This window comes from Pleurodeles waltl, chromosome 8 (genome assembly GCF_031143425.1).
Source record: "Pleurodeles waltl isolate 20211129_DDA chromosome 8, aPleWal1.hap1.20221129, whole genome shotgun sequence".
Taxonomy (NCBI): Eukaryota; Metazoa; Chordata; class Amphibia; order Caudata; family Salamandridae; genus Pleurodeles; species Pleurodeles waltl.
Genome location: NC_090447.1, coordinates 711,154,840 through 711,226,928, shown reverse-complemented (window position 1 = coordinate 711,226,928; position 72,089 = coordinate 711,154,840).

Sequence of the window (72,089 nt, the reverse complement as noted above, 5' to 3'; positions counted from 1 at the left end):
GTGCTGCATGCCCTATTCAAATTGCATCGAGTAAATTGGGTGCTGCAACTAATCCCACTGTTTAACTACAGCCTTGCAGGCGGTATGATACCTGATTCAAGGCGAGGTGCGATTATCTACCCAATATGTACCCAAAATTCAAAGGTGGGAGTAAACGTGATCCTGCTAATTATCGTGCCGTCGCTCTATTACATGGGTACTCACAAACATTTTCCCAGGGGCCAAAAGGTGTGGTCTGTGATGTGTCCGAGGGCCGCATGGATGCCAGTGGGGTGTGGTCAGTCCTGTGATTAGGGTGTGGGGGGCATTGATGGTATGGTGGGTGTAGGGGAAGCAAAGCATATACATGCGGTTGCTGAATTGCACAATGTGAAACCAGAAAACCTGGGATTAATCCCAGCTTCCCCACTTTACCAAATTGTGTGATCCTAAGCAATAGGTATATTTCTCTTCCCTTCGTTATCACATAAAGAGGACCTAAAAAAATACATGACTTCAGGATGTCCGATGTACAAAACCTTCTCCTATGTTTGATTTAAAAAAAAACTATAATGTTTTTAATAGGAACCCAGGTCATCTGAAGGGTGCACAAGACAACCTACTTGCCACATTTCACTATTGGCATTGTCGTCAGGGTAGTGGGAAGAATTGATGTTCCTAAATTCATGTTTGAAAACTAACACTTTTAAAATAATACTTCTCAATGCGCTGATATAATCTGATGTATTAAACTGAAAAGATTCTGCATGTGAATTAAATACACTTTTTGAATTTTGAAGAGACTCAAATCATATGTTTACACTTCGCTCCAAGCTGGCTTTAAGAATGAAGGTGCTCCTAAAGTTAAGTGATGCAGGACTTAACAGTTACTTCCTTTCTTTATCACAAATTAACATTTAAATAAACACTAGCCTGTTTCTTTAACATCTTTTTTATTGATTGCATCGTTCTTAGTAAACAGCAGCAGAGTGCTGCTGTGCACCAAAGGGCCACATGTAAAGGTCAGGAGGGCTGCATGCGGCCCCCGGGCCGTACTTTGAGTATCAGGGCTCTATTAGATATTGAGGCAAAGTAAGACGTAGGGCTCTTACTGCAAGATCTGAATGAGTGGGCGGAGTCGCGACAGAGAGTACCATGCAACTAGACAGGTTTTCGCGTTGGATGGGAGTACTGTCCAACCTGAGAGCGCTAAGTATGACGATAAACTGAGTATTAAAAAGCAAAAACACCCCACATGCCTGATTTGTAGACCTGGAGGCTGCTTTTGATCGAGTCGACAGGTCAAGACTCTGACTTAAACTAGTAGGCTGGGGAATTACTGGAAATCTATCGAAGGCAATCTAATTGCTATCTACCAAAATAAGGATGTGGATAAAATTAGGGGGCGGTCGAAGGTCTTGGGTAATGTTCACACGACTGAAGGCCTTAAACAGGGCTGTGTGCTTGCACTTGCCTTGTTCAATATTTTTGAGGCAGAGCTTGCAGACTTGGGCATGATCAACGCTCTCGTCCTAAATTAGGGGGAAAAATATAACCAGCATGCTTTATCCTGATGACGTAGTCCTATTGAGTAGAACTAAAGTTGGCATACAAAGACTTCTACAGAAATTAATCAACTGATTATACAGGCCTCAAACAAGCTTGAAATAAACCTTAATAAAACAAAAGTGCTTACATTCAGTAAGAGGCCCATCAGAACAGGACCACATTAATAAATACAAACTAAGCTGATTTAGAGTTCGCCAGATGGGGTTACTATCCTGTTCACCGTTTTATGATCCCATGATAACCTATGGGAATCGTAATATGGCCAACAGGATAACCCATCCATCCTCCAAACTCTAAACTATGCCCTAAGTCAAGAGCAAGAGTATACATTTTTGGGGGTTATTATTGACACAAAAGGTTCCTACCATGGTCATAAGGCCCAAATGAAAACTAAAGCTGGGGCCCCCCAACCAGCATTTGTTTCACTTTAAAAGAGATTGTAGAGGGCAATCCTGCAGCCAATGTTGAAAGTCATCAGTGTAAAGCTTCTCCCTACAATCTCATATGGTTGCAAAGCTCTTTGTGGTTGTGAATTAAAGTTGCTAGAAGTCCTCAATTTAAACAACTAGGCAGCTCTTTCGTAGACCACGTAACGCATCTCCAGCACTAATTAGACTGGAATGAGGCCTAGTGAAGGAAACGTTTGCAAGACAATGTGCATTTGTCAAACTCTTGCAACTTAAGAGCTCCCAGGGAGCATTAGGTTGACCAACTGTTCTGGTTAGAGTTGTCCACTGCCACAGGAAAGTACACTTTCAGAGATTTGTATAAGGAATCTATAAGTTAACGATCCATGGTTGCAGCCAATTTAATTTCAAGTCTTCAAGGAAATTCACGAACAAGAAGCTGTCATTCCTTGAAGATGAGATTGCCTTTTCAAACCGCTCTCATGCATGGTTCATTTTAGATTCATAATAAGTTTCAATGCATAGACATATTTGAGTACTAGCTATTTCACTTACATGAAAATGAGATTTCTGTTTCAACGTTTTGGATGCCTTTACCCTGGACATTTGTTCAAAATGGCTAGTTAAGAGAAATAAAAAAGTCTGCAGATGGTGCATCAACCCCAAGAAGCCCTTGAGCACATCATCTGCAAATCCCAGCACTTCTTTATGATTGAGGACATCTACTACACGTCAGCCCTTCAATAGCCAGAGAGTGCGAGTTTGTCGGCAAGTGGTCATTGCATGCTACAACTGGGAAAACATAAGAAATAATGCATACATTTTAAGTTTTTTTTATTCTAGGTGAGAAAAAGCTATACTAAAAATGCTGACTACGGACACTGCCTCTTAATGCTATTTTTGTTCTTATCAATTTTGTACATTTTAAGATCGATTTTATAATGATATTTATGCAGTGGTTTCTATTAACTGTGCATCAATAAATCTGATTATTTGATTTGTATGACAACCAATTTAGGCAGCACTAGAAGTCAGGAGTGAGATGATCTTTGTCCCATTAGTGGTATACAAGTTGCAATGCAACAGGGAAAGTCGTAGTACTCCATGCCAGTACCAAAAAAAAGTTACCAACTTTTGCTAACTCCTTGTCTGGTAGAGACTCTATCTAAGGGCAGATTCCTTATCTTAGAATACTTCCCGGGTGTCAGACTGGATGTAGAAACTTTTGGTGAGCAGTATCCCGGTGCAAATGGTAGGTAGGGTTGTTTAGCTCCACGTGGCATCATCGGCGTTGCTCATGCCAGAAGTGTTCTGCCCGGTACTTATATAGGAGCCACCCCAGCGCGCTGACAACTTTTTCTTCCACAACATTTCGCATCAGAAGCATGGAGCTGGGAGGAATCTATGGCTCTAATAGGGATAATCCTTAATTCTATAATTTGGACATAAAGGGGTGGAGTAGGGGGGTGGTAGATGGGTTTGTAAGGAATCTGCAGCTAGATAAAATCTCTACAAGGTAAGGCATTACCATGCAATATGGTCTGCTTATGCATTTCCTTTCTGTTCTTGACTGCGACATTCCCTAAGAAGAATTGGTCATCCACCCCAAACTCACAAGTGTGATCAAGGTAGAACAACGGCACTCTTTTTTAATCTAGTCACTGCTGTCTCTGCTTTTCTTTAGAGGGGTGAGGTGGAGCATAAAAGGTAGGCAGAGTGATGGATTGGTCGACATGGAAGTGGGTAGACACTTTAAGTAAGAAAGATGCCTTAGTTTGAATAACCAGTTTGTCAGGGTAAAACATAAGGTATAGAGGATGAGCCTCTGGGCAGATGTTATCACCACTAGGAATGCCATTTTGATGGTAAGAAGTCTGAGCGGACCATTGTGGAGTGCGCATCAGAAATATATAGAACCAGATTTAGGTCTCAATGACACTTAATAAGAAGAGCTCATGGGAACATGTGTTGAAGACTCTTTAGGAACCTATGAACAATAACGGCTTTGAAAAGGGATGGCTGATCTGGCAACTGCAGAAATGGCAATAAGATACCCCTTTTGCATGCCCAGGGCAGAGCCCTGGAGGCCAACGAAAGGTCAAGGATGTGGATAGAGAGTCAACATGCTTGCCTGCACACCATGTCACAAGTTTACTCCAACAGCAAACGTATACTGTCTTGGTGGAGGGACGTCTGGCTGCCAGGATAAAATTGTAGACTTCGGGCAGAAAGTCAAAAGCTGTGAATTGTCGTCGCTCAAGCTCCACACATGAAGGTGAAGCATTTTCAGGTTTGACTGCAGGACTCTGTCCTGTTACTGAAATGGAAGATCCTCTGGATGAGGCAGACAGACCAACCAATGCTCACGATCACCAGGCCTGGATATCAGACTCTTCGTGCCCAATCCGGAGCCACAAGAATGGACTTATGCCCAGTCTTCTTGATTTTCTTGAGATCTCAGGTCAGGATTGCTATGAGTGGGAAGTCATAGGAGGCCAGAGGTCCACTTGAGATACAAAGGCCCATATTTATACTATTTTAGCGCCACATTTGTACCGCTTTTTAACGCAAAAACAGTGCAAACTTACAAAATACAATTGTATTTTGCAAGTTTGCGACGTTTTTGCGTCAAAAAATGACGCAAATATGGCGCTAAAAAAGTATAAATATGGGCCAAAGTGTCTCTGAGGAAGAGTAGCCCTGGAAACTCCAGGGTCCAAAACCATTGACATTGTGCATTCCTATTCATGATCCGCTATGCAACAACAGCTGACTTTGTCTGCTCTGGCATTCAGAGAACCCACCCATGTTAAACTGCCCAGGTGTTCCAGCCATGTTCAGAGGTGCAGTTCATCTTGTAATTATGGTTCACAACCCCACTCCGCCTTGCTTGTTGCAGTACCACATGGGGATGATGGTGTCTGTGAACACCTCTACTAGCCTTCCTCTCTTTGAAGGAAGAAAGGCTTTCAGTGCTAATTGGATCACTCGAAGATCCAGTAGATTGACGTGGAGTCTGGATTCTGCCCCTGATTTCCACCTATACCCAATAGCCTCCGCAGCCCAGAATGATGCATTTGTCACTATAGTCATCTCTGGTTGGGGAAGGGAGAGGGGTCAGTCCCTGACCCAACGCGGTTTGTTAGCCACCACTGCAGATCCTTTGTAGTTTCCTCAGAGATCTGGACCATGTCGGAGAGATAACCCTTATGCTGTACCCACTGGGCCTTGAGATCCCACTGTGAGAAAAGGCCTCTTTTGTCATGGTTAGCCCCCACTTTTTGCCTGGTATTTGATGTAGTCTCAAAGTTGTTAGTGCCCAGGGCCCTGTTAACCAGGTTCCCTGGGCCAGATTTCTTTCCCTAAAACTGTTGTGATGCATTGGCACAATTGGCAACACCTTTAGCTGCCACTGTAAGTCCCTAGTAAATGGTACCTAGGTACCCAGGGCATTTGGTACTAAGGGTAGGCCCCTGAGGGCAGCAGCACAGATTGTGCCAGCCTGTAGGGCCATGCATTCAGAAGCTCCCAGCACTGCCATTGCAAGCTGAGTGTTCTGATGCAATCCTAAAAGACAAACATGACATGGCACACATCCAGTGTGCCTTGTCCACTATACACTGAATGCACTCTATGTAAGCCACTATTTTAGCAGGCCTTCCAGTCCTATGGCTGGGTGCACTATATTGTATGTGTGTGCATAGATGCATAAGCAATATGCCCCTACTGTGTCATTGAAAAACCTGGGACGTGGTAAGTGAACAGGGCCACCATTTTAAAACATGTGCTGGACACTGGTCAGTACAAGTTTCACAGCTACATGATGGCCACTTCGAACCCTGGGGTTTTTGGTATCAAACAACCCAGGATGATAAATCCACACTGGTACAATTATTGGATTTATTACAAAATGTACCCAGTGGTCACCTTAGAGGTGCCCCCTGCTAAAGCTAAATACCCTGGCATGGTTGCTTGCCAGTCATAACCAGCCCACTACCACCAGAGAAGATTCTGGAACCCTGGGGTGAGAAATCCTGCTCTCTCGGTCCCAGTTCAAAGCCCCCTCCCTCAGGGATGTGCACTGTCCTGCTAGCACGCTTCAAAGGGCTTACCGTCCTTGAAACTCAACCCCCAAGCCTGTTGCTAGCAGCAGATGGCCACCCCTGTTGCAAACCCCCACTTTTGGCAGGAGCAACGGCAGGAAACCACAAAGGATAGGAGGAGTGGTCATATCCAGCTTGCAACACACCTAAGGTGTTGCATGCAAAGCAAACCCTCCATTTAATTTTCCTCCATTTTGCATTGAAGGAAAATAGCCAATCAGGTGTAGGGAAATGACCTCTGCCCACAGGAAGTGGTCACTTAGTGGGTGTAGTGACCCGAACGCCCATTAAATACAGTATTTAGTGGGCATCCTTAGACCAAGAAATCAGATTCCAAGCACAAAACAAGATAAAAAAAAAGATGAACTAAGGCTCAATAACTGAAGTCCTGCTGCACCAAAAAAAGGCACCAAACCCTGCCTGCTGCACCTATGACTCGACAGTCACCGCAGCAGGGTTGCTTGGATGTTGGACAGACTCTACAAACCCCCAGAGGATCTCCACTCTTCGAAAATCACCAAAGAGCTCCCTCCAGAGTGAAGGCATCCCTCTCCTGCAATCCAAGATGAAAGACCCAGTGAGGGCTACTTCACTGACCGACTGCTGACCAAGGAACTGGACGCCACATCCAGACCAAACTCAACCTGATGGACCATGGGGAAATCCCTGTAAGTGAACCAAGTTTGCAACCTCCAGTGGCCAAAGCGTGCAATAGCCCTGGGTACTGGTCACCTAAGGTCGGATATGCAGGAGGACAGTCCATTTCAGACTGTAAAAGGACCAGGTGGAAATTCCAGTTGAGGGACTTCAGAAACCACCAGGACCTCCTACCAGAGTGAACCTGCTGACCTACAAGTGACCCTCAATGTGACCTACCTCCTGCTTCCAAGGGCAACTTTGTGCACAGCTTCTGGCTCCCTGATTCACTCTGCACACGGCCGGCCTCTGTCCTGTACCAAATGACCAGCTGTGCCCTAAGTGTCCCCCTCCCCTTGCAACCTCGATTCTGAGGTAAGGAATCTGTGGCTAGAAGTTTCTGTCAGATATTTTGGATATACTGCATGTCAGGGTTGAGGTGCTGTGCCCGGCTGCTGACACTGGAATTATTTGGGAGTGCTTTTCTGCAGGACAGAGAGCCACCTGATACATCTACTGGAATATTTGGGGTGCAGAATAACTGAGGAGTAGTGTCATAGTCAAAGCAATAGTAGGCCATCCTTAAAGGTCGAGGGTCCCACCTCCCCACTGTTTTGCAAACATGGAGAGTGTTTGACAGGCTTAGCAAATGTCAGCCCGGCACTCTTTATGTTCAGGTCAGGCAGCCTGACAAGCATATAACCTGTACAAGTGCTATATGCGCAAGTGCCAGGCTGCCTTAGCTGAACTTTGTTGGGCTGAAAATTTCACATCCCTACAGGTGTGTTCTCTTCAGCCCAGCAAAGTGCTGGAGGTCCTCTCCCTCATAACAAGGGTGCTCGCCACAGACACACAGACAGACTTGTGCCTGGGTGCTTCAGTTTTAAGCCCTGAAGTTCCCAGGGCCAGCTGCCCACAAGTGAAGCCTCATCACATAGTGGGGTAAGGGCACTCTGATCTTGTCCTTCTGAAATAAAAAGGTCAGAGGGAAAAAATCTAGATGGGGCAAAAGCCTGTATCCCTTTTTTGCACCAGGAAATAATGGAAATAAAAACCAGTCCAAATCTCTGTTGCTGGCACCCTTTCTATGGCTTCCATGGCAAAAGCAGCCTGAGCTTCCCCTTAAAGTACAGATAAGTGGTTTTCAGGGAGGTGTTGTGGTGTGATTGGCTTATTCAGAGGATGTGAAAGGAAGGGTACAGAGTACCCGCGTGGATTACTTATTGGATTGGATGTGATGCTCCTCCACCAGTGGAGGTGAAAGGTAAGGGGACTCCTCATGGGTGATTGTGCACTACTGATTTAAAGTGGTTTAGCAGCAGCCTTCTGGAGGGGGAGCTGATGTTTGGGGGGATTGTTGCCCAAGAGGGCCTGGATGTTGGCAGCCTGGTCCTGCAGCTGCATCAAAAAGACTGAGAGGCGTGTTGTTGCTGCAGCACATTCTAGCATTACCTCTATTGATAGCCCGTCCTGGAGCCTTGAAAGGGGCAAAATTGTTGGAGGAACTAACTGACATACTAACGGAGCAAGCCCAAGAGAGCATGCCATTGCTTTATTGATTTTTAAATGCTGTAGGGCCGAATCCACCTGGTCTCCAAAGTGACAGGACTGCTGGACGTCACTGGAGGATCTGGTGGAGCAAATCCAAGCGTGGCACCTGAGCACCACACTGGAGCCTACTGCTCTATCTAGACAGTCAGTGTGTCCAGGCCCTATTGAATGGATACTTACTGTGTCTTGTCCATCTGGAATAAATCATTATAGGTTATATCGTTTGGGATAGTGGCCAAGATATCTGCCACCATGTCCCTCAATATGTGTGTGTATCTCCACAAGGGGCAAATGGTACTGACTGATCTGAGGGCAAGACTGGCAGAGGAGAACATATTTTTGGTGAATGCATCCATGCGTTTTGACTGTCTGGCGGGATGGACAGAAATGCATTAGAGTTCAAACCGCTAGTGCAAGCCTGTACCATCAGACGTTTTGTTGGTGGATGTTGGAGGATGAAGGCTGCATTTTCTAGGGCAGGCCTTTGTCTACTTGCAATCTGTCTATTGAAAAGAGAGCAGGATCCTGGTTTTGCATGTGTGCCCAAAGGTGTGTACATGAGGGCCTCAGTGCAGGGCAACCGAGGCATCTGGTTAGTTTGTCCATTGTGAGGTACTTCTATCAGCTTGTTGGTTTTCACCTCAATGGTAGGTAGTGTGAGGTCCAACACTTTGGCTCCCCTACTAATTACTGTGGTAAAAGAGGGAGACTCTCCTGTGCCTACATTTGGAAGAGGAGGAAGGAAGCTAGTGTTAAAGAAGGTATCTAGGCTACCAGCATCCTGCAAGTTGATAAATAAGTTCTCTTCATAATCGTGAATTCAAATTCATGTAGGCATTGCAGGAACGATTCAGGGTCAGAATGGGTATAGAGATGAGGTTGGTGTGATGCTGGTAAAGGTCACTCAGGGGGCACCTTTGAGTCCAAAATGACATTTGGATCATCTTCCAGTGTCAGCTGCATTGGTGTTGGAACTCAGAGATGCAGCGCCGTAAAAGGCATTGGTGCCGAGCTGGAGGTAGGCATTGGGACAAGTGGCACAATCGGGGTCGGGGCCAAACACACCTGCAGTAGAACAACTGGAGGCCACATCGGATCCCTGGGCCTCTTTAAATATCCAGAGCTCTGGTGGTCGGGCTGTGGGGTCTGTAAGCAGGGTCGCAAAGGCATCAGGGTCAGAATTAGGAACTGAGTTTGCAATCTTGTGGTACCTGGGGTGTTGCACGAATGAGTGGTGGGAATGGCTGGACGTGGGAGAGCCGTGTTAAGACTTCTTGTGTTTATACTTTTCTTAGACTTGCCTGATGACATTGACTTTTGAGGATGAAAGGTCACAAGAAGAACTCTGAGAGTGCATTTGCGCCCTTGGCCTCGACCAGGACCTCTGTGGATGTTCTGTTACATACAACTCAGCTTTACACTTGTAGATGACTTTAGAGTTTATCTTGGTGCATTTCTAATATGGCGTAAAGCCGTACTTGCAGCCCAGACACCAGAGATATACATTGTGTGGGTATGTCAATGATATCTGCTTGAGGCAGTCTACAAAATTAAAACCTGTAGTTTTAGGACGGGCATGGTCCTTGTACATGGACAATTTGGTGTGGAAAACTCTGTCAAGTCTGATCAACTCAAGGGAGCTCCAGAACCACATTGGAAGGCGTTGTAGGAAAATACCATCTTGCCTGTCATTTTACCCCCATATTTCACTGTATATATGTTGTTTTAGTCTATGTGTCACTGGGACCCTGCCAGGCAGGGCCCCAGTGCTCATAAGTATGTGCCCTGTATGTGTTCCCTGTGTGATGCCTAACTGTCTCACTGAGGCTCTGCTAACCAGAACCTCAGTAGTTATGCTCTCTCTGCTTTCCAAATTTGTCACTAACAGGCTAGTGACTAAATTTACCAATTCACATTGGCATACTGGTACACCCATATAATTCCCTAGTATATGGTACTGAGGTAACCAGGGTATTGGGGTTCCAGGAGATCCCTATGGGCTGCAGCATTTCTTTTGCCACCCATCGGGAGCTCTGACAATTCTTACACAGGCCTGCCAGTGCAGCCTGAGTGAAATTACGTTCACGTTATTTCACAGCCATTTACCACTGCACTTAAGTAACTTATAAGTCACCTATATGTCTAACCTTCACCTGGTGAAGGTTGGGTGCAAAGTTACTTAGTGTGTGGGCACCCTGGCACTAGCCAAGGTGCCCCCACATCGTTCAGGGCAAATTTCCCGGACTTTGTGAGTGCAGGGACACCATTACACGCGTGCACTGTGCATAGGTCACTACCTATGTACAGCGTCACAATGGTAACTCCGAACATGGCCATGTAACATGTCTAAGATCATGGAATTGTCCCCCCAGTGCCATTCTGGCATTGGGGGGACAATTCCATGATCCCCGGTTCTCTAGCACAGAACCCGGGTACTGCCAAACTGCCTTTCCGGGGTCTCCACTGCAGCTGCTGCTGCTGCCAACCCCTCAGACAGGTTTCTACCCTCCTGGGGTCCAGGCAGCCCTGTAACACCCTCTCCCTTTGGAAATAGGTGTGAAGGCTGGAGAGGAGTAGCCTCCCCCAGCCTCTGGAAATACTTTGATGGGCACAGATGGTGCCCATCTCTGCATAAGCCAGTCTACACCGGTTCAGGGATCCCCCAGCTCTGCTCTGGCACAAAACTGGACAAAGGAAAGGGGAGTGACCACTCCCCTGACCCGCACCTCCCAGGGGAGGTGCCCAGAGCTCCTCCAGTGTGTTCCAGACCTCTGTCATCTTGGAAACAGAGGTGTCTGTGGCACACTGGACTGCTCTGAGTGGCCAGTGCCAGCAGGTGACGTCAGAGGCTCCTTCAGATAGGCTCTTACCTCTCATGGTAGCCAATCCTCCTTCCAAAGTAACCAAACCTCCTTTTCTGGCTATTTAGGGTCTCTGCTTTGGGGATCTCGCCAGATAACGAATGCAAGAGCTCATCAGAGTTCCTTTGCATCTCCCTCTTCACCTTCTGCCAAAGGATCGACCACTGACTGCTCAGGACGCCTGCAAAACAGCAACAAAGTAGCAAGACGACTACTAGCAACCTTGTATCGCTTCATCCTGACGGCTTTCTCGACTGTTTCCAGGTGGTGCATGCTCTGGGGGTAGCCAGCCTACTCTCTGCACCAGGAGCTCTGAAGAAATCTCTCGTGGGTCGACGGAATCTTCCCCCTGCAACCGCAGGCACCAAAAGCTTGCATCACTGGTCCTTTGGGTCCCCTCTCAGCACGACGAGCGTGGTCCCTGGAACTCAGCAACTCTGTCCAAGTGACTCCCACAGTCCAGTGACTCTTCAGTCCAAGTTTGGTGGAGGTAAGTCCTTGCCTCCCCACGCTAGACTGCATTGCTGGGTACCGCGTGATTTGCAGCTGCTCCGGCTCCTGTGCACTTTTCCAGGATTTCCTTCGTGCACAGCCAAGCCTGGGTCCCCGACACTCCTTCCTGCAGTGCACCGCCCTCTGAGTTGTCCTCCGGCGTCGTGGGACTCCCTTTTGTGACTTCGGGTGGTCTCCGGTTCACGAGGTACTTCTGAGGGTGCTGCCTGCTTCTGTGAGGGCTCCCTACGTTGCTGGGTGCCCCCTCTGTCTCCTCCTCCAAGTGGCGACATCCTGGTCCCTCCTGGTCCACAGCAGCACCCAAAAACCTCTACCGCGACCCTTGCAGCTAGCAAGGCGTGTTTGCGGTCTTTCTGCATGGGAACACCTCTACAAGCTTCATCGCGACGTGGGACATCCATCCTCCAAAGGAGAAGTTCCTAGTCCTCTTCTTGCAGAACTCCAAGCTTCTTCCAACAGGTGGCAGCTTCCTTGCACCCTCAGCTGGCATTTCCTGGGCTCCTGCCCACTCTCGACACTGTCGCGACTATTGGACTTGGTCCCCTTGTCTTACAGGTACTCAGGTCCAGAAATCCACTGTTGTTGCATTGCTGGTGTTTATTCTTCCTGCAGAATCCCCCTATCACGACTTCTGTGCTCTCTGGGGGTAGTAGGTGCACTTTACACCTACCTTTCAGGGTCTTGGGGTGGGCTATTTTTCTAACCCTCACTGTTTTCTTACAGTTCCAGCGACCCTCTACAAACTCACATAGGTTTGGGATCCATTTGTGATTCGCATTCCACTTTTGGAGTATATGGTTTGTGTTGCCCCTATACCTAAGTGCTCCTATTGCAATCTATTGTAACTTTACACTGCTTGCATTACTTTTCTTGCTATTACCTGCATAATTTTGGTTTGTGTATATATATCTTGTGTATATAACTTATCCTCATACTGAGGGTACTCACTGAGATACTTTTGGCATATTGTCATTAAAATAAAGTACCTTTATTTTTAGTACTTCTGTGTATTGTTTTTTCTTATGATATTGTGCATATGACACCAGTGGTATAGTAGGAGCTTTACATGTCTCCTAGTTCAGCCTAAGCTGCTTTGCCATAGCTACCTTCTATCAGTCTAAGCTGCTAGAAACACTTCTTCTACACTGATAAGGGATAACTGGACCTGGCACAAGGGGTAAGTACCTCTGGTACCCACTACAAGCCAGGCCAGCCTCCTACAGGTGTGGAAAGAAAGGAACTGATGTCAGCATGCGGAGGTGATGCAGAAATAGTGGGCTGATGTCACATCCAGGACCGGCCAACCTGATGCTGAGCCGCATGACACCTACTGACACATAAGGGAGTTGCTATGAAAATCTTCCAGATTCAGTCTGGCACCTAGGAAATGTGACTAGGTGAGGATTCTGCAGTTAGAAGTCTCTATCAGAAATCTTAATAATATAAATGTGTGCAATTACTGCATCAAATAGGCCTCGACAGAATTTTGACTATGCCACAGGAATTTAAGTAATTTCAGTAATTCCCCATTACTCTTTGACGTGGAATTACCGATCATTACGTGATTACTCCTCCTTGCGTAACTAAGAGTCATTTGGGGGAAAATCGTAAAGTAAGGCACATTTAACGAACACTCACTCGTTATTTGTGTTCTGATGCATTTAGCTCTGTTTCTTAGTGCAAAATGCATCCTCGTGTCCACTTTGGATGCAAGGGGGGAATTTCTACTCTTCTTGCATAATTGAAGGATAATCTTGCAGAAGTTTAAGTTATTTCTTTGTGATTATGCTACATTGAATTACACAAGTTACGCCCACCCCTAATATCAAACTGTTCTTACATTTAAATTGAAAAAGTGATTTACATTTGGTTATATTCTATCTGTTAAATACTGTAGCTACCTGCAGATTCCTCACTGTTTAATATCCTCGGCATCAGGCTGAATCCTGAACCTTTTCAATAGCTCTCCAGTACCGGGAACTTAAAAAGACAATAAAACGCTTGAAAAATGTAAAAAAATTAAACACTTGATACTCCATTAGACCGTTTTCTTTATAAAATAGACACACACAATTAACATGTACCCTGGCAGGCACAAACTCGTAATAGTTGAGAAATGAAGGCAGATTTAGATCTTGTAGATGGAATACTCCTTCACAAATGTGACGGCTATCCTGTCCGCTGTATTACAATCTCCATAGGATTTAATGGTATCTTAATACAGCGGATGGGATATCTGTCACGTTTGAGACAGAATATTCCCACCCCACCAAGATCTATATCAGGCCCTAAGTGTCTTCCCTCCACTGAGCGACAGGAACCCTCTTCCCCTGACCACAATACACCACTGATTGAAGGAACAGACACAATGAGAGAAACTATTGTAAGAGTCAGGAGACACAAAGGACAGCAATGTGCTGGCTTACATAAGCTACAAAGAAGGCAAGTGAGAACCAAATAAAGGTCCCACTGTGGCATCACAAAAACCTTGGATAGAAACATGTGAACTTCACTTTTAAGAAAATCCATCACAAAAGGTCAGTGGTTCCCAAATGTTTCCGACCTATGGCTCCCTTGACCTATTGCCCATTGGCTGAGCCTCCCCATTATGTTACTTTTTTGATGGGTGGGGGGATGTAAGCTCTGCCTCTGGATTACTTCTGTTTTTATCCCTGAAAATAATTGGGATGAGGCTGATGAAGGTATTATAGTCATGGTGACCTCCTGGGGAGAAAAAATCGAATACAGGATCAATTTCTTCTTAAATGGATTGTCTTTGTGATCATTTTGTGTGAGGGAAATAACATCTACAAAGTCTCTTGAACCAAGAAGCAGATTCCAGTGCATGCATGTGGCAAGCAGTGCAAATGTTAGGGATACACAGGCAGCAGTAACTTGCAAACTGGAACTGGTAACACCACTGCCTCCCACACACTTTCCCCGGCAGCAACAAAAGCCAAGCCTGAATACTGCAATTTCAGTTTACAAAAAATAATAACTTAACATAGCAGCTGGAGTTGCCATCAAAAAGGGCAAGGGAAAAAGGCATGTGTATCGAGCTCCTCGTATGTCCCATGGTTGAGCAACAGTCTATGTTGTATAAATCAAATTACAAATGGTGTACTCCAGGAATACCAGTAACACATATGGACAGGCCCGCTATTCATTGAACTTTCTCAAGCAAACTGAAACTTTGCAAATAACAAGGAAGAAATATACACAATGTAGTGATTGTAGTAACTAGCTCTACTTTGTCTCTCTTATAAAGGTGCATATGGAAGAAGTTAGGTCCAAAGTGCCCTACTAATCAGAAGCTGGGGCACTTATTAATATACCCTGAGGCACGCAGGACCCTTTTTCAGTTCTCTGGGCAATGACCTTGCTCCCTGGGCCCTAAGATACACACATTTCATAGTATTGGCAGATCTTAACCTGTATATGGACACAACAGATGACAGTGAGGTGGCCGCACTGTCAGGTACTATGGGCCTGATTTAGATCATGGGGGATGAGTAACACCATCACAACGGTGATGGATATCCCGTCAAGCGAAATATAAATTCCATAGAGACAATGGGATTTATATTTCGGTGGACGGCATATCTGTCACTGTTGTGACAGAATAATATATCTGCCAAGATCTAAATCATGGCCCTATATCATCCTTAGAGCTTACCCAACACCTGTTCAGCCCAGCACATCAGGCAGGTCATGTGCTGGACCAAATCTTTTCCAACATCGGGCTGCACTTAGATGAGACTATGCCACTAGTATGGGCGGATCATTATTTTATAAAGTTTGGCTGGTCGAAATTAGCAAAAGCAAAACCCAAGACAAGAAAAGTTTTATCTGTTTCAAGAGCATTTCATACAATCCAACCACTAGAATTCATTCACTCTTTGGAAGAGGACACCCTTCTCTTTCTGGTGTAGTAGAAGGAAGAAGATGCCAACCGGCTCGACTATTGGATTTGCAATACAACCAATGAGCTTGCACCAGTCTATTCACGCACACCCTGCAGAAACAAGTCATCTGATCCCTGGTTCAAGGATAACCTTAGGAAGGAGAAGAAACACTGCAAACGTTTAGAGAGACAATGGTGAAAAATTATAATACTAATGACAAAGCCATTTACAAGGCACCGCTAAATAAATTGTATGCAGAAGTTAGGACAGCCAAGAAAGCATATTTTGAGGAAAGCATAAAAGAGGCTGGCAATAAGTCAAAGCAAAATCTCCAGAACTGTTAAAACATTTACATCCCAGGACACTTGCATCAGAGTCCATCAACCTTCAGCGGATTGGTGTGAACAGCTGGCTTCATATTTTCAAAATAAAAAAATAACCATTCAAGCTGGTCTTTCATTGGATGCTCAGGTGGTTGAGTGTCTGATTGAGTCAGTATGTGCCAGCACAAATACTACCATGCAGGCCACACTGTCAAACTTTCAGCCTATCCCCTTGGAGGGATCACTGGCTCCTTTATGAAGCCTCAAATCAGGATCTCCATCAGATCCTTGACCTCCGAAGCTGCTAGCATTATGGGCACCGACCATTTAGCCTAATGGTAAACAAGGTGCTTAATGGCTCGTTGTCTGCAGGAATAGTCCCTAAGCAATGAAAGCAGGCACATATTTTACCTCTGCTAAAAAAAAAACCCTGGCAGACCCTAATGAGCAATCAAACTATAGGCCAATCTCTTTATCTGCCGGCCCTGTCTAAGGTACAGGAGAAATGTGTAAATCAGAAGCTTTCTCAGTTTTGGAAAACCAATAATCTGCTCCACTGAAGCCAGTCCATCTTAAGATCTAACTCCGTATGGAAGTAACCAAGCATATCAGAGGCACTTTAGACGATGGGGGGGGGGGGGGGGGGGAGAGGGGGGGAAGGCTGTCCTGACTATGTTAGTCCTGTCAGAGGCCTTCGATATGGTCCCACACTCAAGGCTTTTAGCCCACCTCCAATCAATCAATCGATAGGCGGAATGGCCCTGACATGCCTGGCCTCCTTTTTGGAGGATAGAAGACAGGAGGTATGGGTCCCTCCTTTCTTATCAAGAGCCTCTGAGCGCACAGTGGATGTGCTATAGGGCTCCACTCTAAACCCAACATTTCAACATTATTCAATGTGTAACTCACTCCCTTAACCCAGCTAGTAGAGGCCTGATGTTTTGTGATTTCATATGCCGATGACAATCAGCTGCTGTTCACTTGTGGAAGGGGAGAGGAGATTGCTGGAGAGTCCATTAAAACATTCTTTTCATCGGTTTTTTACTGGATGACCACTCACCAACTCCAGTGTAACGCAGACAAGACCGAAATACTATTCTTCAGTTCTAACGCCCCAGATACATGGCAGATCCAACGGTAGAATGATGTTTGTTCTGGTCCATAAAGCAATACACCTTACTGGTGCAGGCTATCTTAGGGATACAATTAAATACTACGCCCCCTCCAGAGAACTGCGGTCAGGTAACAGCCCGCTGGCAAGGATTTCTAAGATTCGCTGCATGAGAACTGGAGGACGGACTTTTTTTCTGTCTTGGACCAGTCACACTGAACAAACTTTCTCTTGAGCCACGCTCAGTGGCTGATAGCTCATTGTTCAAGAAAAAGCTGAAGACCTGGTTTTTCCTATAAGAGTAACTGAATTGTCTGCTTTCTGCAGGTAACCAAATGACATAGCACCAGGACACTTCATGGAGTATCCGTGCACTCTACAAGACATATTCACATCATATATCATAAATGGGCAGGTGAGAGGATGGGAGAGTGGATGGATTGTCGGACGTACACATAGGCAGATGGGTGGATGAACAGGTGAAAGGATGGCAGAATAGAATGATGAATTAATAGATGGATGAGTGGGTAAAAGAATGAGTGAATGGATAGTAAGTGGATGGATGGGTGGATGGCAGACTGGGTGTGTGTATAATAAATGAATGGCAAGATGAATGGAAGACAGAGGGATAAATGGATGGCAGAGGGGATGGATGGATGGCTAGATGGATGGTTAGATGGATGGATGGAAGGGTAGGTGGATGGATGGGTGGGTAGCAGAGTGGATGGATGAGTGGATAGATAAGTGGATGGATGGATGTCAGAGTGTATGGATGGATAGATGGGATTGGGAAAGACAATGTTGGCTGAAAGAAAGCATGGCAGAATGTGAAGGTGAAATAGTGGATGGAAGGGTGAATGCATGAAAGAATAAATGCTTAGATGGAAGAGATTCTTCCAAGGAAGGTTGAGCCCACTTGCTTCATTTTTTTTGTGTCAGCAGAGCTTTAGTTTTACGTGGGGGGATTTTAATTTTCTGACTACTCCCTTGCAGGTGTCCTCACTAGGCGCGGAATGCTATACGCAACTGCTGCTTCCTGTGCTTACTCCCATGGGAATTTATGCTACCTCTCCCTGGATGCTGTGGATGCTCTTCCACACCTCGTGCCAGCAGTCGCTACAGACTCTTGGGTTTGTTCACCTCATAGGATTTCTAGCATATACAAACACTGATGATGGACTCCATACGAGGCAAGTTTCATAGACACAGAGAAGGGACTAAAAGGGAGTATAGAACTCATACAGAGGAAGTAAAAGTGTTATCGCCCTTATAGCACAGAGAGAGGGCACCTGCTGGTAAGTGTGCAGACAAGGAGGCCATATTAAAAAATAAAACAAACCTAATTTCTCTTAGCTTTGCAAGCGGCAACAGTTATCATTCTATTGTTGTATGCCCACAGTTCACAAACTGTGTGCCGGGTGCGCGGTGCTCCTGGGTAGTTCTGACAGTGCAACAAGGTGCCGGGGCGCATAGATTAGGAACCACTGCTACAGGTGATTTAAACAAGAATGGTTAGTCCAGTAAATGAAAACAAGAAGAAAGGGCTGATAAATCATTCTTAGGAGTGGCAAAGGCAAGCCCTTGTCTAACTAAAGATAGCACAAAATGCAAAACATCCAATAATCTTTTCTGCAATTGGTTGGCATGGTCACGAATTACATCAGGCTACAAACGTCTCCAAGTGCCCTGCTTTAAAAGATTTTGTAGGTAGGAGTCTGGCTGTTAAAATGGTATCTATGACTTTTGGATGGAGGTCAAAAGCCTTTAACTGTCAGTCTTCAAGCTCCACAAATGGAGGCGCAAATTTTGCAGACATAAGTGCAGGACCCTGCCCTGTTGCTGTTACAGACGTTCTGCCCAAAGCGGCAGACTGATCGGAGGACAGGTGCTCATGCTGAGGAGCTTGGGGCACCACATTCTCCTGGCCTGTTCTGGAGCCACTTGGATAACTGGGGACTGGTTGTTCTTGATCTACTTCAGAAGTGCAGACAGGAAAGGTAGAGATGGAACACATAATGGAGTCCTGAGTTCCACTCTAGGCAGAATGGGTTTTCCAAGAGAGAGCCTTTTTGGGAACTCCAGTATGCAAACGTGTTGACATTGTGCTCAGTTGTGGTGAAGTGATCAAGCCGCAGTTCTCCCCGTTGATGGTAGTTACCCTCTGCCGCCTCAGGGTGCAATTGCCTTTCGTGATCCCCTAGGCATCAGTGGCTATGTCTGTCACCTGGCATTTAATGACCCCGCCAGGTAGGGTCATGACCAGAGAAATGCCCTGAAATTTAGCCAGTTGCAGAAGCACAGATCCTCCTGGACCTTAAACTCCACCTGATGTTCACAGTCTCATCTGAAATCTGATTGAAATTGTTAAGATTCCTTTAGTGTTGATCCCACTGAGACTTCAGGTCCCACTGTAGAGCACGCATGTGCCATCTGACGTAGTTCACAAGCAGGATGCAGGAGGCCAAGAGGCTAAGAAGTAGAGGTGGGCATAATTTCTGTAATTTTATGCAGCGTTTTTACGTGAAATTACAGCACAATGATGCAAGGTTACACAGTATGCAACAAGTATAATCCAGAATCTAGTGCCATTTTCTTAGCGCAAACACCCCCCTCACATTCAAAATGGCACTAACTACAGCAGAATACGAACAAGAACAGCCAGCAGCTGCTTGCACTCACATTTTTCCTGTGTTCCTGTGGTAGGACTTTTATGCCAAATTATTCATAATTATGAGATTGGGTGATATTGCATAATTTTCTGTAATTTCCCTTCAAAAAGCAACACCAATTTACTTATATCACTGATTACTCTGACATAATTACATTTTCACCCACAACTTCTGAGAAACATCAGAGCCATGCTCAATGAGACCCAGAACCAAGGCTGAAACATTGGGATCGTAGCCCATATGTCCTATACTCATTGATCTGGAGAAAAGGTTTAAAATTGCACCAGATCCAGAAAAGCTTCAAAGAACGGAAGCCACTGCAAAGGAGTTAGGTGTGACATCGGTACAGGGATCAAAAACCCCAAAGATGTCTGCTGTCGTCTGGACGTGGTTCATGATTGACCTTGGGGAGTACGTCATCAACAGGCAGTCATCAAGGTAGGGTAAGACTGCTATATACAACCACCTATGGTGTGCTGCAGCCACTGTATCACTTTTGAGAATGTAAAAAGGCACTGATGAGGCTGAAATGGAGCATAGAAAACTGAAAATGCTCTTGATCCAACAGCAGGTAATGCATGTGGACCTCAGGATACCAATAAGAAAATAGTCGTCCAGCAGGTCCAGCTCTACCATTCAGTCTCCTGAATATGGGGCAGATAGAACCAACATGACCATCTTGAAGGTGTCCTTTTTCAGGAAGAAATTGAGAGGGTGAAGATCCAAAATAGGATGACGTTGCCTCCCTTCTTTGGCACCAGGAAATAATTCGAATAAGATCCAGTCCCTATCTGCAGTGTTGGCATTCGCTCTATGTCTCCGTTATTCAAAAGAGCCTGGACATCCTGCAGCAGAATGAATAAATGGTCTTCCGAAAGCCACTCCAATATGAATAGGTGAGAAATAGCAGGGTGTAGCTGTGTTGAATGATTTGCAGTATCCATTTGTCAGATGTGATGCTTCGTCACCCTTGGAGAAAATAACATATCCTGTCTCCTACAGGGTAACCATCTGCAGCCAGTTTCAAAAGAAAGCAGCTTGGAAGCTGAAGTGGGTGGCAGGAGACTAGGCAGTATGCTGCCCCTTCTTGCATGGATGTTGTTGGCTAGATTGTGATCTTTTGAAAGGACTAGTGATCAGTTGTTGGGGAAGGGACTTTGACACTGAGTTCATGCCGAACACTTTCTGGAACCTTAAAATGGGCAAAGTTTTTGGGGATACTGCTGCATGGGCACAGAAAGGCCTAGGGAGAAAAAATGGCCCTGCATTCCTTGAGGCACTCTAGTGGCGAGGTGCATTATCTCTGAAGGTGCCATCAAATGGCATGTGCATTGGTGAAGCTTGGATGTCATCCAAGAAGCCAGTGGATCTTATCCATCTGTGGAGTTGAAGCATCACGCTTGTACTGACTGCCCAGCCTAAGTGTCAGTAAAACCCAGCCCAGAAAGGATCACACTAGAAGGAGAAAGAAGGGTGCCAAATATGCAGAGCATGGCCTCTTGGAAAGCCTCTCCCTGCTGTTATGTCATTGATAGACCTGGAAACTTGGGATGCATCAGAATAAGGTGGTGGCTCAGTTTCTCTGTAAGAAAGATTCTGAAATCAAGAGACCCCTTGAAGTCGTGCAACTTCTTGGGTCGATAGTAGCAGGGCGGGGAGGAATACTGCTTCGATTTCTTGTTTTGGCTTTTCTTTAACTTAACGGAGGACTTCAAAAGGGAAGAACACATGTCACAAGAGTGGCCTTGAGTGCAGATGTGAGTACCTGTCCTAAGGTTTGACTGGGACTTGTTCTCCATTTGTCTGTGTTCGGCTACGCAGAATTTGGCTTTTCAGTCCTTTGGGAATGCCTTGGGTTCATTCAGGTGCAGCCTTCGCTTGAAGTCATGCAACAACCCTAGACACAAGCGGCAGACCTTGTCGGGATCTGTCACAAATATCTATTTGTGACAGTCCCTTCAAGACTTAAACGCTGTTGTTTTAGGTGGGGACATGTTCTGGTGCACACCAAAGGTGAATCTGGTTCGCAAAAGATCTTATCAAAAAAGTTGAAAAGGTTTGGGGGAAAGATCTGCATTTGCATTTAAAGGCACAGAAAGAAAGGAGCGAGCATTGGTGGTGGTTATACTCAGCACCATTGTTACTTCCTGGGGCATGGTGAAGTCAACGTGGAACCACACAACGCCACCTGCTGGCGAGCGGAGCAATGCTGAGAAAAATGTCCCGATCCAGTATGGTGCCTGGGTTTATTCACAAGACAAGGAGTCTACTGTTAGAAGTATCCATCAGAAGCCTGCATTACTAACACAGCTCCTGCAGCACACTTTAAAGTGCTGAACATGTGGAAGATCCACACACCCAGCCTATCAGGAGGCTGCTTCTTAGGAAAACGTACCAGATCTTTCTACAGAGAATAACCCATGAAATGGTCCGCTTCTGCACTGTCCAACTTTTCTTTTCTCCAACATACCTGACAAAGAGCTGGTCATCCACCCACTACTCTCTTGTGCTGTCAAGGTAGAATGACAACTCTCTTTTTGGGTCCAGACGGTGGAGTTGCTCCTCTTCTTTAGAGCGATGTGGAGGATCATAAAAAGAGGGCAGGGTGAGTGACTGGGTCCTTTCGAGAGGAAAGCAGCAATAGTGTGAAGCACCAGTTTGTTTGGGAATAGAGATAGGAATAGAGGCTTGGATGACAAAGCCTGCAGCTTACTTAACCTCTGAACAGATGTTATTGCCACTAGAAAGGCTGTCTTATTATGCAGAGGCACAAAGAGAGCACACATTAGGTAGGTGAGAACCAAATTGAGGTCTCACTGGGGCATAATGAACTGTGAAGGGGGAAACATGTACACATCATTTAAGAAATCTATTTACAATAGGGGACTTAAAGAGAGAGGATTGGTCAGAGCTCTGCTGGGCAAGGGAAAGAATAAAAAGAAAAATATCAGAGTGAGGCAGAAAGCGGGTCGACAATAATAATTTACAATTGCTTGCCATTGGCAGGCATACACCGTCTTGGTGGAGGGACGCCTTGCTGCCAGAATATTACAGACTTCAGGAAGAAGGTTGAAGGCTGTCAAGTGTTGCCGCTCAATCTCCACGCAAGAAGGCAAAGAGTTGACAGATTCGGGTGTAGGAGGACCCTCCCCTGCTGCTGCGACAGACAATCCTCCCAAAGGGGCAGTCTGATCAGAGGATCAGTACTCTTGCTGATAAGCTCCAGATACCAGACTCTCTGAGCCCAATCGTTACTGATCTTTAGAACTCTGGGCATGAGTGGTATGGACAGAAAGGCATACAGGAGGCCTGAGCGTGACTGAAGACAAAAAGCGTCCCTGAGCTTGAGCCTCCTTGAAAACTCCAGCGTGCAAAACTGCAGACATTAAGCGTTCTCTGCAGAGGTGAACAGATCTAACCAAGACTCTCTCTACTGCTGAAAGAGACCTTGCACCACCCCCGGATGGAGACACCGTTCGTGATCCTCTAGGCATCAATGGCTGAATTAATCTGCTCTGGCGTTCAGGGAACCTGCCGGATGTTGATCAACCAAGGCTATGCCCTGCTGTTCCAGCCATGTCCAGAGACTCAAGCCTCTTGACAAAGGGTCCAGGACTCCACCCTGCCCTGTTTATTGCAGTATGATATGGCGGTGGTGTTGTCTGTGAACACCTGCACCAGCCTTCCCTTGATGGAAAGCAGAAAGCCTTTCAATGCCATTTGGATAGCCTAGAGCTCCAGTAGGTTGATGTGGAGTTCAGATTCAGTGGGAAACCAGAGTCCTCTGATCTCCACCTCTCCCAGATGGCTACCCAAATCCAGAAGCGGTGCATCTGTCACCACTGTCAGATCTGATTGGAGAAGGGAGAGGGATCTGCCACTAATCCGAACACGGTTTGTTAACCACCACTGTATAACATTTGTAGTTCCCTCTGAGACCTGGACCATTTTGGAGAGGTTCCCCTGATGCTTCACCCACTGAAACTTCAGGTCCCCTGTAGAGCCCACATATGCCAGCGGAAATGTATCACAAGCAGGATGCAGTAAGCCATAAGGCCCAGAAACCTCAGAGTGAATTGCACTGAAACCCAGGACAGAGGCTGAAACATCAGTATTATAGCCCTAATATCCTGGACTTGCCATTCTGGAGTAATAAGCCAGAAACTGCACTGTGTCCAGAACAGCTCAGATGAAAGGGAGCACCTGTTTAGGAATCAGGTGTGACTTAAGCACATTGATAGTGAATCCCAGCGAGTGTAGGAGGTCCACCATAATCTGGAGGTGGGAGATGACTGCCTGGGATGAACCCACCTTCAGCAGCCAGTCATCTAAATAGTGAAAGACTGGTACCCCTCATTTCCCTAGTTGAGCTCATTCACCACCATCACCTTGTCGAACACCCGGGCTGTTATAAGGCTAAAGGGGAGCACAGCGAATTGAAAGTGCTTGTGGCCCACCATGAATGGCAGGTAACGTCTGGGGGCAGGAATGTGAAAATATGCATCCTGAAAGTCCAGTGCTGCCATCCAGTCTCCAGGGTCTATGGGTGGACAAGACTCGTGCAAGAGTGATGTTATAGACCTCCAGTGGTGCAGGTGATTGGGCATCATGCTTCCCACTGGTTGCCCATTATGGTTGGAGGGCGCACTAAAGACATTTGGAGGCTGCAAGTGCCGGGGAGTGGTGGACTGGCCTGACCTTTGGCTTCCCGTCCCAAGGTGTCTCGGGGTACCATGTCTTCAGCCATACAGAGGCTGGGGAGCTTGCGTGCTGTGGTGGCTGGGTGGATAAGGACGTGGCTGGAATCTCATTCCGTGGCCATGAAGGGAGTGAATGGTAACCTGGGGTAGTAGAGGGCCATGGGAAGGCAGAAAGACCTGGCCATAGCTCTGCTATTCTTGAAGTGCTCCAAGCCTGAGTCTGCCTTGCCCCAAAGAGACGGAAGGCATCATTGTGCATGTCCATAAAAGGGCTTGGACATCCTCCAAAAGCCAGTCATTCTCAGGAAGGCGTGATGCCGTAAGGCCACTGCTAGACTTTTCATCCTTGGCGTGGTCTCCCTTAACTTTTTCCCTCTGTGCCCCAGGTTGTTGATGTGTGCTGGAGTCTGATTTTACTGTTTTTGTTACTCTTGACTCTTTACCACTGCTAACCAGTGCTAAAGTGCAAGTGCTCCTTTACAAAATGTGTATGTAATTGGCTTATCCATGATTGGCATATTTTATTTACTAGCAAGTCCCTAGTAAAGTGCACTGGAGGTGCCAAGGCCTGTAAATCAAATGCTACTAGTGGGCCTGCAGCACTGATTGTGCCTCCCACATAAGTAGCTCTGTATTCATGTCTCAGACCTGCCACTGCAGTGTCTGTGTGTGCAGTTTTAACTGTAAATTCGACTTGGCAAGTGTGCCCACTTGCCAGGCCTAAACCTTCCCTTTTCTTACATGTCAGACACCCCTAAGGTAGGCCCTAGGTAGCCCCAAGGGGCAGGTGCCGTGTATGGTTACGGTAGGACATATAGGGGGTTATTCTAACTTTGGAGGAGGTGTTAATCCGTCCCAAAAGTGACGGAAAAGTGACGGATTTACCACCAGCCGTATTACGAGTCCATTATATCCTATGGAACTCGTAATACGGCTGGTGGTATATCCGTCACTTTACCGTCACTTTTGGGACAGATTAACACTCCTCCAAAGTTAGAATAACCCCCATAGTAATGTGTTTTATATGTCCTGACAGTGAAATATTGCTAAATTCGTTTTTCACTGTTGCACGGCCTGTCCATCTCATAGGTTAACATGGGTGCTACCTTTAAATCTGATTAAAGTGTAGATTCCCTTTGGGAGAGGATGGACATGTGGAGTTTGGGGTCTCTGAGCTCACAATTTAAAAATACATATTTTAGTAAACTTGATTTTCAGATTGTGTTTTTGAAAATGCCACTTTCAGAAAGCGAGCATTTTCTTGCTTATACAATTTCTGTGGCTCTGCCTGTTTGTGGATTCCCTGTCTGGGTCAGTTTGACAGTTGGGCTGGTTGCATCTCACACTAGACAGTGACATAAAGGGAGCTGGGGTGTAGTCTGCATTTCCTGATGGGCCATCTGTGCTAGGAGGGAGGGGAGGAGTGGTCACTCACACCTGAAGGGGCTGTGCCTCCCCTCACACAATGCAGTCCCTAACCCCCTGGTGAGTGTCTGGGGCCTGGCCAAGGCAGGACTTCACATCCAAGAGAGACTTTACTTTGAAGTAGGCCTACTTCAAAGGAGTAACTGGGTATAAGAAGGGCACCCAAAACCACAGACTGGAGAAACACTTCTGGAAACAAGAGGAACCTCTGCCTAGAGAAGAGCTGAAGAGATGAGGAAGAAGAGCTGCCCTGCCTGTGACTGTGCTTTGTGGAGCTATCCTTCAGTTGCTGCTTCTGCCAGAGTAAGAGGGCAAAGACTGGACTTTGTGTGCCTCCCATCTTGAGAAGAACTCTCCAAGGGCTTGATTTAGAGCTTGCCTTCTGTTGTTTGAAGTCTCAGGGACAGCAAAGACTTCTCCCTGCCAGCACCTGGAGTCTCTGGAGAGACTCCTACTCTGCCCTGTGGTGCTTATCCAGTTCCTGGGACCCTGAAAGGAGAAGCTGGCAGTCTAAAGAAAAGGAAATCCACACACAGAGCGCCGTGCAGGGAAAAGATCGACACGACTCCGATCTGCGGCTGAGGAAACGACCAGCCGCCGTCTCAGCGGCTGAAAATCAATGCTCGTCGGAAACGCGACCAAAGAATCGACGCACGGAGCAGGAGAAACAACGCGCAGCATCGCTAACAGAGGCTGGGAGATTGCAACCCGCGCTGTGTGGTTTTCAGATCATCATGCGGCTGGATTTCTGATGCAAGTACCGCTGGGCGTGTATAAACAACGCAAGGCCTGCCCGGACCCGAGAGTGCTGACCGGATCGACGCATCGCTCTCCTGCGGAGAGAAAGCATGACGCGATCCGACCCGACGAAAGGAGGAACAAACGCAAGGTCACTCTCGTGTGTGGAACTGACGCATCGCAGGCCCCTTTTGAGGCACATTCGTCCGTGCGGGGTTATTTTTGACACCCCTGAGGTACTTTTTCATGCTAACACTGTTAGTGGGTGTTTAAAACTATTTAAAGACTCTTTTTGCATTTTCATTGATAACTTGACTTGTGTATTGTGGATTTTTGTCGTTTTGGTCTTGTTTTGTTTAGATAAATATTTCCTATTTTTCTAAACCGTGTTGTGTCATTTTGTAGTGTTTTCATTAAGTTACTGTGTGTGTTGGTACAAATACTTTACACCTAGCACTCTGAAGTTAAGCCTACTGCTCTGCCAAGCTTGAATGGGGTAAGCAGGGGTTAGCTGAGGGGGATTCTCTTTTACCCTGACTAGAGTGAGGGTCCTTGCTTGAACAGGGGGTAACCTGACTGTCAACCAAAGACCCCATTTCTAACATTGGCAGCAGCGATGGGATTTGGACTTGTAATTGTACTTGACATACAGTTAAGTGTACACTACTGTTTTGAGTGCAGACCACTACGTGACCACATACTACTTGTTTGGTGATCTTCGATTTTTATCTTTTTGCTTGGATATTTCCCTACGTCCATTTTTGTGGTAATCTTTGACTTCTGAACTTCAATTGGAAACTTTTCTGCTTTTTGGAACTTTGCACTTTTGTTGACTTTTCATCATGTCCTAATCTGGAGATGCATCAGTTAGAGCTACTTTTGACCTGGAGAAATTGGATAGCTATACCAAGGACCAGTTAAAAGAGTTCTGTAAAAGCTTTAACTGTCCCATTAAGAGCTCATCCAAGAAGGAGGAGCTGCAAAAGGTGCTGAGGGCCTGGGTGACGGCCAAGAGCACTGGAGGGCACACAGAGGGTGAGGAAGATGAGGAGGAGGAAGTGCAGTCCATACACAATGGTATTGTGGGTGGGCCTGTTATGTCCAGGGAGAGGGTCTCCAGGGCAGGTAGCAGTGTCTCATCTAAGGGTCTGACCCCTGAGGAATTACAGGACAAACAGGCAGAGACGGAGCACCAGAGGAAGTTGGAGAAAATGAGGATGGCCATTGAAGAGAAAAAGTTGCTATTGGTGAATGAGCTCAGCTTGAGGGAGCTGGATCAGAGGAGCCAGTCTAGTAGGGTTGGTGACAGCCACATCACAGTGCAGCCTGAAAGGAGGGTGTACATTCCTAAAGATCTTGTGAAGGATTACAAGAGGAAGGATGACATATACTTGTGGTTCAAGGGGTATGAGTCTGCTCTCCACATGAATCTGGTCCCTGAAGCTCATTGGGGGCGGGTCTGTGGAAGCACTTTGAGGTTGAAGGGAGGGATACACTGACAGCCTTGGGGGATGCTCAGAATCTCACCTACTCTAGCATGAACGATGCTTTGCTTACAAGGTATGGTATTACCCCTGAGCGGTACAAGGACAAGCTTAGGTCCTACAAGAAGAAGGAATCCCAAACATAGTTGGATGTGTTGATTCTTACTTCAGGTCACTGGATGGTTGGGTGAAGGGCAGTAAGGTAACTACATATGAGGGGCTTTACAATCTGATTGCTTGGGAGCACTTGTACAGTTTATGTTTTCCAGAGCTGCACCAGCACCTGATTGACAGCAAGCTGACTGACCCCAGGAAGCTTGCGCAGGAAGCGCACCGCTGGGACACCACCAGGGTCCAAAAGAGGTATGGGGGAGACCACGCCAAGGCTGGGTAGGGTTCCTCTCAGAAGAAAGGGGGGGTAAGGGTAAACAGGGGTAGTTCTCTAAAGGGCCCCAAACTGATTCCCAGGGTAGGGATTCCCAACCCCCCAATGAAAAGAAGCCATGGTTCTCCAAAGGGAAGTCAGTGGCAGGTGGTCCCCCACGTAATTGCTATGCATGTGACCAGGTGGGTCATGTGAGGTGGGACCCCAAATGCCCCAAAAGTACTGGTGTGCCATCCCAGGGTTTGGCCAGTGTAGCGCTTAGGAAGGAGTTGGTTTCAGGTGGGTGGGAACCAGCTGAGATGACCCTTGTCTCACTAGGGGACAGTGAGGTGGTCCAGAGAACCCTTGTGCTTGAGAACACTAAGAAGTACAGGCAGTGGGTGACCATTAATGGACAGAGGGTGGAGGCTCTGAGAGACACAGGAGCCAGCGTGACTACAGTGAGGAGTCAGCTGGTGTCTGAGGAGCAGAGAGATCCCTGGGTACTTCACCAAGTAGTTGCAGTGGACAACTCAGAGCGCCTGTGCAGAGTGGCGCAGATTCCCTTTGAATGGGGGGGATCTCAGGTTCTTTGAAGGCAGCTGTGAGTCCAACCATGCCTGTTGATTGTTTGCTAGGCAATGACCTGGACGATTCCCCTTGGAAGGAGGTGGAACACAGGTCTCACTTGGAGATGTTGGATCTGCCTGGGTGGGTATGTGTATCCACCTGGTCAATGGCAGCCCGTCAGGGTAATCAAGAGCCCCTGGAGCCTGAAACAGTGGCCCAGGGGACCACCAAGAAGAGGAAGGGCAGGGGGCGTGGGAAACCGGCCCCAGAAGTTCCCATGGTCAGGGAGGAGGCAGAGCCTGAGGGTGACGCCCCGGAGCATACAGGGGAACAGGTGGCTGAAGTGGGGGAGATCTTTGAGCTGTTACAGTGGCAGCAGGAAGGGGGGCCCACCAGGGAAGCATTCTGTGCAGCACAGAAGACATGCCTTACTTTGGAGGGTTTGCGGCAGCAGGCTGCAGACCAGACGGCTGCAAGGAGCCAGGATCACACCTGATCTATTGGGAGGATGACCTCCTGTATAGCGAGCCTAAGGTTCCTGAGCCTGGGTCAGCCCGTGTGCTGGTGGTACCCCAGTGCTTAAGGCCCTTCCTACTGGGGTTGGCTCATTATGTGCCTTTAGCTGGACATTTGAGGCAGGACAAGACCTTTGAGAGGCTTGTCATCCACTTTTACTGGCCCCTAATGTGCAGGCCATCAGATGCACATTGCAGGTCTTTTCAGACTTGTCAGGCCAGTGGCAAGAGGGGGAAGAAATGAAAGGCTCCTCTTCAGGCTTTGGCTGTTGTCAGTACTCCCTTTGAGAGGGTAGGCATTGACATTGTGGGGCCTCTGGATCCCAAGACAGCCATGGGAAAGAGGTTTATCCTGGTCTTGGTGGACCATACCACCCGGTACCCAGAACCCATTCCTTTGAGATCAATCACTTCCCCTGTGGTGGGTCGTGCTTTGATGGGGGTTTTTACCCTCATGGAGTTCCCCAAGGAAGTGGTATCTGATAGGGGCACCAACTTCATATCCACGTATATGAAATCTCTGTGGAAGGAGTGTGGGGAAACCTACAAGTTCACCACCCCTTACCACCCCCAAAGTAATGGTCTGGTTGAGAGATTCAACTGCACCTTGAAAGGCATGATCATGTGCCTGTCAGAGCCCTTGAGGTGGAAGTGGGACGTCCTCTTGCCATGCCTTCTGTTCGTCTACAGGGAGGTGCTTCAAAAGGGACTTGGGTTTAGTCCCTTTGAGCTGATTCATGGCCACCCTGTGAGGGGACCTTTGAGTCTGGCTAAGGAAGCTTTGGAGTATGGGTCTGGGTCTCCCCAAACCCAGACTGAAGTGAGAGCCTTTTTAGGTCTCACTGGATACTACAGGTTTGTTAAGGGGTATGGTACCATTGTTACCACCTTAACTGAGTTGACTTCTAAGAAGCAACCCAGGAAAGTGATCTGGACAGAGGCTTGCCTGAATGTTTTTGATGCCCTGTAGGCTGCCATGTGCAAAGCACCTGTGCTGAAGGCACCTGACTACTCCAAGGAGTTTGTTGTGCAAACAGACACCTCAGGTCATGGTATTGGAGCAGTACTCTCACAGCTTAATGAAGAGAGCCTAGATCAACCCATAGCCTTCATTAGCAGGAGGTTACTACCCAGGGTACGAAGGTGGAGTGCCATAGAACGTGAAGCGTTTGCTGTGGTCTGGGCACTGAAGAAGCTAAGACCCTACTTGTTTGGGACTCACTTCCGAGTTCAGACCGACCACAGGCCCCTCAGATGGTTAATGCAGATGAGGAGTGAGAATCCAAAACTGTTGAGGTGGTCCATTTCCCTACAGGGGATGGACTTTATGGTGGAACACCATCCTGGTACAGAACAAACCAATGCTGATGGTCTGTCCAGGTTCTTCTGCCTTAGTTATGAGAACTCCCATGAGGTTGGGTAGTTGCTCCCCACTTTCAGCTGGGGGGACACATGTTAGACTTTTCATCCTTGACATGGTCTCCCTTAACTTTGTGCCTCTGTTCCCTAGGTTGTTGATGTGTGCTGGACTCTGATTTTACTGTTTTTGTTACTCTGGACACTTTACCACTGCTAACCAGTGCTAAAGTTCAAGTGCTCCTTTACAAAATGTGTATATAAATGGCTTGTCCATGATTGGCAGATTTGATTGACTAGTAAGTCCCTAGTAAAGTGCACTGGAGGTGCCCAGGGCCTGTAAATCAAATGCTACTAGTGGGCCTGCAATACTGGTTGTGCCACCCACATAAGTAGCTCTGTAATCATGTCTCAGACCTGCCACTGCAGTGTCTGTGTGTGCAGTTTTAACTGTAAATTCGACTTGGCAAGTGTACCTACTTGCCAGGCCTAAACCTTCCCTTTTCTTACATGTGAGACACCCCTAAGGTAGGCCCTAGGTAGCCCCATGGGCAGGGTGCAGTGTATGGTTAAGGTAGGACTTATAGTAATGTGTTTTATATGTCCTGACAGTGAAATATTGCTACATTCGTTGTTCACTGTTGCAAGGCCTGTCCCTCTCATAGGTTAACATGGGGGCTACCTTTAAATCTGATTAAAGTGTAGATTCCCTTTGGGGGCGGATGGACATGTGGAGTTTGGGGTCTCTGAGCTCACAATTTAAAAATACACCTTTTAGTAAAGTTGATTTTAAGACAGTGGGCCTCATTATGACCCTGGCGGGCGGCGGAGGCCGCCCGCCAGGATCCCGCCCTCCAAATTACCGCGCCGCGGTCAAAAGACCGCGGCGGGTATTACGAGTTTTCCCCTGGGCTGGCGGGCGGTTCCAGTAAAACCGCCCGCCAGCCCAGGGGAAAACGACCTTCCCACGAGGATGCCGGCTCGTAATCGAGCCGGCGGAGTGGGAAGGTGCGACGGGTGCAGTGGCACCCGTCGCGTATTTCAGTGTCTGCAAGGCAGACACTGAAATACTTTTCGGGGCCCTCTTACGGGGGCCCCTGCCGTGCCCATGCCATTGGCATGGGCACGGCAGGGGCCCCCAGGGGCCCCGCGACCCCCCCTACCACCATCCTGTTCATGGCGGCTTTCCCGCCATGAACTGGATGGCGGTAGGGGGGGTCAGAATCCTCATGGCTGCGGAGCGCGCTCCGCAGCCATGGAGGATTCCAAAGAGCAGCGGAAAGTCAGCGGGAGACCGCTGACTTTCCGCTTCTGACCGCGGCTGAACCGCCGCGGTCAGAATGCTCATTGGAGCACCGCCAGCCTGTTGGCGGTGCTCCCGTGGTCGGTGGCCCTGGCGGCCACCGGCCGCCAGGGTCAGAATGACCCTCAGTGTGTTTGAAAGTGCCACTTTTAGAAAGTGAGCATGTTCTTGCTTATACCATTTCTGTGACTCTGCCTGGGTCAGTTTGATAGTTGGGCTGGTTGAACTTCACACTAGACAGTGACACAAAGGGAGCTGGGGTATAGCCTGCATTTCCTGATGGGCCATCTGTGCTAGGAGGGAGTGGAGGAGTGGTCACTCACAACTGAAAGGGCTGTGCCTGCCCTCACACAATGCAGTTTCCAACCCCCTGGTGAGTGTCTAGGGCAAGGAGCACTTCACATTCAAGAGAGACTTTACTTTGAAGTAGGCCTTCTTCAAAAGAGAACTTGGGTATAAGAAGGGCACCCAAAACCACAGACTGGAGAAATACTTCTGGAAACAAGCGGAACCTCTGCCTGGAGAAGAGCTGAAAAGCTGAGGAAGAAGAGCTGCCCTGCCTGTGACTGTGGTTTGTGGAGCTATCCTGCAGTTGCTGCTTCTGCCAGAGTAAGAGGGCAAAGACTGGACTTTGTGTGGCTTCCATCTTGAGAAGAACTCTCCAAGGGCTTGATCTTGCCTCCTGTTGTTTGAAGTCTCCGGGACAGCAAAGACTTCTCTCTGCCAGCACCTGGAGTCTCTGGAGAGACTCCTACTCTGGCCTGTGATGCCCATCCAGTTCCTGGGACCCTGAAAGAAGTAGCTGGCAGCCTAAAGAAAAGGAAATCCACGCACAGAGCGCTGGGCGGGGAAAAGATCGATGCTACTCCGATCTGCAGTTGAAGAAACAACGGGCTGCCGGCTCCGTGGCTGAAAAATGACGCTCGCCGGAAACCCGACCAAAGAATTGATGCACAGAGCAGGAGAAACGACGTGCAGCATCGCTGAGGAGGCTGGGAGATCGCAACCCGCGCTGCATGGTTTTTGGATCCACGTGCTGCTGGATTTCCGACGCAAGTACCTCTGGGTGTGTAAAAACAACGCAAGGCCTGCCCGGACCCGAGAGTGCTGACCGGATCGACGCATCACTCTCCTGAGGAGAGAAGGAACTAATCGCCCAACCCGACAAAAGGAGAAACGATGAATGGTCCTGCTTGTGAGTGGAATCCACGCATCGCAAGCCCTTTTTGATGCACACTCGCCCGTGCGGGGTTATTTTTGACGTACCTGAGGTACTTGTACACGCTAACAGTGTTAGTGTGTGTTTAAAACTACTTAAAGACTCTTTTTGCATTTTTATTGATAACTTAACTTGCGTATTGTGGATTTCTGTTGTTTTGGTCTTGTTTTGTTTAGATAAATATTTCCTATTTTTCTAAACCTGTGTTGTGTCATTTTGTAGTGTTTTCATTAAGTTACTGTCTGTGTGTTGGTACAAATACTTTACACCTAGCACTCTGAAGTTAAGCCTACTGGTCTGCCAAGTTACCAGGGGGGTAAGCAGGTGTTAGCTGAGGGTGATTCTCTTTTACCCTGACTAGAGTGAGGTTCCTTGCTTGAACGGGGGTAACCTGACTGTCAACCAAAGACCCCATTTCTAACGGCCACCAACAAAGAAACCACTCTACCTAGGAAGTCCCTTGTATTCAGCCCACATTGGATTGTGAACTTGGCTGTATCCCTCCTGTCTACCAAAGCTTGGGAGAGTATGGTTTCATTTAAAGGGAGAAGCGGTTCCGAGGTAGTCACTCCTGGCTGAAGCACCTCTGTCAAGACTAGGCCTGGGCAGAGTTTGCAGAGTTCTGCTATGCGGAACTTCGCGAAGTGGATGAAAAACTCCACCGTGCTCTGCGGAGTACTGCGAGCAGCGGACTTTGGGTAAGTCGTACTGTTCTCACTGATTTTCAGAGTGGGAGTATCTCCAGCTTTATAAAATCAGCACAAACTGCTTCATGCAGAGCGCCAGAGGGCACTAACTTCTTTCTGACACTCGAGTATATATTCTACCTGAACGGCAGCTTCCTCAACGCAAGAGGCAGCTCTCTCAACCTAGCGGTCGTGGGCTTGCGCAACTACTTGCGTTCAGAAATTTCACTTGTGCTCACCAACTTACCGCATCACTTCGCAGAGTTTTTTGGAACTCCGCACTCTGAGGAGCGGAATTCTTCGCCCACCCCTAGTCAAGAAATTAGTCTTGACTGTCATGAGGGAGGGCTAGGGTCCAGGACCTCTCACCACCATAGCAAAAGGAGCTCCCTCCTCTGTCGCCATGGTAGGAGTAGAGACCTTGCCAGTATTTGGAGAGGTGGCTAGTCCTCTAGTATCTGCCAGTTCGTCACACCAGACCATGCTGGGTTCTAGGGGATGGTATACCTCAGGGTCCTGTGGCCATTCCCATGCCTCCCTAACTCCAGCCTGTAGGAATAGGGCTTAGGCTCTAGTCTGGAGGGCAAGGCTCCAAACGGTGGTGGAGTCGGCATCATGTGACACCCCTCCAGTTCTGTGTCACAGTCGGGGTGAGAATGGGGATGGTGCCAATGGAGGGTACAGGCAGTGCCAGGAGTGTCCACATCGGTGTCAGGGAAGGTCGAGGTGGTACAACTGGTGCCAGTCCGTGATACATCCATGGATCCAAGGGGCCTGACTGGCACTGGGTGTGGACCTGCCAGAAGGAAATCAGAAGGGGCCCTTCCTCAACCTATGGGGCCCAAATCACTGGGTGTGGACCTTCCAGCAGGAAATCAGAAGGGGCCCTTTCTCAACCTGTGGGGCCCAAATTCATGCTAGCAGGGATGGGACATGCAAATATGAGGTGCAATACCTCATAACATTTTTGTTATTGGGCAGGGGTCGCTCTGACTGCCGGAAACTCGGGGAGGTGCAGAGCCAGCCCAGGCACAGGCTAAGCTGCGGAGCCAGGCCTTGAATGACGACACTCCCTTGTCTTGTTGCAATACTTCGACAGACGGGGTGAGGTCGAAGACCTCTTCGACTTCTTACTCTTCTTCATTTTGTGGGACTTACCTGATCACCTGGACAACTTTGACGAAGATCGATGGCTCTGCAAAGGATCCCTGGACCCTCCTCTCAACCAGGATCCAGGCCATCACAATGTCACATGTCAAGCAGCATGGAGCTTGAGGGACTGCTTCCTCATGGCCTTGGGTGCATGGCATGGCAGTCGATGCAGGTCTTCGCGTTGTGGTCGCTCTCCAAGCACCAGAGGCAAACATGATGAACGTCCATCACAGAAATCTGTCGGTAACAGGCACGTTAGGGCTTGAGGTCAGGTTTGCTAGTGGACATCCCTGACACACCAGGAAAAGAGCAACAAAAAATTTGACAGAAAGTCAAAAAAACAGTCAGTGAAAAAATGACTTGAGATAGCTCACTTCAGATCTGCGCTGACTGGTGTGGAAAGGAAAAAAATGATGTCAGTGCACCGGGGTGGCATGTATATAGGCACCATGCACGTCACTTCCAGTGCAGACAACGCTGCTAATGCCACACTGACCCAAACAACACCACCTACTGGTGTGCAGGGGTACTAATGAAAAATTTCCAGATCCAGTCTGACTCCTGAGGGTAATTCTAAAGTAAGGAATCTGTGGCTTGTAGTCTCTATCAGATTGGAAACACATATATAGAGGTATACTGGCAGAGTGCCTAGCAGAGATGATTGTCCTTACCTCTGGAGATTCACGAAGGCCATCACAGACCAATCTGGATGCCCCTCACTTTACAACTGGTCACAGGCTTCTTGAAAGTATCACGTATATCTAGTGTCCATGCTGCAAGTGAGAAGTTTTGTCGCAAATGTTTTGGTCATTTACCTGATCTACATTGCCTTGTTTGTCGCTTTTATGGCACATTCCAATTTATTTTGCATTACGTTACATTTTTTAAGACTGTGATCCATTAGTCATGTCATCTTTGCCTACAATGTATGAGCTAGACTTCAAATAAACACCACTTTAAACAGTTTTGACAACAACAATAATGATCAAATGTCAACCTGCATTAAAATTTTAAAAATAAATAAATTAAAACATTATTTAACATTATCAGATTGTTCTTTCTACAGCTTCTTCTGATTCAAGACCTACCGCCACCAGCGCCGCCTTCTTCTTGTGGAAAGATCCTCATTTCTGCAGTAAGAAACAAGAGGGGTAAAGTCCGATTTTGAAATCTGTGATTATGAACCTCCCATCCTAACATCACAAGAACATTAAGAACACTGAAGAGAGTTGGGAACTGCGAAGAGTACTTGAAATGCAAATGTGGTATTTCCAAGAAACAAAATGCAATTATACAGCACTTGAACTGAAATCTACTGTGTCAGCAAACCTGTGTTATATCCTCCATGAGTTCCCTAAACATTTCCTTACTGTTACCGTCTTGAATTTTCACATAACAGTGATCACTTAAGTGCCAGCATGAAATAAGAAAGGATGAAGAAACAACTCTCGAAGAAAACCTACGGATGAGACCTTCTGGAGGGTTATAATGGTTATAATGGCATTTTATGTCAGGCAATACGCTAGTACAGGCCTTAACTTTGAATATGGGCAAACTGGCGTGGGGAAAGTAAATCAACAATAAAGCAACTGTACTGAAGTTATAAAGGTGGCTCGCACAGAGTTGGCATAGTCCAACAAACATTTGAACCTGCAAATGATAAGTACAGTGTGTCTCCAAATCGATTTATTTCATATAGGCCAAACCCTATACATGAAGACCGGCTGCTACAACAGCATAGCAGCCAAGGGAAGGGTGTAGGAAATTAGATGTGTTTGGTTGTGAGTCCATGTGTTAAAGCACTGAAATATGCCATTTATGGTAATGACCATACAAACTACGCCATGCCTCATGCTGCTGTCCATGCTCAACAAACCCAATTTGCCAATGATACAGAAGCAAAGAAAACAAATATGAAGACAACAGCATGACAAACGGTATGAGCTATGATGTGTGTTAGGTACGTCCATAGACATCACTAGTAAATTTCAGTGATTTTACATGTTTGAGCAGAACCATAGCTTAGTATTAACTACGTTTTTTCAGGCAATAACGAATCATGTTGAATCAAAAGATATTTCTAGATGTCAGCATTCATCCCTGACAATAAAAATAAATTTCTATCTAATTTCTACAGTTTAAGGATTTTACATTTTCTTTCAGATAATTAGTTACACCTTGTTTTTGGTTGCATGAATTTTTGATGCTGCAAGATAACCAGTGATCTGAGAGTTTAGCACTGTGGGAGACCGGTCAGCCCTAATAACACTGAAACCAGTGTTGGATTGTTTGTGTTCCAGTTCAGAGATGACCCAGCCTGGTAGTCCGGGCTGGAGCGTTCCTATTGGGTCAAGGTCATGAATGACTTTCATGTGACAGGTTCAAACTAAGGTGGCATAGTGTGTAAAATAACAATGGCCTGCGAAGTGGCCCTGAGTAATTACCATTGGTTGAGAGTAGTTCGAGCATTCCATCAATCACTTTTTTGTATACATCAGTATGATGTCCCTGTCCATGGAGTCCTTTCCTCTGTAGTCAGCTTGGTGCCTCAGTCTTTTCTGCCCTCTGCTGTCCGAGTACATGCCTCTGCCCCCTTCCTCTTGCCTAGCATGGTGCATTGTGCTGCCAGTGCCCCTTACCTTGCCCTACATGGTTAGCTTGCCATTCATGATCTGCTCCCCTATGTTGTCCATAGCTGTGCCATTTCCTCCTGCCCTTCATGACCCATTGAGCTACCAGTTCTCTCCTGCCTGCCCTGCTACTGGCAGTGTCTCTTCTGCATGGTCTGATTGGTGCCCCTATCCTGGACCCCTTCCCCATGCCTTCTGTCATCCACATTCATGCTCATATACCCTCTCTCCTGCCCTCCATGATCCATTGTGCTAACCCTTCCTTCTGCCCTTTATGATCTTTTGTGCTGCCACTGCCTCTCCTACCCACCCTGCATGGTCAGCTTGCTGTCCCTGCACCTGTTTCTTTCGCCTGCCCACTGTTCTATGTCCAGACGCTCCCCCCTTGTGTCCTACAAGGTTCTTTGTGCTTCCGCGTGCTCCCTTCCCCTTGCCCACTGTGGTCAGTTGTGTTGCCATTAAACCTTCTGCTTACCATACATGGTTTGTTGTGCTGAGACTGCCCCTCCCACATACCCTGCATGGTCAACATGATGCCCTTGACCCCCTCCAGCCTTTCCTCCGTCGACTGTGTGGGTACCCCTATCCTGTCCCTACTGTTATGGTTCTACTGCCCATCCAGCCTGTGTGATTAACTTGCTTCTCCCCTCCTCTACCCTCTGTTGTCCATGTGCAAGCCCCTGCCTCTCCACCTTGCCCTGCATGGTCTGTTGTGCCGGCACTGCCTCTCCCGCCTGCTCTGTGTAGTCAGCTTGCTGCTCTTGCCTCACCCCCTGCCCCTCCATTGTCCATGTGCAAGTCTCTGCCACGTCCCTCATAGTTTTCATGGTCCATTGTGCTGCCTCTCATCAGCCTGCATGCCCTGCGTGGTCCATTGTGCTCCCATTGCCCCTCCCACCTACCTATGTGGTAAATCTTTTGTCCCTGCCACTGCCCCACCCTCCATTGTCCATTCCCATGGCCCTATCCCTTCTCTTCTACCCTCCATGGTCCGTTGGCATGCCCCCGCCCTCACCCTCCTGCCCTCCATGATCTCTGCTGCCACCGCCTCTCCTGCCTGCCCTGCGTGGTCAGCTTGCTGACCGTGCCTCCTTCCCCACTGCTCACCATTGTCCATTTGTTTTTACTTGCTCCCACTCTTGCCCACTGTTGTCTGTTGTGCTACCACTGCTGTCCTCTCTGAATTATGCAGTCTATTGTGCTGGCAATAACCCTACTCTGTGTGGTCAGCTTGCCATCCCTGCAACTTACCTCCTGCCCTCCACAGTCCGATGTACTGCCATTGCACCTCCTTCCTGCTCTCTATGGTGCATTGGCTGCCACAACCCCTTTTGTCTGTCCTGCATAGTTGATTTACTTCCCATCTCCTCTCCCCCTTGTCCTCCGTGGTCCGTTGTTCTGCCATTGCCCCTCCCGCCTGTCTTGCGTGGTCCTTTGTGCTGCCACTGACCCTCTTGCCTTCCCTGCATAGTTAGCTTACTGCCTCTGCTCTCTCCTGCTTGCCCTTCTCTATGCAAGTCTGTGCTCCTGCCCTCGCCCTCCCAACAGAGTGCTAATGAAGAACTAAAGTGCTAACAGTCTGTATTGATTACTAAAGTTTGGAAAACCTGAAGTCATTTTGATGGATTTATAACTGTAAAACCTAAAGCATTTCCTTTAGAAATGACCAAAATGAAAGGGTTATTTTTCTCATAAAAAATATGGTTACACACACAAGCCAATAAAGCGATTCAGAAGGGAGAAACATGATTTTGAAAGCAGTACATGGTTTGATTTCAGTTGTCTTCTGCCTGAAATTGTCTCTCCTTCTATAGAAGTCAATGGAGAAAATACATTAACCTGATTTTTTTAAACCTTCCACGTCTTCTAAAATGTTGGCATTTTCTGAGTTCTCAAACAGCGACAAAGAGCTTTTAAACTAATTGCCATATTTATGTTTTCTATCTAATTGATCACTTATCACAATATTTGCTGCAAGAACTACTTAAGTGTTTTGCACACTCCTGTTATTGGGTTGTTTTTTGGGCAACATTGGAGTGGTGTCACAATTTGGGCTCTTTTTTGTGGGTGGACATCTTGGAGGACTTTTTTTTACTAAGCTCCCTCATTTCTTCATTTACTGCAGCACTCTCTGTATGAAATGCTTTAAATTTTACAGCTGTAATTCCATCAAAATGGTGTTCAGGTGTGCCACACTTTTTTCATAAATATAAAATGTTAGCACTCAAATTGCTCATTAGAACATTGTGGTAAAACTGCAGTTGATTACCAGGGAGTTAACTTACTGGCTGTTGCTCGTGTTGATAGCCATAGCTGCCAACTTTCACAGCTCCATGCTTGACTAGGTATGCCAGTCATTGTTGTTTTCTTAGAATTCTTGCAGTTCACTTTTGTTTATGCTTGGTTAAATAAGACTGCAATTCCCATAACTCCAAAAAAACAGGACTGGTCTAACTAGTTATGAACGGACTTGAGAAATTTGGCAGCCATGGAAAGTACATTTTCAGTCTGCATGTCATACTGTTTTGCTGAAATAGATGAGGAACGTATTAAAAACCCATTGAAAATGTGTCCTAGTTTTGCTTTCCACATCCCTAACCATAATTTCTATCACAAAACGAACCCCTTTATTTTCTTAATTTCTAAAGGAAATGTTTTCCGTTTAACAGCTTTGATTCAACAAGGTTGGTTTCACGTTTGCCACACTTTTGTCATAAGTAAGGATGCCACCACACTATTTGTGCATTAGAATACTGTGGGAGGCTGAAGAAGAACACTGGGGAATCGACTGACAGGCTCCAACTTGTACTGGAAGTATGTTTTATTTAGTATGTTCCATTTTAACTTGGCTGAAGAAAATAGTTTGAATTTACAGAAAATAGGCTTTCATTTTAGCTTCTGAAATACCTTTAATAACCTCTATGAGACTTCATGAGAGGAAACAGTTTTTTCTCAACCCTGGTTCATCAAATGCTAGCAGATCAACATTTTACAGATGGTAAAATAATCTTTGAATGCACAATTTCAATTCCTAAATTTAGTACAGTACCTCCTGTAAATTATTTATTTTGTGACTAAAATGTGATACCACCCTTTGTATGTGCTCCTTTTTGTGACCTTCAAATACAAGCTTTTTCTACTGCTTTTCAATGGGAACCAAGTCTCAGAGTCCTGTAATGGCTGCACGTCGTCCATGTTGTGGCTAGTCAGTCAAGGTGAGGAGCCCTTTTGGACTCCCCCACATGCCCTTTTGGGTCGGGGTGCCTGCACCCTTGATGTTTTTTACCATTGTACTGTCAACTTAAAGCACTTCAGATAGACAAGGAGCAGTGTTAATCCCCTAAAGAGTTTGTTGCTCCTCAACTGGGTCTGGTCAACAAATTATAATGCAATATGTAAACCACATTAGGCTTTACAATGAAAGCAATGCAAATATTAATATGAAACCATGAATGTTTATTAAAGGTTTAAATCATTACATACGGCACAATAAATGATTAAAATCAGTCAATTACACAATTAAATCAAGAAATAGCATTAAGCTCAGAATAAAATTCACAAAATGAATAAGCAGAACCAAATACACAGGCTTATTTACAAGCCCTTTGCACTGCTGTAGCGCCATCTTATTTGTTACGCTGTGGCAGTGCAAGCAGTCCCCTACACTGTGCCACATTTTCAAACTGTTGTAATGGGACCATTACACCAGTTTGTAAAGCCCTGCATCACGTTTTACCTGAGTAGGTTTAATGTATGCAGGCTGAGTGTACCCATCTTAAAAGCCACGCAGAACTGGCAGAGTGAAGTTTAGTACATTTCACAGCTTTGTTCTGCAACTTCACTGCATCAAAAATGTAATGCCTGCTCAGAGAAGGCATTAAACTCACACAGAGCTTTTTAAGGTAGGAGCCCTGCATGCACTGCTGGCGCAGTGTCATTTTTTGGACAGTAGTCCAGCAATACATCAGTTTAGCTCCACAGATGTGTCAGAATTTCTGACGCATCTGTGGAAACGTGTGCCATGGAGTGCTGTATCATAAATACAGTGCTACCATGGCGTCGTTTCGGGCTCCAGGGCTGGCGCAAAAGAACTGGTGCATTGATTCGATGCGCTAGTTTCTTGCAAATGAGGCCTGTAGTTCAGCTGCAAAGAATACACCAAAGTCATAAATCACTTGTCAATCCGATGTGGTGCTGCCGCCTAAAAGGCAAGGGAGAAACAGCTCAATACCCACAAGAAAGCAGCTTTATTTATAATGCATTTTTAAAAGGGGCTCATAATTCAATGCAATTGTGCAAGCATCACACAGTGTGAACCAATCAAGTTAAGCAGAAAATCTAGTTTCTGATATCACTTTCAGCATTATGTGCAGATTTATAGAATGCAGTTCCCATCCCTGGTGCCCTTGAGATGCTGAAATTATTAACACAAATGTGGTACAAACATCTAACATTCAATGATTAGTTCTCATGAACAATCTCCTTGGTCCCAATAAATAAGTCCCTGGAAAAATTCACTCTCGGTGGAACATTGTGCTTAAAGAAAAGAAACATAATTTGTGCAAGGAAATGCCACTTTTTGCATGGTCACCCCCAAGTTTTTCGACTGGTGCTGCTGGTTCCTCAACTCTGAGAATGCACTGAGGCCTGCTAACCAGACCTCAGTGTTAATGCTCTGACCCTAAAAGTGTATTTCAAATTGGGCAGTCAGAATTCGAAATGGCTAACTTACCTGTAAGTCCCTAGTAAATGGTACTTGGTACCCAGGGCATGTATGTTAGAGGGATACCCCAGAGCTTGCAGCACTGATTGTGCCACTCTGGAGGTCCCTCAAGTAAATCAAGTCTCCCAGTCTACCATAGCAGATTGATCGAGCAGCCGTGCACTGCTATCCCTACTTTGCCATTCCAAACATTTGTGTAAGTTAAACCCTTTGGCAGACATCCCGAGCACTACCGACAAGGTGCAACCTATGACACAGGCAGGACATGTACTTTTTATATCCTGGTAGTTCAACACACAAAACTACCATTTAACGGTGGAAAGACTTAGGGTCTGATTTAGATCTTGGAGGCAGCTGTCCCGCCTTCGACTTTTCAACTGAAAACCTGACCACCACTGTGACGGTCCGCCTGCTGTATTTAGATGTTGACGGTCCCATAGATGAAAGCCAGCATTCAAACTGCTGTCTCAGCCAAGAAACAGTGCCTGTGGCGATGGAGGGAGAGGAAAAAGTGGATTCAGGTGGGACCCCAGCCAGCCTTCTTGCCGTGCAGATTTGTATGTATAAAAAAAAAGTGGAGGTCCAACCTCCACTTCTGAGTTGGCGGATTTCATCTCTGTCTTCAACTGGACAACACCTGCTGTCATTGCTGCCACTGACCAACAGAGAAAACACAACCCTCCACCATAGCCGTACTCAAAGGTAGGGAACCCGCATTGCTAGTGTATGTTGGGTGGGCCCTGCACAGAGGTTGGGACCACTGAAAGAATATTCATGTCACTGTAATTGTTGAAGATCACTGTGACATGCATAGGTCGGGTAGACAATTGTGTTACACATGACTGGGGACACACTGGTACAGCGCGCATATCACACACACACACAAAACTGTCATTGTGGTGTCATAATTCATTGCCAAGCGAATGTGTGCACCACAATGACAGTACAGTCACACTGGACGATGGTGTCCATGTGTGCGCATTGCAATGGGACCTGTACAGGTAGGTTTGTGCTATCTCTTGTGTATGTGAATCAGTACGTGTGGGTGTGTTGATTAGCAGGTCAATGTGGAGGATGCTGGAGTGGGTGACGTGGTTGTGTCTGTATGTGTGTCAATTGCATGTGAGACTAATGTTGCTGTGTGACACATTCAAATGAGTGTTGTTGTGTCGCGGACATTGTTGTGATGTGTGTAGTTGTGCTTGTGTGTGTCTTTGTGTAGCTGAGTGTTTAGTTGTGTTCATTGCTGTGTTTGTGGGTGCAGTGTCAATATTGTGTGCGTGTTGTGTCATGGATGTATGTCAATGTGTGTTTTCAGCATGCAAGGGTTGTGTTGTAATTGTAATGGATGATGGAGTGTATGTAGTGTGTTGCATAGGGGGCAGTGCATGGGGAACATATGGCTAAGGTACAGTGTGTGTGTGTGTGTGTGTGTGTGTAGGAGGCTGGCCTGGTTTGTAGTGGGTACCAAAGGTACTTACCTTATACCAGGTCCACTTATCCCTTTTTATTGAAATGTAGTCGGTATCTAGAAGCCAGGCTGTCTAGGGGTAGCTGTAGCTGAGCAGCCAAGGTTTATCTAGGAGACATGCAAAGCTCTTGCAATGCCACTGTGGTCACACAGTACTCACAAACATGAAAGAAAATACTCAGTGTTACAAAAAAGGTACTTTATTTTTAGTGACACAATGCGAAAAATACCTTACAGACTATACTCCCTTAGGAGGTAAGTAATATACACAGTATATACACTAGAATGCAGAAATAGCTGTAAATCAGTTGGAAAACAGTGCAAATAGTGAAAATCACAATAGGTTGCAATGGGCCTAGGGAGAACACAAACCAAATAATAAATAGTGGAATGTGAAAGTCGGTTTTGCATCTAGGCAAGTGTAGCCTTTGGGGTGCCACCAGTCTTACCACTGGCTTCGCAGGTGACACAAGAGCGACAGAACTCTTTGCTGTCTTCAGACATGTGAGGCCAGTGAAAGTGAGGTACTAGTCTGTCCCAGGTCTTGCTTTGCCCCAAATGTCTGTGGCTGGGGGTGAATGTTTGATTTGCTCTACATTCCGTCCATCATCTGTTGTTTTTGCATTTGCCCCAAATGTCCAGCAAGGGGAATGTCATATGCCAGTGTGAGAAAAAACTCTCTATACTGCAAGGGAATGACCAGTCTTCTGGTAGCACCAGGTTTGGGGTCCCTTGCCTCTGTATAAAGGAGATTGTTTTCCTAAATACACTTTGTGAGAGTCGCTGACATCCCCTGCATCTTGTTTGACAGCTTGCTGTCTCAACCCCTCTGGTGTGGGACAGGTCTGCTGTGCCACACTCAATTCCTCCGTGGCAGCCCCCCCCGCACCCACAAACTAAGCTGTGTCAGCTTGGAGCTCCTCTGTTGTAGCTTCTGCACAGGTAGTAGACTCCTTCTCATCAAAAGGGGAATCTTCAGGAGAGGGAGGGATAGTGGATAAGGGCCTACCCTTTCTACACCTGTTTTTTGGGAGCACTTGGTCCATTGTTCCAGGATCTAAGTTTCCCTTTCTTCTTTGCTTCTTGGCCTGAGCGCTTGTGAGAGCAAAGATGTGCCCAGGAATGCCCAGCATTGCTGCATGTGCCTCCAATTCCACTTCAGCCTAAACTGAAGTCTCCAAATCATTGCCCGGTAGACATTCTTTAGGTAGGTCAATGGATACCACAAATTTCTTTGGACCATTAACTCCCCCCAAGTGAGAGTCACAACAGCCATGGGGTGGCTAACAGTGTTATTATGGGCATCAGTCACTTGGTACTGATGACCAAGTAGGTGTTGCTCAGAGGCTACCAGTTTTTCATCACCATAGTGACACTGGCACCTGTGTCCCTGTAGGCCTCAATCTGAACACCATTGATTAGGGGTTGTTGCTTGTACTTATCCATATTAAGGGGACAAGCAACAAGGTGATAAGGTCAATGCCATCATCGGAGACTTAATCAGTCTCAGTGGTTTCCCTAACTAAACCAACCCCCAATACATTATTCAAAGCGAGCCCTGCTACACCCTTGGACTTGTTATTTGTAGTGTTTTTCCCACCACCACTGCTATTACTAGGGGCACTAGTGGAAGCAGTGGGGTTGTGGTGGTGGGAGGTTTGGTGTTCCTCTTGGGACAAGTGGGGTCACTTATCCACTGGTCTTTGTTCTTACATAGGTAACACTGAGGCTTTTTCTGTTGGTTGGAAGAGGATTTGTGCCCACCCCCAGAGGATTTGTGTGGGCCTGATAAAGACTCTGACTTTTTATCTTTGCCCCGACCTTTGTCATGTGATATCCCATCCTTCTCCTTGTCCTTGTTACCCCTGTATGAGCTTTTCTGCTCACCCTTGTTCTGACTAATGTGTCTGCCTTCTTTCCCAATTCTTGTGGAAAGGTCAGATCTGAGTCTACCAAGTACTGGTGCAACAAGTCAGACACACAATTGTTTAGAATATGCTCTCTCAAAATCAGATTATAAAGATCCTCAAAGTCAGACACTTTGCTGCCATGTAACCAACCTTCCAAAGCCTTCACTGAACAGTCCACAAAGTCTATCCAATCTTGTGAAGACTCTTTTCTGGTCTCTCTCCATCCAAGAGTGCTGTCTTGAAAACATTGTAATTATCTGAATCTTCCTCCCTGACAGTGAGAAGTCTATCTCTCCCCTTGCCAGAAAAGGACAACCACAGAATAGCAGCCCGCTGCATCTGAGGGACCCTCTGTACTTTACAGGCCCTCTACGGTGCAGCAAACCACTTGTAGATGTCATCCACTTCCTTGTAAGGGGGAACAATTTTGTGCAAGTTCCTGGAATCAAAAGTATTCTCCCTAACACCATAACTCCTGAAACTGCTGCTGCTGCCACCATGGTGAACTAACCCCAACCCCTGCCTTTCTCTCTCTACAGCTGAGGCCTCCCTGTCTAGGGCCAGCTATTGCTGCTGCAGCCTTAGCCTGACCTCCTCCAATCTCAGCTTTCTGAGCTCCATATCTATGGTGTCATCATCTGGATTGGATGTGTGGGACCCCTCAGAAACTGAGGTGAAATGAGAATTGGCAGAGACAGATCTTTCTCTAGGCTTACTAACCCTAATGACCTGACCTCTAGGTGTGAAGTGAGCTCTACCTGTGTGTGAACCCCTCCCACTGCCAGCTACACTAGGTGGTTTGCTAGGGGGAAGGTTTTGTGAAGAGCTTTAGGCTGATCTCCTGAGCCTAAAAGGTTAGAACCCCCCTCCTTCTCCTCCTCCTGGTTACCAGACTGCTCCTGGTCATACTGGAGAAGGAGATTCAAAATTAAGTCCTTATTAGGGTTCTTCCCTACCTCTAAGCTTCTCTCTGAGAAAAGCCCTCTTAGTACTTTGAAAGTCAGGTTCTCATAGGTAGTTCCCATGACTCCAGGGCAGGCCTTGGAGGAAGACACAGTGTAGTGAATTAGAGTAGAGTGAAAGGAGAGAAAATTACCTACTCTACCCAACCCTTAGTTTTTTTTTTAGAAAGAAAGTGACAAAGACTAGATCCTGTACTATGTATATTTTTGTATAGCTCTAGGTATAGAGTACACTTTCCTGGGTAAAGCACTGGTGACAGAGTGATAAGGCAATTGCAAGTACATATCCCACTGCTGCACCACCAATGTGGGAAGCCTGGTTTGTAGTGGGTAAGAAAGGTACTTAGACCTTATACCAGGTCCATTTATCCCTTATTAGTAAAATGTAGTCAGTGTCTAGAAACCAGGCTGTCTAGGGGTAACTGTAGCTGAGCAGCCAAGGCGTTTCTAGGAGACATGCAAAACTCTTGCAATACCACTGTAGTCACACCGTACTGACACACATGAAAGAAAATACTCAGTGTTACAAAAATAAAGGTACTCTATTTTTTAGTGTCCCAATGCCACAAATACCTTAGAGACTATACTCCCTTAGGAGGTAGGTAATATACACTAGAATGCAAACAAAGCTGTAAAAACAGTTAGAAAACTGTGCAAATAGTGGAAAAAATCACACTAGGTTGCAATGGGCCTAGGAGGAACACAAACCATATACTAAAATATTGGAATGCGAGAGACATTTTCCCATCTAGGCAAGTTTAGTGTGTAGAAGGGTGCTGGGAGTGTAAGAAATACCAAAGGTAAGTAATATAACCCACCCCAGAGCCCAGGAAAACAGAAGTAAATCACAGTAAGTTTCCTAGAACACACAAGGAGTCGTAATAGAAGATAATGCGAGAACCAGAAGAGACTTCAAGACACCAGCTATGGATTCCTGGACCTGAAGATCTATGGAAGTATTGGACCAAGTCCAAGCAGCAGTGAAGAGTCCAGGGAGAACAGGATCCCCTGCTACACCGGATGAAGGTGCAAAAGTGGAACCACGGATGAGAAGACAAAGTCAGTTATGCACACAAGAAGACAGACGCGAGTTCCTGGTTGGTGCAGAAGATGTCCCATGCTGGATTCTGCCAACAAGCCTTGGCACACGCAAAGCACGTGGTTAGTAGAAAATAGCGCTGCCTGGGACCAGGAGGAACCTGGTGGTCTCTACCCAGGAGGGGGAGGCAGAGGTGGCTCTCAGCAACTCAGAGAGCCCTCGGAAGACGAGGCAGCATGCACAGGAGTCCCACACTAAGAAGACAAAGATGGTGCAATTGGAGGCCCATGCAGCACAACACAAAGGGATCTCACGCCGCCGGAGAACCACTCAAGAAGCTGTGCGTCACAGGATGGAGTGCTGGGACCCTAAGCTGTGCTGTGCACATAGAACTTCTTGGAAGGTTGCACAAAAGCCTTGGCAACTGCAAGTCACACAATGCTCTGGGGTACTGTCTTGCTGTTGGACAGCTGGACCTTGGGACTGTCGGGGTCACTTTAGTCAACCACCTGTGTTGCTGGATCCCGCTCGTCGCTGCAGAGAGGTGCCTGCTGAAGCAGGGAAGTGACTCCATCACTTCAGTCAAGATTCTTTTTGTTCTTCTGGTGCAGGCTGAAGACAGGAAGTCTTTGGAGGATACATGACCTAGAAACAGTTGCAGTTGCTGGCAGGAGTTGAAGATACAATGTTGCAGAAGTCGTCTTTGATTCTTTGTTGAAGTTTGTAGAGTTCCTGGAGGGTCCAGATGCAGTTTCATCGGCAGAGGATGAAGTAAAGGATGCCGAGTTTCCTGCTGGAGTCTTGCAATCTGAATCTGAGGAAACACCCTGGAGAGAGACCCTAAATAGCCCTGAAAGGGAGATTAGCTAGCTACACAGATAAGCACCTATCAGGGAAGGGCTGTGATGTCACCTGCTGGCACTGGCCACTCAGATCCTCCCAGAGTGCCCCACCACCTTGGAATCCAAGATGGCAAAACCCAGGGACACTCTGGAGGAGCTCTGGGCACCGCCCCTGGGGTGGTGATGGACAGGGGAGTGGTCACTCCCCTTCCCTTTGTCCAGATTTGCACCAGAGCAGGGACTTGGGTCCCTAAACTAGTGTAGACAGGATTATGCAAGGAGGGCACCATCTGTGCCCTTCAAAGCATTTCCAAAGGCTCTGGGAGGCTACCCCTCCAATGGCTGTAATACCTATTTCCAAAGGGAGAGGGTGTAACACCCCTCTCGTGAAGGAAATGCTTTGTTCTGCCTTCCTGGACTCAAGCTGCTTGATCAACAGGAGGGCAGAAGCCTGTCATTGAGGTGGCATCATCTGGGGCTGCCTGGAAAACCTCAGAAGGCTTGTATGGCAGTAATGGGGGTCCACTGTGGAGCACCCGGAGTGCATGGAATTATAAAACCAATACTAGAATCAGAATTGGGGTACAATTACCAGATGTTAGAAACCTTACATGGGCATATTTGGAGTTACCATTGTGATGCTGGACATAGATATTGACCTATGTCCAATGCATGCGTAAAATGGCGTCCATGCACTCACTAAGTCTGAGAAAATGGTCCTGGACAAAGTGGGGGCACCTCTACTAGTGCAGGGGTGCCCTCACACACAGGTACTTTGCACCCAGCCTTCATGGTTGGAAGACCTGACATATAGGTGACTTATAAGTGACCTGGTGCAGTGAAAATGGCTGTGAAAGAGTGCGTACACCATTTCACGCAGGCTGCAATTGCAGTCCTGCAGAAGCCTTTGCATGGGCTCCCTATGGGTGGCAAAAGTAATGCTGCAGCCCATAGGGATCTCCTGGGACCCTAATGCCCTGGGTACCTAAGTAGCATATACTAGGGACTTATAAGGGGGAACCAGTATGCCAATTTGGGATGAAATACTGGGTTACCAGTATGTAGTGACAAATTTGAGAGGAGAGAGAGCATAAGCACAAGGGTCCTGGTTAGCAGGACTCCAGTGACACAGTCAAACACACTGACATGAGGCAGAAATTGGGGGTAACATGCCAAAAAGAGGGTACTTTCCTACAGTTTGTCACTTACCATGGCCACTGCCATTGTACGGAGTCCATTGGGTCCCACTGCCATCTCCGTTCCATCAGCAAATAGCCACCAGTAGACCGCGTGTAGGACTGTAACATCTAAATACGGCTGGCAGAGCACTGTCGACTTGACAGTGTTCTTGGGTCCGTCACCGACGTGGCTTGGTGGGAATACTGTCAAGATCTAAATGAGGCCCTTAGTTGCCCAACTGGAGAGTGCTAACTCTGGAACAGTGCAAACAATTTGGTATCACATAACTTGTTACATTGATTCTGACTTGTATCTCAAGTCGAAATTAATGTAACTTGTGGCAGTGTGCCTCTTTAGCAAAGCCTCTACCTTGTTGCCTTTAAAACTCCTGTCCCTTTCCGGGCACACAAGGTGCCAACTCCAAGAGAAAGGTTTCGGACCTCCTGGAGAGATGTGTTAACGTCTCCCAGGAAGGAGAACAATCAGGAATTGCAGGTCAGGGAGGTGTTTCGCCCCCGCCCTCCAGCAGGAAGCCACTTCGGTGTTAGCCCCAAAAGGAAAGCTTAGTCAGGCTGACACAGGTGGCAGAGAGGGGAAACCAGTTGCCAAACTGGGTTCCTCAGTGGGCGTGTAGTCCTGAGGTATCCACACCCCGGGTGTGGGCTAGAGAGGTCCATACACCAGGAGGGGTCTCGCCATCTTGGGAGTGGGCAGGATGGTGCATCCTGGGATAGCTTGATGCCACACTCCAGAAGAAGTGGTCACTAGGTGGGAGGAAACATAGTAGCCCATTGGCTACCAAATGCAACCTGCCCTGAGGGCATTTTCCGAGCATAAGAGGGGCTCCACTGGCACCCAGACTTCAGATCTCAACCAACTCGGAAGAAGAACCAAAGAAAGGCTGGCCTGCTGCACTGAGGGACCAGGAAGGAGAGGCTGCACTGCCGAGTACTGCACCTGGCGGCTAGCGAAGAGAGAGACTGTGTCAGTCATATACGGCTTAAGGAGAAGCTGTCTCCAAAGCCCAGTCAAGCGAACTCGAAGGATCAGCTGACTGGACAGCATCCACAGCATCCTTAGAGGATCTTCAGTGTCCTTCATCCCTTGCATCAAGACCACTTCATAGGAATCCATTGCAACACAGATAAAGTTACTGGAGCTGTAGAAGGACTGCTTTCCGTGTGAAAGTAACTGGTCTTGAGGACCTTGCTGGTCCCACTGACAAGCTCCCTGCTGGAGTTGGTTGCCTCAAGTACTTCTAACCGACTGCATCAAAACTTACCTAAGTTTTCTTTGGAAAAGTTTCTAAGTGTCCGATTTGTTAATTTTGCCAAGCCTTGTTCACAGTTGAGTGAAATTGAATTGTTTTATTATTGCTTGTGAAATCTACATCTCCAGAACCTTCCAATGGATCTTTTTCATTGTAGTGTCTAAATTCCTCCCAAAATACAACCTGTTTTGTAAATTAGTGTCAGATTTCCTGAGTATTGTATCAATTTCTTCTTTGTTTTGGTGCTGTTCAAATGCTTAACACTTGTTCCTCTGTATAAGCCATGCTGTTCTGTGCCACAGCTACCCAGGTTTGATTAAGATGAGTGTTTGATAGACAAACCCCAAGGGTTCTGAAGGGGTTTCATAGGTGTATTCCACTGTGAGTCTGCATTACCACACCATATAATACCCCCATTTCCTCACATTGGTGACTAGCGGTGGGATCCAGAACTTGTGTTTAGCAGTACCATACAGTTGTTGAAGTTAAGACCTCTGAGAATCCAATTAGGTAGACACTTGGAGAAAAAAAAACCTTACTCCCAAAAAGTAGCTTTTGTGGACATTGCAGATTACTGTACCCAAAGAGTGCAAAACCTCACCCAAGGAGTAGAGGGGAGTTCAAAATGTTTGGAAAAGTTTCCTACAAGTGCAAATAAAGGAAGAAAAAGTTTTCCAAAAGTTTTTGACCCAGCTCAAAGATGTTTTTTTGCCACAGGGGACATGGAGTTAGTTGGAAATTGACCTTTTTTCAGGGTTATCCCCATACTTTTTGCCTTTTTCATCCTATTTGTTCTGACCTGTTTTTGTTGGCTTTATGACTCTGGGTAGTTCACTATTGCTGACCAGTGCTAAAGTGTAAGTGCTCTCTGTATACATTGTATTGGTGATTGGTTTATCCATGATTGGCATATTTGATTTGCTAGTTAGTTCCTAGTATATTGCACCCCGTGTGCCCAGGGCTTGTAAATCCAATGCTACTAGTGGGCCTGCAGCACTGATTGTGCCACCCACAGAAGAAGCCCTGGAAACATGTCTCAGTCCTGCCACTGCAGTATCTGTATGTGTAGTTTTGAAATACCATTTCGACCTGGGTCGACCTGGCAAGTGCACCCACTTGCCAGGCCCAAACCTTCCCTTTTAGTACATCCTGAGGTAAGCCCAAGGGAGCCCCAAGGGCATGGTGCAGTGTATTTAAAAGGCAGTAAATGTACTGGTGTGTTCTGCATGCCCTGATAGTGAGATACTACTAAATTCGGTGTTCACTATCGTAAGGCCTATCTCTTCCATTGATTAACATGGGGATTGCCTTGAAATGTCTTTGAAGTGTAATTTCCTATTGGGAGCAGATAGGGATTTGGAGTTTGGGGTCTCTGAACTTTTGGTGAAGTTGTTTTTTAGATTGCAAGTTGAAAATGCCACTTTTAGCAAGTGGGCATTTTTTTGCTTAATTATTTTGTGCCTCTGCCTGTCTGCTGGAATACACTTCTGGGTGAGAATGACAGTTGGGCTGTTTGTGAATTCACTCTAGACAGTCACACAAAGGGAGCTGAGGTGTGCCCTGCACATCTTGATGGGTTTTCCTTGGCTAGAGTGGTGGGAGGAGCTGGCACACCTGAATAGGGCTGTGCCTGTCTTCACACAAAGCAGTCTCCCGTCCCCTGGAGTGTATCTGGAGCCAGGGCAAGGAAAGGCAGGGTCTTGTGCATGCCAAAGGCTTTTCATTGAAATTTGCCTACTTCAAAGGCAGAAATTAGTCTAAGTACTGGACCTCTGAGACCACAACTTCAGAACACTTCTGGACTGAGGACATTCTGCCAGGAAGAAGAGTTGGATGCTGCAGGAGGAACTGACACTCACCGCCTGTTCCACTGCGGCTCTATCATCACCGTGCTTCTGGGTTTTCCCAGGTATCAACCCTGGGCATCATTTTCACATCAACCCTGTCCTAGAGTAAGGAACCGAGGCTGCGTGACCGGAGAGAACCGATGCATCACCTCCCTTGCAAGTAAGGAACTGACGCATCACCTCTCCTGCGAAGAGAGAATCAACGCATCACCTCCCCTGACAGTAAGGAAACGATACATCACCTCTCCAACGTAGTAAGGAACCAATACATTGCTTTGTTTTCCGGTGCCTCACCTCCACTGCTCCCCGCATCATCTTAGTTTTTGACTCCTCCCAAGTATTGTGCATTCAAAAGAGACAACCATTGATTCCTCTTGATTAAGACTCTTTGCAACTTTTTAAAAGTGATATCTTTGCTTGTGTATGTTGGATTTTTGTTGATTTGGTCTTGTTTTATTCAGATAAATATTGGCTAATTTTCTAAACCGGTATGGAGTACATTTGTGGTGCTTTCATTGTGTTACCGTGTGGGTCTTTACAAATACTCTACACATTGCCTCTGAGATAAGTCTGACTGCTTGAACCAAGTTACAAAGGTGGTGAGCAGGGGTTATCTTAAGTGTGTGACTCCCTTAGCCTGACTAGAGTGAGGGTCTCTACTTAGGCAGGGTACAAACCACTGCCAACTAGAGACCCCATTTCTAACACTGGTGATCAGTGGTGAGGATAGGACTTGTATTTGTACTTGACATACAGTGATTGGTGTACCCTACTTCCATATCACAGACCAGTACACAACCACATACTGTTTTTTTCTTTTTGTTGGCCTTTTCTTCTTTTTGCCTTCTTGAAACTTTGCAACTTTTAGATTATCCACAATCATGTCTCAGTCTGGGGAGCCATCAGCAGCTGCTGGGGATTTGGTATTTGAGCAGGAGAGGTTTGAAACCTATTCGAAGCCTCAGCTCAAAAAGTTCTGTAAGGGGTTCAAGTGTCCTATTAAAGGCCTCACTTGAAAGGAGGAGCTGAAAATGGTGCTGAGGGCCTGGTTGGCAGCAAAGGAGGCTGATAAGCCGGCAGAGGAGGAGAATGTTGTTGTGGAGAGAGAGGAGGAGAACCTGCAGGATAATTTGGTGGATAACCAGGATCTGCTTGGGAAGAAGATATCTTCCAGGGCAAGCAGCAGTGTTTCCTCAAGAGGACTTACCCCAGAGGAGCTGGAGGACAGATAGGAGGAAAGGCTGCTCTGGATGGAGATGAAGAAGCTGAAGCATAAGGGGGAGCTTCAGTTGGAACTAGCCAGGTTCAAAAGGGAGGCAGAGAAGGAGAAACATGCTCTAGAGAAAGAGAAAATTGCCATAGAGAAGAAGAAATTGCTTTTAGCTCAAGAGCTGAGCTTCATGGAGCTGGATCTAAGGAGCAGGTTGAGCACAGATGGTGGCAGCAGTACTACATTGCAGTCTGAGGGAAAGGTGCATATACCCATGGATGTGGTAAAGGATCTTGTTGTGGGGGATGACATAGTACATTGGTTCAGGGGTTATGAGGTGGCGCTGACATGCACAGGGTCCCTGAGAAAGATTGGGGGGCATGCCTGTGAAAGTATTTCTTAGTGGAGGGAAGCGCCATCTTGTTGGCCTTAGAAGTAGAGGATCAGATGAGGTACCCTGCCATGAAGGATGCCCTGGCCAGGAGGTATGGTCTCACTCCAGAGAGTTACCTTGTAAAGTTTAGGGAGAGTGCTAAACTTGGTTCTCAAACTTGGGTGAAGTATATTGATTCTTTCTGCAGAGCACTGGATGGTTGGCTGATGGGCAGTGAGGTAACTGACTATCAGGGGCTGTACAATTTAATTGCATGTGAGCACTTGTCTAGCCGTTGTTTTCCAGAGCTGCACCAGCACTTGATTGACAGCAAGCTACTGACCCCAGGAAGCTTGCCAAGGAGGCGGACCACTGGCTCAGCACCAGGGTCCAAAAGAAGTTGTATGTGGGAGACTCAGCCAATGATGGGCAGGGTCCTCAACAGAAGGAGGGGGAGGTCAAGGGAGACACAGACAGGCCCCAGGATAAGGGGGAGAAAAAGGGTCCTATGTCCCTTCTGACAGGAAGGAGGGAGGTTCTGGTGGGTGGGAACCCAGTGTGCCCTATTTTCATCCCCCTTGCTTTGAGTATTCTCAGCTAGGGTACAAGAAAAGGGACTCTGTCTGTCCTGAGAACATCCCCACTGGTGGCCCCTGTACAGGGGTGGCCAATGTGATCTTAGGGGGAGGTAGTCTCCAGGGGCAGGCAATAGCCCAGGCCATGATATCCTTTAATTGGGAGATGTACTCAGAGAGTGAGTTGGTGATCCCTGTTGGTGGGAATTTTCACATCCACCAGGTAACAGTGAATGAGGTCCCAGTCACTACTCTGAGGGACAGTGGGGCTAGCCATACCATGAGGGTGGAAAGGCTTGTCTTCCCAGATCAGTATACTGGTCAGGTGTGTACTGTGACACCAGCCCATGGGCAGGACTTCTTGCTCCTTATGGCCACGGTATCCCTAGAGTAGGGTGGGGAGGTGACCTAGGGGAGGGTAATAGCTAGTCCCCAGATGCCCATAGACTGCCTTCTGGGGAATGAGTTGCCCCAGGAAACTGGAAGGGGTGGTTTCCAAAGGCCCTCTCACAGTTCCGTTTTCTGAGACTACCCCTCTCAAGCAGAAGGTACAGTACCCCATCAAGAAGGACAGGAGGAGGGAGAGCCCACCCCTGTCCTCTTCTCTGCCTAGACCCTAATCTGAGTGACCAGTCTAGGATAATATCTCTGAATTTGTGGGAGGTGAAGTGGAAAAGGGGTGTAAGGCACCTGGGGTTACTGCCCCCTCCACATTTCCAAAAACACAGAGGCTAGAGTGTAGCTAGCTGACAGTAGCCTCTGTTGGTTGTTGTCGTTGTGGTCAGAGCTTTCCCTGGGTGGGGAACCGAAGTCAGTCTCATGGGGTGGATTGGGCCACACCACAGTGCTGGCCATGGTGGTACTGTCTGCCTACTGCGATGCATCTGTGAACAAGGTAAGGTTAGGTGCTGCACAGATAGAGTCGTCAGGTGAGGAGAAAGGTTCCCCCTAATTTAGGTCAGTGAGCCCTGAAAGTGTAAATAGAGGGATCCACCTGAGTTCAGAAATGCGAGGAACTGGCAAGAGCCCCTGCAGTAGTGGGCCATTGTCTAGGTTTAATCGCCCTCAGCGGGGAAGCCCAGCAAGGTATTGATTGGCCTCCCCTGGCTTTAGGCTAGAAAAGGGTTGTGTTGGAAGTGGCCCTTTTTACAGGGTTTTTCTGACCTGTTTTTGTTGGCTTTAGGACTTTGGGTACCTTACTACTGCTGACCAGTACTAAAGTGCAAGTGCTCTCTGTCTAAATTGTATTAGTGATTGGTTTATCCATGACTGTCATATTTGATTTGCTAGTAAGCCCCTAGTATAGTGCACACTGTGTGCCCAGGGCCTGTAAATTGAATTCTACTGGTGGGCCTGGAGCACTGATTTTGCCACCCACAGGAGTAGATCTGAAAACATGTCTCAGACCTGCTGCTACAGTGTCTGTGTGCGCAGTTTTAAACTGACATTTCAACCTGGTAAGTGCACTCACTTGCCAGGCCCAAACTTTCCCTTTTACTATATGTAAGTCACCCCTGAAATATGCCCAAAGCATCTCCATGGGCAGGATGCAATATTGGCTATTTTTCTAAACTGGTGTGGAGTACTTTTCTGGCGTTTTCGCTGTGTTAAAACTGTGTGTGTGTGTGGCTGTACAAATACTTTACACATTACTGCTGAGAAAAGCCTGACTGCTTGAGCCAAGCTACCAAGGGGGTCAGCAAGGCAGGGGTTATCTTAGGTGTGTGACTTCCTCTTTTTTGTTGTCCTCATAAAATGTCACCAATTAACTCTATTTAGGTGCCACCAATGTCATGAGTGCAGGGAGACACTACACTCTGGGTCATAGGATGAGACGAACTCTCAACCTAGCCAAGTCAGGGGGGTACATAATCATTGGAAAATACATACATACATATAAACAGCTCAAATCGTTAATGATTTCCAAGTGCGATTCCCCAACCTGTTTACTTCTCTTCTATCTACTTCCTTTAAAAAAGAACAGATCTCCTGCATTCCCTCCAATTGGGGGGGAGGGTTGTACCCACCTTTTGCAGACTCCTCTTCTTGCAAGTCATATCAAATAAAACACCAAGGGCCTGATTCTAACTTTGGAGGACGGTGTTAAACCGTCCCAAAAGTGGCGGATATACCACCTACCGTATTACGAGTCCATTATATCCTATGGAACTCGTAATACGGTAGGTGGTATATCCGCCACTTTTGGGACGGTTTAACACCGTCCTCCAAAGTTAGAATCAGGCCCCAACTTTCTTTGATGTAACTTAAGAAAAGGAGAAGGGATAAGGAGGAAGGCATATCAGACTCCGAGGTCAAAATCCCAAACATAATTAGGCAGGGGTCATTTCAACTGAGTAACCCAAAGAGTTAGAAATTTTCTTACCCACCCCAACCAAAATTCCTTTAATTTAGGACATGCAGCAAACATATGAAGGTCATCTGCCTCTTAACTACCACAGCATTTACACTCTGGTATCGAACCACCTCTCTTTATCTTTGCCAACCTCCAAGGAGTCCAGAACACTCTGTGAAGGGTAAAAAGGTGGTTCCTTCTTAATGCTGCAGGTTTGACCACTGAATATAAAGTAACCAACAATTCTTGCCAGAGCTGTCAACTATCTGTAACTCCACTTACATTTAGGTGGGGTCTGGACAGAGACCCCCCTGACTTTTTAGCCACCTATTCAATTGAAAAATCTTAAATCTAGATATAGGCCCTCATCACAACCCTGGGGGTCAGTGTTAAAGCAGCGGTAATACCACCAACAGGCCGGCAGAAAAACAAAATGGAATCACGACCATGGCGGAAACCACCAACATAGACAGCCACTTTAACACTCTGACCCCCCACGGCGGTAGAAACAAACAGCGCAGCGGTCACTGCCAACAGACAGGCAGAGGACAAAGTAACGCCCACTGTATTCCAACACGCGTATCCGCCACCTTTTCCGGGGCGGAACCAACGCTATCAAAAGCACGGCGGAAACAGTGCACAGAAGGGAAACCACTCACTTCTCGACACCCAACGAGGGACCAGGATGCCATGGAGCCCGAGTTACACGTCCTGCCCATGCTGGTCTTCCTCCTTCTGTATCAGGAGCAGGACAGACGCCGTCGACGACCACGGTGAGTACTGCACCTACACACACAGACACAGGGGATGGGGGGAGGGAAAAAGAGAGTGACACACACACGCAACACACAACATGCAATACCCCCACCCTCACCCACAACACCATACACACAAATACATCTAGCAACATTACATATACACCCCCTCACCCCCCTGGAAGAACGCAAGGACAAAAGGAAATGATTGTAACGATTGTAATCAAGAAAAATCAGATAGTGCAAGTTCAAAAATCAGTATATACAAATATGTATACTAACTACACAAGTCCGGGGAGTGTTCCAATCATTGTCCGTGGACCAGTGGTCCCAAAATGCATGGGCGAAGCCCACACAAGATACTGACTTGAAACGGAGAGAACACTGCAGGGGCATCAGATCGAAATTAAACAGGAACCTCAGGGGGAAGGGGAGGGGGGCACCTCAGCCGGATGAACGCACGACGCCACTGCTGCACGAGGGGCTCCGTGCCCATTGCTGTATCCTGGAGAGTGCAAAGCCACAGTCTCTCAAGTCTTTCCAGTGAGTGGGTTGCCCACTGCTTTATCCTGGGGAGTGCAAAGCCATAGTCTCTCAAGTCTTTCCAGTAGGTGGTTTGCCCACTGCTTTATCCTGGGGAGTACAAAGCCACAGTCTCTCAAGTGGATAATAGTCTCCACTGGTTCTGGAGGGGGCTTTGTGCCCAGAGTGCTTCATCCTGCCAAGGACTGAGGTAGTGGATGTGATTCTCTACTGGTTCTGGAGGGGGCTTTGTGCCCAGAGTACTTCATCCTGCCAAGGACTGAGGTAGTGGATGTGATTCTCCACTGGTTCTGGAGGGGGCTTGGTGCCCAGAGTGCTCCACATGCAGTGTGGCTGGTCCCATTACCTCACATGGGTGTATGTGCCACGAGATTGCCTAGGAACAGGTAGCATGATACGCCATGAAGGCAGAGACATACCCCACCCTGCTGCGGCTTCGCCTGCCACCTGCAGGTACAAACAGTGAAGAGATTCATGCCTCATGGAAGCTGGGCAGGGTCCAGGAAGTCTCCTCCAGCCTCGGACGGCTGCCCACTGGGGTTGGTAGCCATGGCAGCTGTGGTGGCACTGTCTGAGCATGTCGCAGGGCTGGTGGCGGTGCTTGCGGCAGTGTCTTTGGTGAAGGTGCTGGCGGTGGTGCATGTGTTTGCACCTGTTGAGGGACACAGCAGGACGTCTCCTGCAGCCTCAGACGGCTGCCCACTGGGGAAGATGCTGGGGACTGTTGCTGAGGCTGCAGACATGCAGGTGGCTGTGCAGGTGGCAGTGCAGGTGGCGGTGCTGGTGGCGGTGCAGGAGGCGGTGCTGGTGGTGGTGCAGGTGGCAGTGCATGCGGCAGTGTCCGCCGCCGTACAAGTTGATGTAGTGGTTGACGGAAGGGGTGACTCTAGTCCCTCAGTCGGAGCCACCGTGCCCTGTCCTGACCTGCTTTTCGGCTTGTGTCCCTTCCCCACCTTTGATGTTGCCACAGGTGTCTTGCCTCTGTCCCCTTTTGGTTTGGAGGAGCCCTTGGTGGCTGGTAGGTGCGGCTTCTCCTTCCCGGATGTGGGCACCTTCTTCACCTTGGCAGGTGGCGGAATGTCCTTGGCCTCGCTAGGTGGCACACTGGCAGCCCTGATGGGTGGTGCACTCGATGACACCGCAGTTGCTGGCACCACTGTGCCTGGGGATTTGGTGGCTGAGGTGTTGGGCTGGGACCTGGAAAGCCTGGCCCTAGGGGACGGACGGGGGGAGGTGTAGGGAAGAGGTTAATGTTAGCCAGGAAAAGCTTCTTAGACACACTGGGAGGGGAAGATGGAGGGGGTTTGGGAGTGGAGGAAGAGGTAGTGGTTGTAGGAGGTGTATGTTTGCTGAATTTGGGTGAAGGTGCGTTGGCCGGAGGCTGTTGTGAGGTGGATGGCTGTTGGGTGGGTGTGTGCCTGCGTCTGTGTACTTTGGGAGGAGGGCTCACAGACACACTGGGAGAGGACACTGGGGATGTGTGAATGGCAGTGGGGGTGGTGATTGCACATGAGCGGTGTATGGTGATGGGCATGCTGGTGATGGAGGTAGGGCTGAGGATGTAGTGCATGCAGGTGTGAGTGGAGACGAGACAGGGAGGGAGAAGGAGGACGTGGAGGAGGGGGACACAGTGGAGGCAGTGGATGTTGCTGTGTCTGCATGGGGATGATGCTTGTGTGAGTGCTTGTGGGATGTGTGGTGCTTATATTTGCCATGTCCACTCTTGTGTGTTGGTGAGTGTGCATGCTGGTCTGATGGTGTGCTTGGGATAGGCTGAGGTACAGGGGATTAGGTCTGGGTGGAGGAAGTTGGAGTGGGGAGGCTGGACACAGGGACAATGGCTGCCATCAGTGCTGAGGCCAGAGCCTGAAATGCTCTCTGTAGGGCCGTCTGCCCAGAATGAATACCCTCCAGGTATGCATTTGTTTGTTGCAAATGCCTCTCCACACCTTGGATGGCATTCAAAATGGTAGATTGACCAACATTGAGGGATCTCAGGAGGTCAATAGCCTCCTCACTGAGGGCAGCAGGGCTGACTGGGGCAGGGCCTGAGGTGCCTGGGGCAAAGGAGATGCCCACCCTCCTGGGTGAGCTGGCACAGGACACACGCTGAGGGGCTGCTGTGAGGGCAGTGCTGGTAGGGGGGCTGGCGGCTGTACCTGTTGATGCTGTGGGCACAGAGGTGCCCGCCACCGCAAGGGAGCTCCCATTAGAGGAGGAGTCGCTGTCGCTGGTGTATGCTCCTGTCCCCGTCGTGGAGCTCCCCTTGCCCTTCATCCCACTGGTGGCTTCAGACTCCATTGCTTCACCCTCCAGGGCCATTTGGGTTGCAGCTCCCTCCTGCTCAGGTGCCACTGCTCCTCCGCCAGATGATGCTAATGCATGCAAGAACAGGGAGACAAAACAAAAAGGAGGGGGGAAGACAGAAGAAACACATGTTCAGTGCATGCAACACCACTACCATTGGCGGACACAACACACAGGGAGCAGCCCTGTGCACTAAGGCATGCACTAACAGTTCTTAGCAAATTCACATGCCCATGGGGGACGAGGCCTAAGCCCAATTGCTGCACACCTGGAAGCCACAGGAGCCTGACTAGCTGGAGATGGCTATTACCAGTAGTGGGTTGGGGTGCCACAGAGCCTGCCTTTCAAGGGACCTAGCCAACCAAGTTCGCCCTGGCCTAGGGGAACCTACAGCCCACTTCGCTCACCCAGACACTTCGTAAAGCATGCAGAGTCAGCTGAATTAGAGTGTACTCAGCCCCTTGTGGCTGCTGTGATGCCCTCAAGTGCCCATCCAACTCCGGATAGGCCCCCTCCAGGATCCGGTACATCATGGGGGTCATGGTGCGACAGGCAACCCTTCCACATTGGGACGCCATCCCCAGCTGGGCCTCCGCTGTCTTCTTGCTCCAGCGGCGCAGGTCCTCCCATCTTTTACGGCAGTGGGTGCTCCGTCTATGGTAGACCCCCAGGGTCTGAACGTCCTTGGCGATGGCACGCCAAATACCCTTCTTCTGGTGGGCGCTGACCTAGAGGAAAAGTGAAGTAAAAATGGATGTTTCTATCCCGTACATTTAGGCGGTCATTCTGACCCTGGCGGTCAAAGACCGCCAGGGCGGAGGACCGCGGGAGCACCGCCGACAGGCCGGCGGTGCTCCAATGGGGATTCCGACCGCGGCGGTAAAGCCGCGGTCGGACCGGCACCACTGGCGGGCTCCCGCCAGTGTACCGCCGCCCCATTGAATCCTCCAAGGCGGCGCAGCTTGCTGCGCCGCCGAGGGGATTCCGACCCCCCCTACCGCCATCCAGATCCCGGCGGTCTGACCGCCGGGATCCGGATGGCGGTAGGGGGGATTGCGGGGCCCCTGGGGGCCCCTGCAGTGCCCATGCCACTGGCATGGGCATTGCAGGGGCCCCCGTAAGAGGGCCCCTAAATGTATTTCACTGTCTGCTGCGCAGACAGTGAAATACGTGACGGGTGCAACTGCACCCGTCGCACAGCTTCCACTCCGCCGGCTCGATTCCGAGCCGGCTTCATCGTGGAAGCCTCTTTCCCGCTGGGCTGGCGGGCGGTCTGAAGGCGACCGCCCGCCAGCCCAGCGGGAAAGTCAGAATTACCGCTGCGGTCTTTCGACCGCGGAACGGTAACCTGACGGCGGGACTTTGGCGGGCGGCCTCCGCCGCCCGCCAAGGTCAGAATGAGGGCCTTAATCTCACGCATTGCCAAACACTTCCCACCCTGGCCCAGACATACATACACACACAATCCTGACATGCTGGCCTGTCCCCCTCCCCACCCTCTTCCATCCATGACACTCCATACAATCATGTGCCATCCACCATGCTCACGGTGTACTCACCAGTTTGTCTGGAGGAACGTACAGTTGCGTGTACTGGGGGAGGACCCCATCCACCAGTTTCTCCAACTCCTCCGAAGTGAAGGCAGGGGCCCTTTCCCCAGACACTGTAGCCATTGTCGCTTCCAGACACAGGTCACAGCAGCACTTGCAGTGTAGGTCCTCTCCAGTTGAAGGTCAGGTATCAAGTGAGGGAACAGTAAGAAAATGGCAGCCACGTCCGCGGCGGTGCGTACCGTCATGGCCGGCGTACATCCTCATTGGCTCCTGGTACCCATAGGGCCCAATGTTAACCAATGCTGAATAGCGCTGCGTTCTTCCACCGCCTACCTTGACGGTGTACAACGCCAGCGCAGTTACCTCATTTTCCCTTTTCCCACCTTACAGGTCAGGCAGCCGCCATTTCAGTGGGCCACATGGCAGGGAAAAAAGCTGCGTCACACCTATTTAGGCCTGGAATACAGACAGATAAAGGCACATTGCGATTTTCCAATGTTTTACCAAATAACACATTGTGATACCTAAGTGTTGGATGACCCTCTGCTTGCTGTTCTCCTCCATAGGGCACGTCTGCTGGGGCAGGTGATGAGATGGCGGCATCCTCCGGTGTACAGACCCTTGGTGGGCCTGTCGACAATGGAAGAGAGACACATCATTATCACTTACAGACTTGATCGTGCAACAATCCTGGAACTGTGTGCCCAGTTGGAGCCAGACCTGATGTCAGCTATCTGCCACCCCCCAGGAATCCTCCCTCTTGTACAGGTTCTGTCTGTTCTCCATTTCCTGGCCAGTGGGTCTTTTCAAACAACAGTAGCCATGGCATCAGGGATGTCCCAGCCAATGTTCTCTAACGTGTTGCCCAGAGTGTTGTCTGCCCTGCTGAAACACATGCGCAGCTACATCGTTTTCCCTCAGGTGGAGGATTTGCCCACAGTAAAAAGTGACTTCTATGCCCTGGGACATATCCCCAACATCATTGGTGCCATTGATGGTACACATGTGGCATTTGTCCCCCCCCGCATGAATGAACAGGTGTACAGAAACTGGAAAAACTACCATTCAATGAATGTGCAGATGGTGTGTTTGGCAGACCAGTACATCTCCCCTGTGAATGGCAAGTATCACGGCTCAGTGCATGACGCTTACATTTTGAGGAATAGCAGCATCCCTTATCTGATGGGGCAACTCCAGAGGCACCGTGTGTGGCTAATAGGTGAGCCCAAGGTCCCAACACAGTTGACATAGGTGTCTGGGTATGGGGTTGTCCCTAAGGGTTAGTGTCTGTCTAACAGTTGTCCCTCAACTCTTGCAGGTGACTCTGGTTACCCCAACCTGTCATGGCTACTGACCCCAGAGAGGAATCCCAGGACAAGGGCAGAGGAACACTACAATGAGGCACATGGGCGAACTAGGAGGATTATAGAACGTACCTTCGGCCTCCTGAAGGCCAGATTCCCGTGCCTCCATCTTACAGGTGGCTCCCTATACTACTCACCGAAGAAGGTGTACCAGATAATCGTGGCCTGCTGTATGTTGCACAACCTGGCTTTGCGACGCCAGGTGCCTTTTCTGCAGGAGGATGAGCCAGATGGTGGTCTTGTGGCAGCTGTGGAGCCTGTGGACAGTGAAGAAGAGGAGGCAGAAGAAGATGTAGACAACCGAAACAACATCATCATGCAATACTTCCAGTGAGACACAGGTAAGAAGATGTAACTGCTTCCCACATCTCATACTATTGTTGGAGATAGCATAAGTCTGTCATTTTCACTCAGTGTATGGACCCTGACTTGTTACTTTGCCTTTCCATTTCACAGATCTGGGTCCCACTTTGTGCCCTCTGCTATGTTTACTGCTGGCTTACAGCTGTGTTACATTGGTATGTGAACATGTACATTGACATTGCTATATTCCAGAGGTTTTGCAATTACACATTTGTGAAAGCACAGACTGACTCCAGATTGTTTTGTGATTCAAGGGTGTTTATTTCTGTGCAAATAAGTGGAGGGAGGTGTAAAATGGGCTGGGGTGATGATGAAGGAATGTCCATGGCAGAGTCCAGTCTATTTGTTTCACAGGTGCATTGTCCAATGGGGCATAGGAAGTGGAGTAATGGCAGTTTAAGGTGGACAGGGTGTCAAAGTGGGACATAAGGGTGACATTCAGGGGGGTCTTATTTCCTGGCAGGGGTCTTGGCAATGTTCTCTGTCTTGTTCCTGGATCTCAGGGACCGTTTGCGGGGTGGTTCTCCTTCTGCATGGGGTGGGGTGCTGGTGGTCTGTTGTTCATGTGGCGGGCTTCCTGTCCACTAGCGCCAGCGGATGTGGAGGGCTGTTCATCGTCCAGGCTAGTGTCAGGGGCCCGTTGGTGTGCCACTGTGTCCCTCCTGGTGTTGACAAGGTGGTCTGCCAGCACCCCTGCAATGGTGACCAGGGTGGTGTTGATGGACTTCAAGTCCTCCCTGATCCCCAGGTAGTGTTCCTCCTGCAGCCGCTCGGTCTCCTGGAACTTGGCCAGTACCGTGCCCATGGTCTCCTGGGAATGCTGGTAAGCTCCCATGATTTTCGAGAGTGCCTCGTGGAATGTCGGTTCCCTGGGCCTATCCTCTCCCTGTCGCACAGCAGTACTCCCAGCTTCCCTGTTGTCCTGTGCCTCTGTCACCTGAACCATGTGCCCACTGCCACTTCCCGCAGGTCCCTGATCGTCCTGTGTTAGTGGGGTTGCCTGGGTTCACTGTAGTGGTGGACACACTGCTGATTGACGTGTCCTGGAGAGAGAGGGAGGGGCCCGCTGGGTGGGTGCTGTGGCGTTGTTTCCTGACGGGGGAGGTTCAGTGGTGGTTTGTGACTGTGTCAGGGGAACCGACTGTTCCGAGGTCCCTGATGGGCCGGGCTGGTCATCTTGATCCAAGCGTGCAGAGCTGCTGTCATCACTGTGCGCCTCTTCTGTGGGGGGACTGAATATGTCTGGCACCACCCGTCCGGTGACGTTGGGTAGGGGTCCTGTTGGGGTGTGAATGCATAATCTTAGTATGTGTATTGCCATCTTGTGCAATGGGTGAGTTAACCTCTACTCCTGTGCTTGCTTTATTGCAGTGGCCCTTGTGTGATTGGTGATTTTGGGCATTGGTGTTACATGCAGGGCTTGGTTTTGGGATGTGTGGGTTGTGGTAGTGGGGTATCTGTGGGGTGTTGGGGTGATAGGTGTGAGGATGAGGGTGTGAGTATGTGATGGCATGCAGGTGGGGAGGGGGGGATAAAGTAGTTAAGATATGACTTACCAGAGTCCAGTCCGCCTACTAGTCCTGCAAGGCCCTTAGGATGCAGTATTGCCAAGACTTGCTCCTCCCATCTTGTTAGTTGTGGGGGAGGAGGTGGGAGTCCACCGCCAGTCCTCTGTACAGCAATCTGGTGTCTGGATACCACAGAACGTACCTTCCCCCGTAGGTCGTTCCACCTCTTTCTGATGTCATCCCGTGTTCTTGTATGCTGTCCCACTGCATTGACCCTGTTGACGATTCTCCGCCATAGCTCCATCTTCCTAGCAATGGATGTCTGCTGCACCTGTGATCCAAATAGCTGTGGCTCTACCCGGGTGATTTCCTCCACCATGACCCTGAGCTCCTCCTCAGAAACCCTGGGGTGTCTTTGCGGTGCCATGGGGTGGTGTGGGTTATGTGTGAGGTGCTGTCTGTTGTGATGTGTGAGGGGATGTGTTGGTGTGTGTTGCTTGAGGTGCGTGGATGTTGTATAATTGATGGTGTTGTGTGTCTGTGGATGCTGGTGTTGTGTTAGCTAATCTCTCTCTCTGGTCTTCTTTCAAAATTTTGGTTGTAAGGGTTTGTGGGTGATGTGGGTGTGTGCTCTATATTGGATTGGGTGTGTGGGTGTGGTGTGTGTATGTGTGTCAGGTGTGTGTATTTTGAATTGTCGAATGTGGTTGTGTTTTGTAAATGTGTGTGTATTTTGAGCACGGCGGTGTGTACCGCCAATGGATTACCACGGGTGAAAGACCGCTGCGTTGATTCGTGGGTCCTGATAGTGTGGGCGGATTCTTGTTGGCGTGACGGTGTGGGTTTTGGTATCGCCAGTTTATCACTGACCTTTGGTGTGGGGGACTTGTATGGGTGTCTGTATTGTGGCGGATTCTGAGCTGTGAGTCGTAATACCTGTGGCGGAATTCCGCCGCCGAAACGGCATGTTGGCGGTCTTCAGCACGGCTGAAAGCAGAATTTACTGCCAGGGTTGTAATGAGGGCCAGAGTCCTTTGAGTCTTATTATTCCAGTACTCCCAACTCAACATTGGCCCATCTTCAATTAACTGTCCCTATCTCGTTACTCCACTAAGTTTCAAGGGCTCAGCCAAGCTATCCAGGAAGTACTCCGGGGAACCCGGTGAATCCCAAATAGGAGCTAAATTACAATAATAACCAATACCAAAAAAGATCTGATTTCATACCAACTAACAGCCGCTGCTCGTAACCATTTCAATCTAACTTTTTAGAAAAATGTTGGGGCCCCATACTTATAAGAAAAAACACTTACAGGATAGCCTTTCAACATAGCCCTATACATAGATCAAATTATTTAACCATCTGAAGTCAACAACAACTTTCCTATTATTCTTTAGTTGATAAGCCCAACAATACGACTGCAAATCCGGAAGCACCAAACCCCAACCCCTACCTTCCTCCTCAATTTTTTCCAAGAAAGGCAAATATCTTTACTGGCCCAGGTATGTGACTTCCTTACCTTGACTAGATTGGGGTCTGTACTTGGACAGGGTGCAACGCACTGCAAACTAGAGACCCCATTTCTAACAGAGCTCGACTTGGCAAATCTGTCAGCATACAAAAGGGATGATTATAGGACATTTTGGGAAGGGGGGAAAAGCATCATGGAAGCCAAACCCAAGAAACCTTCTTTGATTAAGGCCGTGAGAACCTGGGAGAGAGCTCACAGGGTACCTCCATGCCTAAGGAAGGAATTGTCCCAAACAGTTGGGAATGAAGAGAAAGTGGGCGGCAATCATAGCCTGTGGACTAGAGCCGGTGGGGCACGTAGCAACCTACGCCCCCATTGGCGGAGGCAAGAAGGGTTCCCAGGGAACAAAGCCTGCTGGCTCTGAACACAGCAAGAGGTCCATCCAGGAGAGCCTGCCAGCTCTGGACTTGGAGGAGGGACCTTAGCTCTGGCTCAGAGAAGTTTGGCCCTAGAGGAAAGGAGGGCCAAGCTGGACTTAGAGCTCAGAGAAGATGGCGGCAGCAGATCTGGAGGTGCTGACAGGGCTGCCTCTGGTGTACGTTGTCAAAGGGGTTGCCCCTAGTTCTGTTCAGGGGGACGGCATTGACAATTGTCTGGCCTCATATGTTAGAACTCTCAAGATGAGGAAGGTGGGGACACAGGACTGAGGAACACTTCTGTGGGAGTTAGTACGAGGGGTTGGTAGAGAAAAGTAGCACACAAAGATGGGTAGACTTGTTTGACACCTCAGTTAATGGATGGATGGATGGATGGATGGATTAAAGTCAACAAAATGAATACATCCGAGGGGCTCTGCAATTTATTGTTTAATGAGCACATTTTGACAAAGTGTCATTCAGAGAAGTTGCACTGGCATCTGGTGGACTCTAAGCTGTCTAGCCCTCAGGAACTGGGCAAGATAGCCAGTTAGTAAGAACCCTAGTACCGATAAAGACCGTCAGTGGAGACCAGAAGAAAAATGGTCAGGACCCTTCTAAGGGAAAGAGGGGGGAAGGATAAAAAGAAAGATAGTTCCGAAGAGTCACCAAAAAAACCTAAGGTTGAGGAGTCCTGAGCCACATCCCAGTCAAAGGGGAAGGGGGTATCAGGGAAAGAGGTTTGACCCCTTGAAGGCAGGGGTGTGCTTTGAATGTAACCAGCCAGGGCAAAGAGAGGGGATGCAATGTGCATCAAAACGGTACCCTCTGGTGACCGGTTCAAAGGTTTGGCTAATGTAGGGATTGGATGGGAAATTGCCCTTAGAGATCCCAAAGGATACATAGTGGCCATCTTAGTGTCTCTGGGTGGGGAGAACATGGAGCCTTTGGGCCATTGGCCTCTTAGCTTGGAGAAGTATAGGCAGTGGGCAAAAATCAACGAGATGGAGGTGAAGGATCTGAGCGATACAGATGGCAGAATAACCATGGTCATAGCTAAACTGTTTTCCCCAAGCCAGATCCTACCTGAGGAGACACACAAGATTGTCAATGCTGACAATGTAACAATGTTACACCATGTGACTGTGGTTGACTTTGAGTGGGCAGGAGTTACTGGTCGAAAGAAAGTAGCTGTGTCCCCTGCCATCTCAGTGGAGTGTTTGTTAGGCAATGACTTAGAAACTTCTTCTTAGGCAGAAGTAGAGAGGATGACCCATGCAGCAATGCAGGGTTGACCTGAATGTGTGTGTGTTACACCCAGAGCACAGAATGGCCTGAAGGAGAGTCAAGGGATCCTGGATCTGAAACTATGGACCAGATCTGGCCAAGAAGAGGGGCCGGATGGCTAGTAAACCAGTACTTAAAGGTCCAGAGACTGAGAAGGAGCCCGACCCTCAGGGGAAAGGCCAGGTGCCAGATACACATCAACGCCAACACCACCCTGAGAGGAATCCTCGTCTACAGACCACCAGGCCCGCCCCCAATTCTACAACGCCATTGCCTAAGCAATCAGCTCCCACGCCCTCACCTCCCCGGACTACCTTCTCCTCGGCGACCTAAATTTCCACCTGGAGAGAACCAGCGACTGCAACTCCACTGCCCTACTGGACAACCTCGCAAACCTCGGCCTCAAGCAACTGGTCACCTCGCCCACCCACCCACTCAGCCGGGCACACGCTTGATGCCATATTCTCCTCCATTAGCCACATCACCTTCACTCACACCACCGAACTCCATTGGACCGACCACCACTGCATTCACTTTTCCTTCCGGAAGCCCACCACCAACAACATCCGATCCCTCACCGCAAGTGGAACAAGATCTCCAAGGAACAGCTGATCTCCAACCTCGCCCAATCCCCACCACCCAAAACCAACTACCCCAACACCGCCGCCCTCAACCTCAAACGATGACTCGACGACTGCATCAACACCCTCACTCCACTCAAAGAAAACCAACAACACCTGCATCAACAAGAAAGCTCCCTGGTTCACCACAGAACTTCAGGCCTCCAAACGAGAATGCCAGAAAACTGAGAAAACCTTGCGCCAAGAACAATCAGAGAGCAACTTCACTGCCCTCAAATCAGCCATGCGCAAACACAACCAGTTCATCCGGACCACCAAAAGATCCTTCTACAAAGAACGGATCGACAACAAAGCACACGAAAGCAAGGAACTATTCAACATCATCAAGGAACTCATCAACCCCAAATCCTGCTTAATCAACCCTCCCCACTCACAAGACCTCTGCGACTCCCTCTCCATCTACTTCCTCCGCAAGATCGCAGACCTACATGGAAGCTTCGCAACGCCGTCCCCCACCACCACCACCACTGACATGGTCAACCCCATTGCACCCTGCGGCACCAACGTACTGAGTGCCTGGACCCCCACCAACGATGAAGAAACCACCAAATCCATGAGCACCATCCACTCTGGCTCTCCCACAGACCCCTGCCCTCACCACGTCTTCAATAAGGCCAGCCAAATCTTCGCTCCCCAGCTCTGGACCATCATCAACAGCTCCTTCGAGACCGCCATTTTTCCGGAAAGCTGGAAACATGCCGTATTCAACACCTTGCTCAAAAAAACCAAAGTCGACCCGAAGATCTCAAAAACTACCGACCTATCTCCGACTCCCCTTCCCCGCGAAGGTCATAGAGAAGATAGTCAACAACCAGCTTTCCCGCTTCCTGGAGGACAACAGCCTACTCGACATCTCCCAGTCTGGATTCCGCAAAAACCACAGCACCGAGACCGCCCTTATCGCCTGCACTGACGACATCAAGACCAGGCTTGACAAAGGTGAAACCGTTGCCCTCTTCCTTCTCGACCTCTCCGCAGCCTTTGACACCATATGCCACCAAACCCTCCGCACACCCTTCTTTGACGCCGGAATTTGCCACAAAGCCCTGGACTGGCTCACCTCCTTCCTCTCCGAAAGAACACAAAGAGTTTGCCTCCCCTGTTCCGGTCACAGGCCACGAAGACCATATGCGGAGTTCCCCTGGGATCTTCACTCAGCCCCACCCTCTTCAATACAGTATCTACATGGCTCCACTCACCAGCATCGTCCGAATCCACGGCCTCAACATCATTTCCTACGCTGACGACACCCAGCTCATCCTCTCCCTCACGAGGAACCCCGCAACCGCCAAAAACAACCTCCACACCGGACTTCTCGCCATCGCTAACTGGATGACAGCAAGCCACCTCAAGCTGAACTCAGAAAGAAACGAAATCATCATCTTCGGACCCAACAAATTAGCATGGGACGACTCCTGGTGGGCGGCCACCCTAGGGACGCCCCGACACCCACCACCCACGCACGCAATCTCAGCTTCATACTAGACTCTTTTCTCTCCATGACCCATCAAGTTAACGCCATCTCGTCCTCATGCTTCAACACCCTTCGTATGCTCCGCAAGACCTTCAGGTGGATTCCCGTAGAAACCAGAACAGTCCCCCACACCTCGTCAACAGCAAACTGGACTACGGTCAAGCACCAGAGAAAACTCCAGCGCATCCAGAAAGCCTCAGCACGCCTCATCCTCAACCTCCCTCGCCACAAACACATCTCCGCCCACCTCAGAACCCTACACTGACTACCCTTCAACAAAAGGATCGTCTTCAAAATCCTAATCCACGCTCACAAAGCCCTCCACAACACCAGACCAGCCTATCTTAACGATCGGCTTAACTTCCACATCCCGACATGCCAGCTCCGCTCCGCCTACGTCGCCCTCGCAACAGTCCCTCGCATTCACCGCACCACATCCGGTGGCAGGTCCTTCTAGCACCTCGCCGCCAAAACCTGGAACTCCCTCCTCACCAACCTACGCAAGAGCCAGGACCTCCTGTCCTTCAGAAAGCGCCTCAGGACCTGGCTCTTTGTTAAGGAAGGGTGAGAGTGACCCCACAAAAAATGTAAGCAGGACAAAGTGGACTCTGTGCTGGGCCTCTCTTCAAAGGTGGGTGAGTACATAAAAAAGGCAAATAAGAATTTTGTGGCCAGCCAGGAGCTTGTCAAGCACTGGTATGACCAAACGTCCTTTATGGTAGAATGCTCACAAGGACATTTGGTGTAGGTATTCGAGCCTGTAACATTCAGGGCCTTATAATACAAGCAGACTGGGCCCTACACCATTTTAGAGAAGAAGGGGGAAGTCACCTACTTGATGGAGTTAGGTACTCCCAATAACCCTCACACGGTGATCCATGTGA